Below are 64,251 nucleotides of genomic sequence, written 5' to 3' on the forward strand. Positions count from 1 at the left end.
TACCTGGGTGCCTCAGTCAGTTGAGTGTCTGACTCTTGGTTTCAGCTCAGGTCATGATCTCAGGGTCGTGGATTCCAGCCTACGTTGGGCTCTGCCCTTAGTGTGGGATCCGCTTGAGATCCTCTTCCTTTCCCTCTGCCCCGCCCCACCACTTGCACTCTCTCTCTCAGATAAAAATAAAACTTGCACTCCAAATTAAGTTGTTTCTTAAAATACAGCTTTCTGGGGTCCCTGGGTGGCTCAGTTGGTTTAGTATTTGACTTTGGCTCAGGTCATGGTCCTGGAGTCCCAGGAACAAGCACCAAATCGGACTTCCTGTTCCGTGGGGAGTCTGCTTCCCCCTGTGCCCCTCACCTTGCTCATATTCTCTTGCTCTCAAATAAATAAATAAAACTTTTAAATATATAGTTTTCTGGTCATTTAAGATTATTAGCATTCAGAGTATATGCTTTACATTATTTTCCCTTCCAACTGTGTATTCTTCACAATAAGCAAACAACCCTGAATAGGTTTGTAAGTACTATAGTATAATGGTCTGTTCAAATGAGCTCTTGAAAAGAACCTATGTTTAAAATGTTGGGAATTTTTCCATCCAGCTATTTTACAGGAACTAATATATATAAAGCTATGTCCAGTATTATGCTTACCTGGCTTGTTCTCAGAAACACAGAAATTCAGAACTCCACGAGACCCTAGAGATTACCTAATTGCCCTTCCCTTTCAAAGATGCTGAGGCCCGAACAATGTTCTAAAAAGTAGGACTCTTGTAAGTAAGCCAGAGGAGTAACTACTTGCAATCATTTTACTAACAATTTTTTACATTTAATAATGCACTAAATTCATTTTTTAAAAATTTGGTGTCGAAACCTGGGAGATACTACACTTTAGAACACTATGCTTACACTATCTTTGGAATATTAAATCCAGGAGTCTACCCTAACTTGACTAACCATTAAGCTCTATTACAGAATTATAAGCAAGGATATTTTCATAATGTTAACTGAGGAAGGTGATTTTACTTCCACATATGCCAACTTCCCCTTCTCCTTTCAAGCAATTCATTATAGAAGAGGCAGAATAATCTTTGAAAATAGAAACTGAAATATTAGCTCCCTTTCTCAAAATCATCCCCTCAGGAAAAAAATCCCAATTCTTTTCCATGTCCAACACGACTTTATATCATCTGACTCTACCTCTCCAACCGTACGTATCTTTTGCCATTCTTACGACTTTTCAAGACCTCTAGTCACACTGCCTTCTTTGGAGAGTACCAGGTAAGTGCAAGTCAACACTTCGTCCCGGTTCTTTCTTCTGCTTAGAATGTTCTTATCTGTTTTCCCCTCAGATTGCTCCATTTCATTTATTTTTGATATGAAGTCACCACAAGCATTCCCTATCAGAATCTAATCCTTTACTCTATTTTTCTTTATAGCACCCTATGTGTTACATAGCACATGCATTTGTTTTTACTTATCTTTCTCTTTTTACTTATCTTTCTCTCCTCTCATGGACAGAGAATCTGTCTGTACTATCCGCTGCCATCACCTTAGCCTGGCTCACAGCAGGCACTTATCTGAATACATCAGTAGCTGCTTGGTCTATGTAGACTTGGGTTCGGGTCTTTCTGTCTATGATCTGTCCTCTGTTTCACAATGCTACTCATTTTGTAGTAGAAAGAAAAAGACAAGGTTTGGAGGAAAGGAAAAAATATTGTTTGTACCAAAACAACAACGTTGGTATCTCATAGTTGGAAACTAGTATAAATTGTGTTGGTTGTGTCACAGAAAAGATGAAAGATGTTTTAAACCTGTCCTTTCCATGTTAAAAAATGTGCAAAGACTCCTATGTTTATCAAATTAAATTTTCATTCCTCACTGTGGCATTAGGGCCCACGTTATCTTGCCCAATTTGGCTTTCTAGATTCAGCTTTTAATCAAGTTGACTAGATTTGTTTCTATTCCCTGAAAATGTCCTGGGATTCCTCCCAACAGTGTCCAGTGTAGGAGCTCCACAATCAGGTTGAGTAATTTCATTCTTTGGAACTTCAGGGCCAGTGGGATAGATCATTTGAAGGCTCAAGACATCCTGAGCTACTTCTAAAGGACAGTATTTGCCAGAAAACCTCTGTGAGCACAGATCACTAATTTGGGAACTCCCCTGGATATTTCCTCTGATCCTTCCCAGCTCTAATTCATCTTTGCCCTGGTTTTCTTTGATTCTGACCTCAGTCTAAAAACTTTACCTGTCCTGTGATCCCTGTGTCCAAAAGGCTCAGACCTCTCCTGCTTGCCTGCCTCCTTCCTGCCTCTGGCTTAGTTCTCCCAAACTGCAGGTTCAGTTCTGACAACCACGTACCCTAAGCATTCTCCTTTCCCTTGTCTCGGGGTCTCTCTGACACTACCCTCTCTCTTTCTCCTTTTGTGAGCAATCTGGGAAGACAACAGGAAAATTCTCAAAGAATTCTTAATTTCATCTTACACTTCTGTTCAACAATTAGAACTATGTTCTAGTAGAATGTTAAGGCAGAGGTTGTTTTATTAGACTTCATATCCTAATATCGAGAATACGGAGGGTGATCAATAAATACATGTATTCCCTGATGAATTAGGAACCATTGCCAGCAGACAGCAGTAAAGGTCAGAAATTGGCAACTTTCAGTGATGTCCTATAATCATCTCAATAAGAGGTGACAGTTTTCTCATCATCCAACACATCAATTTTTTTTTTCGATTTTATTTGTCAGAGAGAAAGAGAGAGCACACAAACAGGGGAAGCAGCAGGCAGAGGGAGAAGCAGGTTCCCTACCGAGCAAGGAGCCCAATGTGGGTCTTGATCCCAGGACACTGGGATCATGACCTGAGCTGAAGGCAGACCCTTAACTGACTGAGCCACCAGGCGTCCCCACACCAATTTGTTTTCAAAAAATAGGAGTTAGTTTAACTAAATTAAAATGAGGCGAAGTCCTCATTTTAACCACAAGTCTTTGCTAGGAATTGTGGAGCTATACCAAAGTAACACTCTAATGCTGGTTGGGGGACTCTGTCACACAAGGTTCAGAGAGAGGCTGGCCACTGATTAAGTGGGAGGGCATCCTCCCAGGGCAACAACACAGCAGAGCCGTTAGAAGCAGCCCCCACTGGGATTATTGATTAGGGCTCTACTACCTAGCAGATCATGTAGTTACAAAATAACTAGTTTTTCTTTGGTCACAATGACTGCCAACTTGAAGTCAGGAGGAATTTCTGTAACACAAAGAAGTCAGACAGTCTTAAAGGAGAGAAGTTTCTTGTATGTGAAGGTAGGGGATAAAATGAAGGAGAAAAAAATGTAGTTCACACTTTCCTTGTGAATACTTAGATGTATATGAATGATTCAAAAGTCAGGAGTAATTTTTATTTTTTATTGTGGAAAATTTTGTACATATCCAAGAGTAAACATATTACAGATGTCAATATAAAGTATATAAATGTAAATACATATGACCCCACCTAGCAGATACTACCAGTAATTTTGAAATCTTTTATGTGTTTCTCCCATTCCCTTTCTCTTTTCTCTCCCCCAAGACATAAAGATTACTTACTTACTGATTTTTTAAATTTAATTTTCTTTAGCTACTAAAACCTAAATGGATTATGCTCTGAGAGAGAAATAAACCTTTTTGTTATGCCTCTGAAGTCTGGAATTGTTTCTTATAGTCATAATGCAGAATAACTTGGATTTAGGTGCTGCATTAACAAAATACTAAAATAAAGCAAGTGGGGAGGCATTAACTTAGCAGATCTGTTGTGGGAGATCGGGCAATGTGTAATAGAAGCCTGAACTTCCCTGTTACACAGAGCAGACTGAGTGCTTGCCAAACCTGTAGGTCAAGGAAAAGATGTTCCCGACAACCTACCACTAACGATTTGTGAGGCATGTTACTGACTGCCTTTGACAGGGCAGAAGAGAAGATGAACTTAGGATATGACTAGCTAGTTTGCAAGGAGAAATAAAAAGAAATAGGGTCTGAGGGAGAGTCTAGAAATCTGGGGCATCAAAGGGCATTCAAGGGTTGGAAAGGCCAATGCCTTTAGACCCCAAAAAGCAAGACGTAAGACAGAGAAGGGTTTTGAGCAATGGGAGGCCACTAAAGCAGCCTTGTGGCAAAGATCAGATTATGGGTGTTAAATTTACACCCTGACCTATTAGCTGAAGGTAGCTGCCATTAGGTAGAAAGAGGTATAGGCCAAAGAAACAAATAATTCTTATACATTCAGTTGCTAATATTTTGATGGAATTATATTATTCAAGAAACCATAAACTTTGACTAAAAGCTTTTGACTATTTGAACTGTGAAGCCATGTCAGGATACTTATGTTTGTTCCAACAGAAAATGAACTCTAAAAGCTGTGGATCCCCAAAGGTGGGCTACATGCAATAATTCAGGCCTACTAGTGTCTTCCATCTGTGGTTCTACCATCCCCTGGAGACTTGGCATTTACTTCTCAACCCTAGACGTCCACTCATCAAACAAAATTCTCAAGAAGCACAATGAAGAACGATCACCTGGGAGGTTTTTACGGGCCAGTCACAGAAACGACATGTATCATGTATTGTTTAGATTATACTGGCTTAAAGTCAATCACAAGGCCACACCTAGCTGCACACAAAGCTTCACAGATGTTATTTCTAAACATGGCAGCATATACATTACTCACTACCCTATAGTGTTTTTCACAAATAGATCACTAAAAATAAAGTCATGTATGCACCACGCACTGGTAGACAGTGTGTTTCCCACACGGAAAATGTGGCCTTGTTCTGTCCCACTAGAAAAAAGGTAAGTCTCGTAAGCATATGGCAGTTTTCACCACAGTCTATCAATTTGATCACCAAATATCCTTTTGTTCCTTTCTTCCCAGAATACACTTAGCTCCCCACCAAGAAAGACAAGACAAAGCTCTGTCTAATCATTTTATGCAGTGTAAGATTCAGCGGTTAAGGTGAAAACATTTATTTAGGTGATAACATTAAAAAAAAAAATGTTATAGGGCACCCAGGTGATTCAGTTGAGTGACTGTCTTCGACTCAGGTCATGATCTCAGGATCCTGGAATTGAGTCCCTGCTGCGGGCTCCCTTGCTTCTCCCTCTCCTGCTCCCCCTGCTTGTTCTGTGTCAAATAAATAAATAAAATAAATAAAATCTTTTAAAAAAATTCTTTTAGTGCAATGCCCCCATATTTCCCATTTAACTTTACCTCTCGGCAGGTTATCATTGTAAGTGTTACTCTCAAACTAGGGTTCAACCTCAATCCTTGGGTTGTTAGTTGATATTTTACTGTCATTCTTATATTTCATACACTACAAGTCTTTTTAATTCCTTATGTGGAAGAGTCCTTATAGAACAATTACCTTATTCCAGATCCACCTTTTCATTCCAAATATATACTGAGCATCAAAAATATGCATGCCCCTGGGCTTAGTTCTGATGGAGATACAAAGATGAATAAGACATGGCCCTACCCACATCCTGCCCTTCCCTGACTCAAAACCTGCACTAGAAGCAAACTCTTTTGTAACAGAAAAGACATCCAAAACATACAACAAAATAAACCCATTATTTAGGATAGCAGGTGGTTAGAGCCATAAAAGGGGCATAAGCAAGGAAGTTAAACATAGGAGTTCAGTTATTAAAGAGGTCAACTCTAGTTAGGAAGATCAAAGGATTCTTCATGTCTGTCAGCAGTAAGCATTACTAACTGACTCTCAACATCCTAGTATGAAATTTTTACCACCTTTGTCTAGCTATCTGGCTATAATAAAGGCTTAACTAAGTTGTAGCAATGACAAGGAGAAGGAAAGGATAGAGATAAAATATTCTCCTTGAAAGCTCCTAAATGCTAGAGTGGTTATTTCATTGACCTCTTCCCACTATTTACTTATTCTTTGTCTCAATTCTTTTAACATTACTCTAATGCTGTCAGCCACTTTCAAGACTTTAACTTGCAAGTCAATATACATTTTCTAAATACCTTATGATGTTCTGTAATTTCTATTGCTTGTTTTTATTACATTACCGTATCAGAATTGTTGCAGTAAAAAGGCTTTTACCCGCCCCCCCCCCCGCCCCTGTGCCACACACCCATAAGGGTACATTTGAAATCGATTATTTCTATCTCCATTCAATGAAGTAAAAACCTGATAGCAAGCAAGCTTTTCTACTTCCCCTTCTACTCCACAAGTCTCCATTCCACCTTTACCCCTTTTGCTAGATCACCATTTGGAGCCCAACTCACATTCTTCTGTAGAGTTGTGGACAGTAAATTTGTAGAATAGAAACACATCTTTTGGCATCAGTAGACTAAAGTCCCTTTTCTGTAAGCCTCTCCTACAGATATGTTTAAATAGTTAAAATCAATGATTTTGTATCATTGTGTTAACATTTTAGTATTAAGACATCCCATGATATTATAAACTGTTTTGCAAACATTCATTTAAGTTAAACAGTATATTAAGTACCCATCATATACTAAGTACTAAGCTAACTGGTGACAAATGATGAATAAAATTGTTCATTTAAGTGCTGGAGATAAAGGACACTGAAGTGCTTTAAGTGCAAGAAATATATGAGGTGAAATAATTTCAATATAATATAGAAAGTGCTGATGGCTACATAATAATCAACCATGTGGATGAATCACAAGTGGATGAATCCACTTATGCATATAATTGTATGTTAAGGAAGTCTCCATTTTTTGGTATTTTAAATGCTGATAAAATGATTGTCCTCCTGTTTTCTATATGTATGATTTTTCATTAGAACAGATTATTAGAAATACTATTATTGAGTCAATGTATGAACATTAAGGCTATTTGAGAATATAATCAAATTGTTTTCCAAAAGAATTATTTTAATTTATACCCCCACCAGCAGTATACTAGAATTTTTTAGCTTCAGATGTATTAGCATTGAAAATTATCTTTTTGGAAAACCACTGCTTATTACAGATGAAAAACTGTAACTGCTTTTGGACTACTTTTAACAAATGGCCATTAATAATATTATAGCTGATTTTGTTAGTTGTGGCTACTGGTAAAGCAATGTTTTTGAAAGTCCATATGTACAGCCTATATGACACAATCATATTTTAGGAAGTGATTTTTTTGTCTAGTTTCCTTATCTGATAAGTAAGCAGGGAATCACAGAAGGGATATTTGCAGTCATTGAGTCCAACTTCCACCCACTGCAGGAATTTTTTCTATGATATCCCCGACAAAGGGCCTCCTAGTCTTGAACACTTCCAATAATGATAAACTCACTGTTGGGTGGTTCTTCAGATAATAAGACTTTTTTCCTGTAACAGATAATATCTATGAAAGTCCTTTGATAAAATTAAAAGGATGTTTTGTAAATTCAAAATTTTTCTAATTCATAGATCAAATTATCCTACTTGTTTTTAAAATGGTGCCCAACTATCATGAAATGATCTTCCATTTAAGTAGTATTTTATTATTTTAAAAATACTTTTTCGTACTTCAATTATGTTTAGTGATTTTAACAAGAGTTTTAGTATTCTGGTATACTCCGTGCTTTTGTTATCTATTTATTTAAAAAATACTTTATTCATTTATTTATTTGAGAGAGAACATGGAGGGACAGACGGGGAGGGAGAGACATAAGCAGACTTTGTGCTGGGTGTGGAGCCTGAGATAGGGCCAGATCTCAGGACCCTGAAATCATGACCTGAACTGACATCAAGAGTCTGCTGCTCAACCAAATGAGCCACCCAGGCATCCCACTATGCTTTTTAAATACCAAACCCCTAGCATCATTGTTGTCATAATTCTGTTATTATGGTATTTTAAAAAGATCAAAATTATTTATATAACTACTTAATTTATGAAAAAAAGATACATAATATGTGGACTATTTTAAGTCCAGACATGTCCTTACTTATTGTGGACATAACAGAAAAGAAACCAAAGAGTGTTATTGATAAGATTGTTAAAAGGATAGTTTTTAGTCCAAAATAAAGAATTTCTTGTCCAGTAGAGTACAAATATCATGGTACTAAAATTGAAATAGATAACTCTGCTTTGGAATGTCTAGCTGCACATGATAAAACAAATGAAGATGATGAAACCAGAAATAATTTCTCTGACATAAAACTACATAGCACTTCATAAATTAAAAAAAATCTAATCTGAATAAAAAATCAAAAGGTGTTTTATAAATATCTCCACAAGATTATCAAGCAAGAAATGAAATTATTCAAAAGATATCAAGGAAATATTGGGAAGTAGCCCTTAATCCTCACTATTTTTCTGACTAGTGTAGTATCTGAAAGTTTTTTAGTTGGAAAATCATGCTGAAAATTATGCTCTTCACCCAACAATAGCACCAAATGATGATGCATCTTAATTTTTAAGATCACATCTTCAGAGGAAGATCAAATAACATTTCATTAAAATTTATCTGCTAATTTATTAAAATATTAGCATATTTAGTATTTGTTTTCTTTAATAACAGCTTTATTGAGGTACTAACTCATTTAAAGTGCTCAATGTTTTTTAGTATTCTACAGTTGTGCAACCATCACAATTAATTTTAAAACATTTTCATCACACCCCAAAAAGAAACCTTGTACACATTAACGGTCATTTCCCATCACTCACCCTTCCCCCAGCCTCCCAGCCTTTGGCAAATACTATTAACCTACTTTTGTCTGTATGGATTTGCCTATTCTGCACTTTTCATATGAATGCAATTATACAATATATGATCTCTTGTGACTGGCTTCTTTCATTTAGAATAATATTTTCAAGGTCCATCCAAGTTGTAGCGTATGTCAGTACTTCATTCTTTCTTATTGCTGAGTAATACCCCATTGTTTGGATATACCACATTTTGCTTATCTATTTATCAGTTGATGGGACATTTGGATTGTTTCTACTTTTTAGTTATCATGAATAATGGTGCTATAAACACTTGTAAACACATTTTTACGTAGACTTAAATTTTCATTACGTAGACCTACCTAGTACGTAGACAGACATAGGTTTCATCTAGGGTATATACCTGGGAGTGGAATTGCTGGGCCATATGGTAAATTTGTTTCAAAGTGGCTGTGTCAGTTTATGTTCCCATGAGCAGTATATAAGGGCTCCAATTTCTCCACATCCTTGCTTTTACTCACCATCATCTGCAGTTTTTATAGCAACATTTGTTTTTATAAATGACACTGATATTTTATAATATATTAGACATCAAAATTTTGAATTATATTAAGTGTTTAATGATATTTTGCTTTATGAATTCTAAACTCTTTTAAAAAAACACTGATATTAATACATATTTCAGTCTTAAAGTTAAAATCCCAAGCTATCATTTTTGCACTAGTTATTTCAATAAATAATTGCATTTTCTTATAACACTTCACATGATACATTATCTTTAAACCTCAGAACTAGGCAAAACTTCTCTTGTATTTTCCTTCTACAAAAAAAAAAAAAAAGAGAGAGAGAGAGCTGTATAATTCATTCATTCTTTGTGCTTATTGCTAGAAATCTTAAAAGCTAGAGCTTTTTTTAGTTGGGAATTCTCACAAAACATTAACTGTTATCCGTTATGATCATTTTTTTATGATCATTGTTTTTATACCTCTACATTTAGTAAAAGCTAACATAATCCTTTTTAGAAATAGGGTATAAAAAAGTAAACAAATAAATATGCAGTAAGTATCCTTGATCTCCATAGAAATTTATTCCTAATTCTACAAATGATGAAAGTGAGGCAATGAAAAGTAAAAGTGACTTACTCAATCTCAGAAGCTTAGAGGTGGCAAGCTAATAGACAGTCCCCCTACCAGTTCTTTATGCTACCCCATCCCTCTGTTAAGACAGGCCTTTTCTGCCATTGGAAAGTATCCCAGAGTAGCTCCTGCAGAGCTAATGCTTAAACATGACAGATTCCCCATAAAAAGAACTTCATCTAATATTCTGTCCTAGTGATGGTGATAAATTTAAATATTCCAAATCCAATCCCCACAATGGCTTGCTCTGTATGATAGAAATAAATTTATTTTTTAGTGTTGACTCTGAGATGATAATTATGAAAATTTAAGTCATCAGTTTGCTACTAATGCTAAAAGAGATTGTATAAGATTTAAAAATCTATTATTTGTTTAATAATATGGGTTATAGTATCTGATCTCTGCAGTTAGCTTAAGGACAGGGGAGATGGGGTGCCTGTGTGGCTCAGCTGGTTAAGACTCTACCTTCGGCTCAGGTCATGATCCTGGAGTCCCAGAATCAAGCCCCACATCAGGTTCTCTGCTCAGTTAGGGATCTGCTTCTCTCTCACCCTTCTCTCACTAACTCTCCACCCACCCCCCCAAAAAAGCAGGGGAGATATTTCCAAACAGTTCCTGTTTGGAATAATTTATAGAAAGTTACTTTGTATTTTCTGTATTACTTTATAAAGTCACATAAAGGAATTGTCTACATGAAAATGAAATTTGTGAATGCTTCCTTAAAGAAAGTGAATATGTATAAAAGTTATTATAGAAATGTATTTAGTATTCATTACTGTTGATATTGAATAGAAGTTTTAGTTCCAGATATAAGGTGAGAATACCATTAGTGGGAAACTAAGGTAGCTGTGAGTTATTTCTAGAAATATAAAGTCCCAATAATTTTACTTATTAAGTTGGGCAAATAAATCATAGGTATGTTCCAAACCTAGGTAAAAGTTATAAAACAACCTAAACATATATAGAAAAATACAATAAACTGCATTAATCCCTTAAACAAACCTCTCTCCTCTCCTCAGTCTATCTCCACATTGAGACTTAAGTATTGTGAAGGCTTGCAATGTATGGTCTAAAGAATTATGCCATCACTATGAAGTAAGAAACATCATAAAATGATTTAAATCACTATGTGCTAAGTAATAGGACCTTGTAGTTGAATAAATACTGGTTTTCTAGCAAAATACAGACCTTAGAGGTTGTATCATTTGCCGCCATCATTTTACAGATGTGGGACATAAAGATGAGAAAGTGGAACCTGTCCAAGATCTCCTAAGTTCATGGCAGGTTGGGAATTATAACCAAGCTGATTACTGATTGAAGGCTATTTCCATAACACCATCATAGTTCAAATCAAAGTTTAAACTCCATCTGATCTATAGTTTTGTTTAAACCATAAGTTTAAAAGATCTGAACATGATATGGCCTATAACAGCAAAATGTTTTCATGAATTCACATTATTCACATTTCTAGTCAACTAGAAACCAAATCTAATACAGCAATGTTACTATCAGCACAGATTATGGATATATTATTAAAAGTAAGTATAATAATGCCAACCTTCAGGCTTTCTAGGATATTTTTAAAATCATAAGCAATGCTATTAGATATTTTAAGATCACTTAGAAAATTACTTTCATAAGGCAAAGGAATAAACTTCTGGAAAAGGAGCTAAAAAGAAGTTTGATAGTTCTTTCTTATCTATTTCATTCCCTGAAAAATGAGTTAAACATTCACTTCACAAGTTGAATATTACATATGAAAAGAGGAAAGAAATAGAAATCCGCCCAGTTCTAGAATTACAGATAGAGTTTTGGAAGCTGGTTTGATCTTGTAATCTTTTTTACTGGTCCTCTCTTGGCATTCATTGTCTTTGGTTAACTGGTTTATATCTTCCCCTGAAATAAAAACAAGTGTTAATCATTATTTTAAAGTCATCATTGTGTATCACAAAAACATATGCTTATAGTACCAATGTAAACAGCCATATGTTATACCATAATATCTCATTACAGATAGAGAGAAAACCAACTCAAGGGCAGATAATCCAAAAGCCAGGAAGGAGTCCATGAGGTGTCCTAATGTAGAAAGCTCTGACCAAAGAGGGATAAGAGGGGCCATTCTGATATTGCCTCTGGAAATATGAATTAAAGCTAAGAAAATAGAAGCCATTAAGTAGGGCAGGGAGAATAAAGAAATAAGATTCATGAGTAACCCAAAGGTATGTTACCTAAAATTATAATAAAATTGAAACTAAGACATAGCAAGGTCTGTGATATTAAAAAGATATAGAGAGTGAAGATGGCAGTTGATAATGAGAAGAAAAGTGAAGTAGAAGACTGAACTAGTTGAAATAATAACAGCAACAGTTTTAAAGCACATAAGTTATATCAGGAACTATTCTAAATTCTAATTATTAATTGATTCATATCAACCTCACAAAATCCCTATGATGTATGTTTGATTATTAGCCCTGTTAGATAGGTGAGAAAACAAGGTTATATAGTTTGTAAGCGGATCAAGAATTTGAATCCAGAAAGGCTGAGTTCAATGTCTATACCTTTAACTACTTTTCTGTATGGCAGACAACTAAAGTGAAGAACTATGAAGTTCTGCTCAGACTTTTAAAGATTCCTGTGGGCCCAGTTATATTGGAATTCCTGTTCTTGGATTTCCATGGGGCCATCTTTCCTTTATTGATTTACATGTCTTTATAAAGCCAACTTTCCCACCCTCTTACTTAAGAGTAGAGTCAGCTTCAATTCCCTGCAAGGTGCTTTTCAAAAATGTTTTACTCAGGGGCGCCTGGGTGGCTCAGTGGGTTAAAGCCTCTGCCTTCGGCTCAGGTCATGATCCCAGAGTCCTGGGATCAAGCCCCACATCGGGCTCTCTGCTCAGCAGGGAGCCTGCTTCCTCCTCTCTCTCTGCCTGCTTCTCGCCTGCTTGTGATCTTTCTCTGTCAAATAAATAAATAAAATCTTAAAAAAAAAATGTTTTACTCAGTGAGTGATGTCAGGAAAAATGACAGAATGACTTTAGAAAATTCGTTCCTCTATAAAAGCAATGGGAAAATTGGCAAAAATGGTGAGAAGCAACTTTTTCAGAGCTCTGGAAATTAACCAAGGACTTGAAGCAATTCTAGAGAATTCATTAAACACAGTACGTACCACATACAACACACACACAGAGCTGAAACTCAGCAAAAACATTGAACTTTGTAGCATTTTAACTTGCCCTAGACCCCTTTCCCCAGCTTTGTGGTATTCCTATGAAAAAATTGAAAAACTGACCCAAATATTCATATGGAAATTAAAGGGACTCTGGACAACCAAAACAACTTTTTTTTTTTTTTTTTTAAGATCTTATTTATTTATTTGACACAGAGAGACACAGCGAGAGAGAGAGAACACAGCAGAGAAGTAGGAGAGGGAGAAGCAGGCTTCCCACCAGGCAGGAAGCCCGATGCGGGGCTCAATCCCAGGACCCTGGGATCATGAACTGAGCTGAAGGCAGATGCTCAACGACCAAGCCACCCAGGTGCCCACCAAAACAATCTTGAAAAAGAATTAAATTGGAGGAATTACAATCATTTATCTCAAAACTTACCGAAAACTGAGTCATGAAGACAGCATGTAGGATTTATAGATCAATGGATTAGAACTTAGAGTCTAGAAATGAACTCATATGTCTATGGTTGATTTTTTAAAAGGGTGCATGACAATCAAATAGGGAAGAATAGTCTTTAAAACAGAGGTAGTGAAAAGAAGGGCCCTATGTACCCCAATGCTTATAGCAGCAATGTCCACAATTGCCAAATTGTGGAAAGAGCCAAGATGTCCTTCAATATACAAATGGATAAAGAAGATGTGGTCAGTATGTACAATGGAATATTACTCAGCCACCAGAAATGATGAATACCCAACTTTTGCATCAACATGGACGGGACTGGAGGAGATTATGCGGAGTAAAATAAGTCAAGCAGAGAAAGTCAATTATCATACGGTTTCACTTACTTGTGGAGCATAAGGAGTAACAGGGAGGACATTAGGGGGAGAGGAAAAGTCAGTTGGGGGAAATAGGAGGGAGAGCTGCACCATGAGAGACTGTGGACTCCGAGAAACAAACTGAGGGGAGGGAGGGGAGGGAGTGGGGGGATGAGTGAGCCTGGTGGTGGGTATTAGAAGGACACGTATTGCATGGAGCAATGAATCTTGGAACACTGCATCAAAAACTAATGATGTATTTTATGGTGACAAAAACAACACAATAAAAAGTTTTTTTTCAATAAAAATAAAATAAATGGTGCAGGACCATGGGATAGACATGTGCAAAAGACTGAAACTGGATGCCAGTCTCACACTATATATAAAAATTGACTCAAAAATGAATCAAAAAGAACTTAAACTATAAAACTCTAAGAAGAAAACATATGTATAAATCTTTGTGCTCTTGGATTAGGCAAAAATCTCTTAGATATGATATCTAAAACACAAGTAACCAAGGGAAAAAAAATCCTAGGAAGCCAAGGTCAATTGGCTTCCACCCAAATCAAAACTTTTGTGCTTCAAAGGACATCATCAACAAAGAAAAAATAACAACAAAGAATGTAAGAAAATATTTGCAAAACATGTATCTGATAAGGTCTAGTAACCAGAATATATAAAGTACTTTTATAACACAAGAAGACAACAACCCAATTTAAAAATGAGCAAATGGGGGCAAGTAGATGGCTCAGTAGGCTAAGTGTGTGCCTTTATCTCAGGTCAGGATCAAGCCCTGCGCTGGGTTCCCTGCTTAGCAGGGAGCCTGCTTTTCCCTCTCCCTCTGCCACTCCCCCTGCTTGTACTCTTTCATATGCTCTTTCTCTCAAATAATTAAATAAATAAAATCTTTTAAAAAATGGGCAAAAGACTTAAATACGCATTTCTCCAAAAAAGATATACAATTGGCAAGGAAGGACACAAAAAGATGCTTAACATCATTAGTCTTCGGGGAAATACAAATCAAAACTATAATAAGAGTACAAATCAAAACTACAATTCACAAGTACTGGAATGGCTTAAAAAAAAAAGACAATAAGAAATGTTGATAAATATGTGGAGAAATTGGAACCTTCATACATTGCTAGTGGGAATATAAAATGGTGCAGTTGCTCTGGAAAATAGTTTGGCAGTTCCTTAAAAAGATAAAACAGCTATCAATTGACTCAGCAATTCCATTCTAAGGCATATATCCAACAGAATTCAAAACATATATACACAAAACCTCATGTAAGAATGTTCATAGCAGCATTATTCAGAATAGTCAAAAGGTAGAAACAACCCAAATGTCCATCAACTGATTAATGGACAAACAAAATGTGACAGATCTAAGAACTGAAATATTATTCAGCCACAAAAAGTAATAAAGTACTGATATATGCTCCTACATGAATGAACATTGAAAAATTATGCTAAGTGACAAAGTCATAAGACTTTGAACATAAGAACACATACTGTTTGCTTCCATTTATATGAAATAACAAGAAGAAATAAATCTATAGAGACAGAAAGTAGATTAGTGAGTGCCAGAGGCTGGGGTGAGGGAGGAATGGAGAGTGATGCTAATGGGTAAAAGAGTTTTGGGGGGAGATGAAAATGTCCTTTTAAGCACATAGTGGTAATAGCCGTGCAACATTGTGTATATACCAAAAAGCACGAGTTTCACTTTAAAAGGGTAAATAAGAGCATGTAGAAGAATAAAACTGGACCACTTTATTACACCATAAACAAAAATAAATTAAAAATGGAATGAAAGACCTAAACATGAGACAGGAATCCATCAAAATCCTAGAGGAGAACACAGACAGCAATCTCAGCCATAGTAGCTTCTGCCAGATGTATCTCCACAGACAAGGGAAACAAAAACAAAAATGAATTATTAGGACTTCATCAAGATAAAAAGCTTCTGGGCGCCTGGGTGGTTCAGTGGGTTAAGCCTCTGCCTTTGGCTCAGGTCATGATCCCAGGGTCCTGGGATCGAGCCCTGCATTGGGCTCTCTGCTCAGCAGGGAGCCTGTTCCTCCTTTCTCTCTCTCTGCCTGCCTCTCTGCCTACTTGTGATCTCTCTCTGTTAAATAAATAAGTAAAATCTTAAAAAAAAAGATAAAAATCTTCTGCACAGCAAAGGAAACAATCCACAATACTAAAAGAAGAAGAATGGAAGAAGACACTTAAAAATGACAGATTGGATAAAGAGCTAGTATCCAAAATCTATAAAGAACTTATCAAACTCAACACCTAAAAAACAAATCATACAGTTAAGAAATGGGTGTAAGACAGGAATAGACATTTCTCCAAAGAAGACATACAAATGGCTAACAGACATAAAAAAAAATGCTCAACATCACTGATCATTAGGGAAATACAAACCAAAAACATGAGATACCACCTCACACTAGTCAGAATGGCTAAAATTATCAACTCAGGAAACAACAGACATCAGTGAGAGTACAGCTAAAAGGGAAACCTTTTGGATTGTGGAGGAAATGCAAACAGGTGCAGCCACTCTAGAAAGCCGTATGGAGGTTCCTTAAAAAGTTAAAAATACAACTACCCTTCAACACAGCAATTGTACTATTAGGTATTTATCTAAAGGATACAAAAATAGTGATTCAAAGAACTAAAAGCTCTTCAATATTTATAGCAGCACTAGCCACAATAGCCAAAGCATGGAAAGAGCCCAAATGTTCATCAACTTATCAATGGGTAAAGAAGATGTGGTATATGTATATACACAAGAGAGTATTACTTAGCCATTAAAAAGAATTAAATCTTACCATTTGCAATGACATGGATGGAACTAGAGAATAGTATACTAAGCCAAATAAGTCAGTCTGAGAAAGAAATATACCATATGATTTCACTCATATGGTGAATTTAGGAAATGAAACAGATAAACATAGGGGAAGGGAAGGAAAACTAAAATAAAGACAGACAGGAAGGCAAACCATAAGAGACTCTTAACTGCAGAGAACAAAATGAAGGTTGCTGGAGGGGAGGTGTGTAGGAGGATAGGGTAAATGGGTGATAGGCATTAAGGAGGGCACTTGATATAATGAGCACTGGATATTATACGGAACTGATGAATCACTAAATTCTACCCCTGAAACTAAGAGCACACTATATGTGAACTCATCTGAATTTAAATAAAATCTTGAAAGAAAAAAAGGGTAAATTTTGGGTTATGTCAATTATAATTCAATATAAATATATATATATATATTTTAAAGATTTTATTTATTTATTTGACAGAGAGAGATCACAAGTAGGCAGAGAGGCAGGCAGAGAGAGAGGAGGAAGCAGGCTCCCTGCTGAGCAGAGTGCCTGATGCGGGACTCGATCCCAGCACCCTGAGATCATGACCTGAGCCGAAGGCAGCGGCTTAACCCACTGAGCCACCCAGGCGCCCCTCAATATAAATATTTTTAAATGTATTTTGGGAACAAACCATTTCCTGTGCAAAGAGTTTCCTTAATCAAATAACAATGTTTTAGAATAATTTCATCTTCTGGTGTAATACAGAATTAACCACAAGCATTCAATTATATCATATTCAATTAAAAGCTCATTCTAGATATTTATTGTTTACTATACTAAATGCCTTTATATTATGTTAAGGGTATTTTAAATAGTTTCCTTAATATCAATCAGTTCTATAAGATCTAACTGACATGATTATGCCACTAATCATCAAAGTGAGGTACATAACTCTAAAAATGTTTAATTTCCTAGACCTCTTTTAGAACAGTGTTTTTCGAACTGCAGAATGCAACTCCAATAGTAGATTGATTTAGTGAATTATAACAGCAGTACAAAAAAATAGGACAAAATAGAAAATACCAGCATGCATCACACATAATAAGGCTAAGTACTGTTTCATAATATTTTTCAGTTATATATGAAAATATATATGGGTATCCTGAGTCACAATATGCGATCAGTCACGGTCAACAACATTTGGAAACAATTTTCCATTCCTGGAAATGGAACCATTTCCATTCCGTTCCATTCCATTCCATTCCATTCATGGATATAGTTTTTGCATACATGATAGTAGCTAAGACCCTTGCAAGATTATGCTAGCTTAACAGAGTGTTGTAGCTTTGTCACTTGCAGTTTCAAATTATTGTCATATGTTTTAACTTTTCCCACAAATAAATTCTTTGTTACTTTATTAATTCTTTATACTCAACAAAATATTATACATTATAGAGGAATAATAATAACTGATATTTACTGAACTAGGGATTTTTCAATGATCTCTAATCCTCATATCAACCATTTAAAAAAAATTTTTTTTTATTTATTTGATAGAGAGAGTGAGATCACAAGTAGGCAGAGAGGCAGGCAGAGAGAGAGGTGGGGAAGCAGGCTTCCTGCTGAGCAGAGAGCCCGACGTGGGGCTCAATCCCAGGACCCTGAGATCATGATCTGAGCCGAAGGCAGAGGTTTAATCCACTGCACCACCCAGGCACCCCTCATATTAACCATTTAATTTGGATTTTGTCATCCCCATTTTATAGGTGAGTAAACTAAATTTGGTTACTTACATAAAGCCACATTAAATAAGGCCTGACAGAGGCAATAATTGATTCATCTGTCTGCTCTAAACACAGTGTAAATTTTCATTTACACCTTACTTTTACCACACTCACTATTTTTAAAAATATCAGACTGCATTACCTACACAAATATTTACACTTGTATTTTGACCAGAGGTATTCTATAGTCATTCTAGTAGATGAACTTTTTCTATTTTTCTATTTTATTGAATATTTATGCTTTTTTCTTTTTAAATTATTATTATTTTTTCTTTTTTAAAAAAGTTTTTAAGTAAACTCTACACCCAATGTGGGGTTTGAACTCATAACCCTAAGATCAAGTGTTGCACGCTTCACCAGTGAGCCAGCCAGGCACCTCTTGATTTTTGTCCTTTTTTTTTTTTTTTAATATTTTATTTTTTTATTTGAGAGAGAGAGAGCATGCATGAGTTGGGGGAGGAGAAGAGACAGAGGGAGAAGCAAAATCCATAGTACTCTATGTAATAGATAATATTCAGTATCCCTCTTTGAAAGATTTTTTTAATAGTATATCACAGTCAAATTGGCATTTTCTTTTTTTCTTTCCTTCCTTCCTCCCTTCCTTCCTTCCTTTCTTCCTTCCCACCTTCCATCTTTCTTTCAAGAGAAGGAAAAAGAGAATGAAGAGGGTGTGCATGGGTGGGGTGGGGGTAAGGGCAGAGAGAGGGGGAGAGAGAATTTTAAGCAGGCTCTGTGCCCAGTGCATAGTCCAATGCAAGGCTTGATCTCATGCACCTGAGATCAAGATCTGAGCTAAAATCAAGAGTCGGACACTCAACCAACTGAGCCACCCAGGTACCCTGTTACGGGTATTTTCTAATGCTCTCGTTTATTCTGAGCATTAGGAAAACTCCAAAAGTCAGTATTTAACATTAGCATATGTAGGAATATCAACAAAGGGAAACCTTAAAAGCTACTAAAAATTGATTTCTAAAACACCACTTTAAGTATAACACATAATAGAAGAGTGAACAAAATAGATATGTAAGTGCCATGAATTATAATAATGCAAATACTCATATAACCACCACCGAGGTCAACAGACAGAACATTGCCATCACACTGGAAGACCTTGTGCTCCTCCCAATTATCATTCCCCTTCTCCTTCCCATCGGTAACCACTGTCCTGTCTTCTGACACCACAGTTTAGTTGTGCCTGTCTTTGAACATCATATAAATAGAATCATACTATATGTATTCTTTTATTTCTGGCCTCTCTTTCTCAAAACTGTAATAATTATCCATGACGTTGTGTGAGCTGTGATTTATTTTTATTGTTGTTATTATTCATATATATATAAAATATATTCATGTTACTATTCATAAATATATGAATATTTGTTTTTATATAAGAATAATATATATTATGAATACATATCTCTTAAAATGTGGTTTCTGTGAACAAGTTTTCCTTCTGGAAGTCTGGAATTTGTTATGTGCTAAGTAAGCAGAGGGTACCTACACAACTGGACCCAGGAAAAAATATGGGCACTAAGTATCTAATGAATTTCCTCAGAAGATAAAATTTCATGTGTTGTCACACATGTTCCCTGACCTACGGCTGGAGGAATGAAGTGTGTCCTCTGTGACCACACTACAGGACTTCTAGAAGCTTGTACCTAGTTTCCTCCAAACTTCCCCATATACCTTTATCCTCTGATGAGTTTTCTTTGTATCCTTTGGCTGTAATACATTTTAGCTGTATGCACAAATATATGCTGAGTCTTGTGAGTTGTTCTAGCAAATCACTGAATACGGGACTGGTCTTGAGGCTCCCCAGCACAGAAGTATAATATTTTTCATAGGGAAGTCATTTTCCAGAATTTAATGCTTTAACTACATTATATTTCTATGGCTATAAATGTATAGGATAATAAGTTATAACTTATAATATTTATGACTACTCAAGGAAGAATACACTTTTATCCACCTAGCCACATATTGGACAAAATATTCCTTTCCCACGAATCTCTACCAAAAACACTTGCTATATTGCATATATCTTGAATGCCTGTATTTCAAAAGAATTCTGATTGATTGCTAATTTTTATCCTGGTTTACATTTTTGGTATTGTTAAGTTATATATGAATATATTCCCCTATATAGAAAGGTTATATAAGACAAGAATTGCCTGACAAATTATTCTATACTTAGTACAGAACAGGAAAAATTATGTGTAGACATAACCTCCTAAACTCATAAAACATTCCTCTCTTCTTTATCCTAAATTATTTTTGTTTGCATTGGAAAACACAGTTTAAACTGCACTGTTTTCTTACACTAATTTCATTGTCAGTATTTTTTCAGTAAAGAAGTTAAGGCTGGTAGTTTAATTGTATTTATGTTGTTCCTGGTATAGATTTAGGCTCCTCTTGGGTAGGGTATTGTTTTAGCCTAGAAAATAAGAGCTTATCATGTTGGAAGACAAAACATATTCTTGGGATCTACAAAAATGTATATAAGTAGTGAGTAGGGAGCACAAATTTCTTTAGGTTCTTTTACCATCTGTTTGTTATTTTATATCATTGCTATAAAATCTAGAAGTTCAACTTCTAAAATATAATGGACACCTGTTTTGTCAGTATCATTCACATGCAAATATAATTAATTAGAAAGGAAAGATATAGTTAGACTTACATTTTCACTAGATTCTCTTTCATTCTAGGCAGTTGATCCATCTGTTTCCTTTTAAAAACTTGGTATGAGTCAGAGACCTGAAATACAAACATTTGAGAATTTGTTCTCTTATTTCATGACTGATTTTGGAGATAAGAGGAACAGTCCATTCTCAACTAACTCTTTTATAACCAGGCCCTTAAGTGGTATGTATAAGAGAAGCTAAAGAATAATGGGAAATTCTGGCTTTCTCCAGTATTTTTTTTTAAGATTTTATTTATTTATTTGACAGAGCGAGAGAGAGAGATCACAAGTAGGCAGAGAGGCAGGCAGAGAGAGAGGGGGAAGCAGGCTCCCCGCCAAGCAGAGAGCCTGATGCGGGGCTCAATCCCAGGACCCTGAGATCATGACCTGAGCTGAAAGCCAAGGCTCAACCCACTGAGCCACCCAGGCACCCTTGGCTTTCTCCAGTATTAAAAGGTTTCTAAAGATTATGTAAACTCCTTCATCTCAACCCCACATTCCATGTGATTTTTTAAAAATAAATATAGAGGAAATTTTGACAATCATATCATCTTTGTGGCATAAAGATCATTAAAAGTTTTTGTAATAGATACTGAATATAAATAATACATATGTTCTCTCATTAAGAAAGACATAACAATAGAAGCTGTATGTATATTGAAATGGAGAAACAAGATCATATTTTCATTCTTGTCTGTTTTGAGATACTTCTGTGATACAAAAGTGGAGACTTCCTATAAGTGGTGTAAATAAAATTTCCAGTACAGGAAGAGTTGAGGCTGGTGACCTTAGAGATGGCAATTGAAGACATGAGTAAATGAGATCACTCGGTCAGAACACACAGAGAAGTAAGAGAGTTGAGGACATAAACTTGAGAAAGCAACTTTTAAGGGGCAGGAGAATTACTAAAGGCCATCCTTTAAAGAATAGGAAAACCCAGGAAAAAAATACTTCATGGAAGTCAAGAGGTGGGTGATATTCAAAAAAGTGAACATGGTTAGCAATATGAAATTCCTAAGAGATGTCTACACTGCCAGGAGGCTTGAAAAGGAGTCATTATGTTTGGCTATTAAAAGGTAAACTGTGCCAGAGCCCAGTGCTGTGGGTCAGAAAGTTGAAAGAGGTCAAAGATTAAAAGCAAGGCAGTGAGTATATCCACCCTTGCATGAAATTTGACTGAGAAAAGGAAAGCTGAGGTAGTAGTTTTCTTAAGAGGGGGTAAAATAAAAGTTGGTTTCTGTTTTATTTTGGTGGAAGGGATGAGCGTCTTTGTGAAGACATTAGAGCATCTTTGCTAAGTGGGACAATTTTGGGCACACTGGACCAGAAGATGAAATTCATTCATTTATTCACTCAGCAAACACTAGTGAGCATCCACTAGGTTCCACTTCTAGTTTAGCACCAGGGCACAAAGATAAGTCATAGTTCTTACAATCTATTGGAGCATGATAAATAGATTGTACAATTCACTGCTTTGGCAGAGGTTTGCACATCTTTGTAAGCATAAAGCAGATGCTAGTTCAAGCCATCAGAGGCCTGGAAGAGTAGCCAATTAAGAGCTAAGGAAAGGACATTCGAGGCAGAAAAAGCAGGAAGGGCCTACAAGAATAAGACAGCATGGCATATGCAGGGACCATATATGTCATTGGTCTGGGGGCAGTACAGGGTGTGAGTATGGACACAACTGGAAAGGCAGGCACTGGGTGTTGAAAAGGACCTTGTAGACTAGACTGAACTTTGTTGAAATCCCCTGGACAATGCAAAGTTACTGAAGGCTTTAAATGGGGAACATCACTGAGGTGCTTGGGTTGCTCAGTCAGTTAAGTGTCCAACTCTTGATTTTGGCTCAGGTCATGATCTCAGGGTCCCTGGGATCCAGCCCCAAGTCAGCTCCATGCTCAGTGGGAAGTCTGCTTGGGAATTTTCTCTCTCTCTCTCTACCCCTCTCTCCCTCAAATTAATACATAAACCTTCAAAAAAAAATAGGGAACAACACCATATCTATATTTCAGAATGATTTCTCAGGCAGCAGAGGGGAAAAAAATAAGTATGGTGAGGGCAAGATTTTAATAGCTATGCTGTTGAGATTATATTTAAAGTCTAGATTTAAATCCGGGGAGCTCTAGTGTTCCTGGGTGGCTCAGTCAGTTAAGTGTCTGCCTTCAGCTTGGATCATGTTCCTAGGGTCCCTGGATCGGGCCCCCCATCTGAAGCCCTGGTTGTCAAGAAGTCTGCTTCTCCTTTTGCCCCCCTCTCTCTCTCTCTTTCCCACTCTCTCTCAAATACATAAAATCTTTTAAAAAGAAAATAAAAATAAATCTGGGGAACTCTATTTTCAAACAAACAATAATAAAATAGAGTTGTCCAAAAATACAACAGAAACAGCTGGATAGTCTGGAACCTATGATGTAAGGAATTGCTAGTGTAACTTCTGTGGTAATTTAATATTTTAGTTTAGGGAAAAAAAAACTATGGAAACACTTAAGAGTTGGTTTCACATCTTTGAGAAGCTGTCACATAGGAGATGTATAGAATTGTTCTGTGTTCTTTAGAGGAAGAAACCAAAACAAATGTTTTAAGGAAGGAGAATAAGGAGCATCATATGATGCTTTAACAATTCTAATAATTAGAATTGCCTGACAATGAAACAGAACAGCCTCAGGTTCATTACCTGTAAACCAAAACATTATATTCAACAATATCTCAGATCTACTGACAAAGTTCTATGTAGAACTTAAATTTATTGTGTTACAAGTTCTACGCAGCCTTTCTGCCTGACTTTAATGCAATAAACCTATATATCTTAAAACTCAATGTCTGTACTCTATACATACTGCATAAATTAGAAAAGCACCAAGATATGGAAACACACAATTTCATTCAAAACAGTGAAGACAGCAGAAATATAAACAGCAGTCTCAGCAAATAGCTCTAGTTATCTACCTAAGAATCAATTATTTATGTATTCAGCATGGAAAGAACTGCAGATCGTCTCTTGACCTTTCCGGTCACCCTAATATCTACATGGTCACAACCATCTTTGACTACAAAGATTAACAATTCATTCTAGAGTGAAAATCCTTATTAACATTTATACTGGAAACAGGATTAACATCTTCCTGGGAAGCTGTTAAAATAGGCTTTGATTATATGCTGAGTGAGCCTGTATAATCAGAGTAGAACCTATTCCACCTAAGTGAATTTTTCAGACAAACAAAGGCAAAGGAGGAAGGCTGAGGCAACTAGAAATTCTAATGCCCCTGTCACAGAGAGAGAGGCTAGGGAGATCAGGAAAAAAAACAAAAAACACAGGAAAATAATGTTCACCATTTCCTAGAATTTAGAACATATTTATGGGCTAGGCATTTTACTCAGCACTTTACATACATTATATCTCTAAATGCTCACAAATCCCCTACAAGACAATACTATTATTTCCTATTCTACCAAGAAGAAAAGAAATTAGGCCCCAAAAGGTTGCATTACAATTAAGTACCAGGCTGGGATTTACATCCAAATTTAAATGACTCTAAAATCTGTGGTCTTTCCTCAAATCACGTCTTGTAAAGCAGTTAGCATTTATGCTAGAACCAAAAGGAAGCAGAATTAGCATGTATGAAAAGCAGCAAATTCCAGGCGGAGTAATGGTCTGAGGAAAGGCATGAGGGTGCCTGTGCTGCAGGAGTAAGCAGTGATGCCAACTGAGTATCCAGGAACCATCAAGTGTGAACTGACTGTTTTACAAGTAAGAGACTACAAGGATTGATTCTATTTTGTCTCAATTTTTTTTTAATATTTTATTTTTTATAAACACATATTTTTATCCCCAGGGGTACAGGTCTGTGAATCACCAGGTTTACACACTTCCCAGCACTCACCAAAGCACATACCCTCCCCAATGTCCATAATCCCACCCCCTTCTCCCAAACCCCCTCCCCCCAGCAACCCTCAGTTTGTTTTGTGAGATTAAAAGTCACTTATGGTTTGTCTCCCTCCCAATCCCATCTTGTTTCATTTATTCTTCTCCTACCCACTTAAGCCCCCATGTTGCATCCCCACTTCCTCATATCAGGGAGATCATATGATAGTTGTCTTTCTCTGCTTGACTTATTTTGCTAAGCATGATACGCTCTAGTTCCATCCATGTTGTTGCAAATGGCAAGATTTCATTTCTTTTGATGGCTGCATAGTATTCCATTGTGTATATATACCACATCTTCTTGATCCATTCATCTGTTGATGGACATCTAGGTTCTTTCCATAGTTTGGCTATTGTGGACATTGCTGCTATAAACATTCGGGTGCACGTGCCCCTTTGGATCACTACGTTTGTATCTTTAGGGTAAATACCCAATAGTGCAATTGCTGGGTCATAGGGCAGTTCTATTTTCAACATTTTGAGGAACCTCCATGCTGTTTTCCAGAGTGGCTGCACCAGCTTGCATTCCCACCAACAGTGTAGGAGGGTTCCCCTTTCTCCGCATCCTCGCCAGCATCTGTCATTTCCTGACTTGTTTATTTTAGAACGCGCCCGATCTTGTCTCAATTTTCTAACCTAAACTTAGTCATTACTAGAAGTCCAGGCCTCCCTTTATTCACCACTGCCCTGACTTTCATTCCCAAATTGTTTTATACATCTCCTTATCAGCTCCAACCCCCAATCCTAACTCCCTTCCTCTCAATCTTTTCATGAATCTGCTGGAAATGCCAGAATAGTAATTAGCAGACTTATTTTATGGCAAACCAAGCCCTCAAGGTCTTCCACTTCCTTGCCTCACCTAGTTAATGTCCTGAAGACTTCAACCTTCTTTTTGGGTCTACCTCCCCTGACTATCACTGTTGAAACTTTTCAGAGCTATATTCTAAACTATCTTTTCTTTTCACCTTGTATACTCTCCCTGAAGCATTTCATTCATTCAAATGGCTTCATTTACTATCTCTATGCTAATATGGGAAATATGTCTGTATCTCCCATTTTTTATCTTTTCTACCCTGAGATTCATATATCCAACTGCTCTCTGGACACTTCCATGTAGATAGTGTGCATTGAAAACTAAACTCATATACTTACTTTGAAACATACATCAAAATAAAGTTAACAAGGATTAAATAAATGTAAAATATTTAGCCAAGTACTAAAAAAAGATGTGATGTTATGAAATATTGCAACAAAGACTTTTAAACTATGATATCAGAAGCCATAAATAAAAGATAGCTCTGATAACATCAAAACAAAAACTCAGTAATACTAACATCATCATAAATGAAACTGAAAGGCAAATGGAAAACTATGGAAAATATGTATCATCCATAATTTACTGATCGCTTTCCTGTCCTGTCGTATGTATGTGCACACTTGCCTATCCTGTATCGTAAATACAACCTTTCTAGTAATCCTTTCTAGTAATAGCAGTGCTGTATCTAAGACAGATACATAATTATGTGCATAATTATGACATAAAATACCATGAATTTCATGATAGCAGAGGGATAACTGCTTATTGTTTGAATTCTAGAAATTATAGATCAAACTAAAAGGATAACTAAGGAAGCAAGTATGTAAAATATTCCCTTAATCTGGGCAAATTTTATCTCCTTTTTCTCCTTTTATAAAACCTATAAATTTTCCTTTTACCTTTCATATTTAGAAACTTGGTAGATTTTTTTCCCATAATTCCAATGTGTGTTTGTATACCAAACCGAACCAATCAAAAGTCTAGAAAAGTGAAAAATGTAACTTACAGTAGGAGAAAACTCTTAAAATTTAGAAGTAAGACAAGAAAAGTTACCCAAGACATCTCAGCGAGGTACCTACAGCACTCATCGTTGGTCTTGCGGTAAGCCTACAGGAAAAAAATACAAAAGTAAAGAATCCAACATCAGAGAGGATTTGCAATACTAGCAAGGCTATTAATAAGTAAAGTTTATGTCTCTACACTGTTTTTAAAAATAGTATAGGAAATAGTTTTATAAGTATTTTGTGATAATAATATAGTAGGCTTGTAGATAACATACTAAAAGTAATAGCAGTTACAAAGAAATGTCTAGTGTAGAATAAAAACAAACCCTTGATTCTTGTTCCAGTCTGAGTGCACAGTCTTTCACTTGATTTTCAAGGCTTCTTTTCTCTTTTCCTAGCTGTTTAAGTAATGTATTTAAGTATTCCTGAAAGTATAAATAGTAAATTTTATATGAACTCATATTCTAAATAATAGTAAGAAATTTCTTCACTGGCAAATGCCTTTACCTCATAACATTCTGTGACTTCAAATTCTATAATATGTACTTTTTAAGTAATAACAATAATAATAATTACAATATTTATTTAACCCTAACAATATTCCAAGTCAGTACTTGTGCTAAGTGCTTTCCATAGATGATTTCATTTAATCCTTATAAAAGCCATGAAGATGGCTAATATATTTATTTCCATTTTACTGTTGAGAAAATTGCATCTATTAGATGTTAAGTAACTGGTCCAAAGACACACAGCTAATAAGTGGTAGAACTGGAATTAGAACCCAGGTATTTTAGAGTGCCTGGCTGGCTCAGTCATTGGACCATGAGACTCTGGATCTCAAGCCCCACGTTGGATGTAGAGATTACTCAAAAATGAAATCTTAAAAAAAAAAAAAAAAAAAAAAGGATCCAGGTAATCTGACTCCAAAGGCCATGCTAAACAATATTATTATATATTTTTCACATGACTGGTACCAGTGTAACAACAGTACAATAGAAAAGAACAGACAAATAGTTGATGACCAGGAAAATTGAGAAAATATTGCAGAGTAGGACAGTTCTGGAAACTAAGATCTCAAGCCAAATGTCATTCATCACAAATAGCTGAAGCTGAGTAGAGGTTTAGCCAAATGCCAGAAAAATACTGCATTATATAATTTGGTTTAAAACTTTAATCCCTAAACCAATAACAAATTATTTGCAGTAACTTCAATTTTTTCTCATATTCTTACACATTACCACATTAACATTAAAAAAACCCTCCAGACTGAATTCTACATAACGTTATTGGTCATGATATTTAGGTCACTGAAGTTATTAAAAGAAACATTTAAAGAAAAACAGAAGCATCTGATTTAAATCTCCACAAAGCAAACTTGCAAGATATTTTAGAGCTCATACCCTCCTAAAAAACAGCTAATTCTCTAAAAACGTATTCTCTCCTAGATACTTGTTAATACTTACAGAATATAAAAAACTGTATCAATAGGATAATTAGGTCAGCTGAAACAGGCAAGTTCTTGTCTCTTAAAATAACATCAGTGATAATACAAATCTCTTGGTTGTGACAACTCTCCACTATGCATATTTGATTACCATTAAAACATAACTGGGTGATATTTCACAGGCAGGCCTTATTTGTCTTTGAAAACCATGCACTGGTGTCATAAATAGCTTTCAGTCTCCCTCCCCAAATAAAAACCTGCTCCAGAAGAAAGTCCATGAAAGTCCCACAAATTTAAGAGGTTAAATTGAGTTATCTTATAGAAAATTAAACCCTTATGAAATAAATCACTGCTCAAGTATGAACAGTTTTTGAAGACGTGATCAAGGAGTGATGAAAGTAGTTCAAATTTTTGCTGTATAGACCTTTGCTAGGAGAATTTCTAGCTTAGTCTACCATATATATGGTATATACTATAACCATAGTAATATGGTTTAGTTATATCATTTGTTAAATACACTTTTATAAATGTAAAAGAGAAAGAACCTACTCATTTTAATATTGTTTCAATGGGAAAATGCATTCTAAGTTTTAAAAGAAATTAGCTTATCAACAAACTACTAGAATACAAGTTATTTTTATATTAAAGATCACCTGTGTGAGATATGACCCAAAACTCTAGAAACTCATAGAAGAAATCATACGAAATAGGTAAAATTCAGGCAGGAGGCCTGCTTCTCCCTCTCCCATTCCCCTGCTTGTGTTCCTGCTCTCCCTAACTCTCTGTCAAATAAACAAATAAAATCTTTAGAATCAATCACTCAATCAATCTGCCACCTCCTGAGATCTCCTTCTATATATGTCTTATCCATTCACTTCAATTATTAGCTATCACTTCTCTGATAATAAATATCACATCCAAATCTAAATCTGTGTGCCTATCCTTAACATTTGACACCTCAAGCTCAGTTTTACCAAAACCACTTTCTACAACTTTACACAACTTATATCCCAGTAAACTCAATGCTTTAATGGTACCAAGCATAGATTTCTAATTTTGCAAGGGACATTTGGATTTCATTAAGTGGGAGTATTTTAGGAATTTTGTACATGGGAAGAAGAGTATGGGTTTGTAAGATAGGGTCATGTAAGAGTGAATATGTCAAACAATGAACTGGCTTTTAAAAGTCTTTAAAAACTTTTCACTAACAGAGCTCAGGCCTGAGAGCCTACTACATACACTATCTCCCTTCTTAATTCTATAACCAAAAAAATCTTGGCCAAAATGTGAACCATTATAATTAAGCACATTTTTTACGAGACCAGTGCTCTAACCCCTGAGCTACGGAGCCGAGCACATTTTTTAAAGCACCATTCTACTTCTCTAATAGTTCTTCAATAATTTTGTACTCAAACAGCATGAATTATAAAACAGGCTATATACAAGATGTCAGCTACCTGTCCCGGTACTTTTATTAGGAATCCCTAAATTAAAAAGTGTTAAGTTTAAAATGGCAACATACTAAAGCTGGGAAAATCTGAGTATTAAATTAGATAATAATGCTAAAAATTATATAAAAATATATAACATATGGGTGCCTGGGTGGTTCAGTGGGTTAAAGCCTCTGCTTTCAGCTCAGTTCATGATCCTGGGGTCCTGGGATTGAGCCCCGCATCGGGCTCTCTGCTCAGTGGGGAGCCTGCTTCCTCCTCTCTCTCTCTGCCTGCCTCTCTCCTACTTGTGATCTCTACCTGTCAAATAAATAAATAAAATCTTAAAAAAAAAGGGTTAAAAAAAATAAAAGAATATAACATAAAATTATATTATAAAAATCCATGAGTTAATCCTGATCTAAAGTTTTCAAATAAATAAATAAAGAAAAAAGAAAGATTTTCTCCATAGTAGAATGACTAATAAATAGTGAAGGTCATGGACATGATAGTAATTATCAGCCAAAATATCAAAAGATGCTAAAATAGTGGATGAAAGTCAATATGGAATGGTATATTTACATGCTGTCAAAATACTTCCCCATAAAATGCTTTCTGATTACAAAGGGAAAAAGAATAACTGCAATGGAGATGCCTGACAAACATCTTCTTAATCAAGTGATCAAAGTTAATGATAACAATTATGAACCAAGTTGAAATAACCTCTCAATTGAATGGATGAAATACGAACACTATTTGACTTATGTGGCATTCTTACAAAAAAATGTATAATTAGCATTTAATCATAAGGACTCATTAAACACACATACTAGGATATTCTACAAAATGTTTAGCAAGGAATCTTTGAAAGTGTCAAGGTTGAAAGTCAAAGAAAATCTGAAAAACTACTTTTTCCCCAGCTTTACTGAGGTCTAACAATTAAAATTGTAAGATGTACAATTACAACATAAAAGATATAAATTATAACTTTAAGACGTAAAATATACAATGTAATGATTTGAGATAGAAAGGTAGATAAATAGATAGATAGATAGATAGATAGATATGGTGAAAGTCTATTCCCCATCAATGAAAAATTATTTTGATTTAGGTCACTAAGGCACATGACAACTAAATGCAATATATGATCCTGAACAGGGCCTATTTGTATAAAGAATGTTATTGGGACAACTGATGAAACTGTCTGAGCAGTGAAGAATCTGTGCTAATTTCTTGATTTTGATGGCTACACTATGATTGTGTAGGAGAAAGTCCTTGTGTATTGTAGTCAGAAGTGATAACAACTTACTCTAAAACGGTTCTTGAAAATAGAAGTTTCTTGCACTATTCTTGCATTTTTTCCTGTAAGTTTGAAGTTATTTCTATATAAATAAAATTGGGGGCACCTGGGTGGCTCAGTGACTTAAGCCTCTGCCTTCAGCTCAGGTCATGATCTCAGGGTCCTGGGATAGAGCCCCACATTAGGCTCCCTGCTCAGTGGGGAGTCTGCTTCCCCCCACCGCCCACCTGCCTCTCTGCCTACTTGTGTTCTCTCTCTCTCTCTCTCTGTCAAATAAATAAATATAAGTAAGTAAGTAAGTAAGTAAGTAAATAAATAAATAAATAAATTTGTAAATCCATCCAACAAAAAATGGCAACATACTAATTTCATAAACTTATAGATATATATGGAAAATGTTATTAAGCTGAAACTTCATATCAGATGTGGACCCCTTGCTTGTTCTTCTGACTTTCTTTATAACCACCCTCACCTTTAATATCTTGATTTCTTATCCCTCTGGTCTATAATACACCATCTCTAGCTTTGTGCTTGTTTCCCCTAGACTCAGTATAGAAACACAAAGTATTTTATTTTCTCTGGTTAACCTTTGGACTACTCCCACAAGTAGAATTCCTAGGACCCCTCTCACTTTTCTTCCTTGATCCTGCTTCCTAGTTGAATTTTAGATGCACTATACTTTGGTATTATGCTATAACTCAGGAAAGTAGGGTGGTTCATTGGGGCAACCTCATGGTAATAAGGCAAGCATTAAAAAAAGGGTCTCAATTAATGGCATTCATCATATCAATAGACTAAAAAAATCACATGATCATATCAATAGATGCAGAAAAGGCAATTGACAAAATCCAACACCCAGTTATACCAAAAAGTCGCAGTAAACTAGGAATAGAGAGGAATTTTCTTCACTTGATGAAGAATATCTTAAAGAAGAAGAACAACAACAACTATAATACCACACTTCATGGTTAGAATTGTGAAGCTTTCCCACTGAGATCGGATGGTACAAGGCAAGGATGACCCTTCTCTCCACTTCTTACAACATCACACTGAAAGTCCTTGCTAATATAATAAGTCAAGAAAAGGAAATAAAATGTGTATAGACTGGGAAGGAAGATTAAGAAAAAACTATGTTTGCAGATAACATGATCATCCATGTGGAACACCCAAAATAATCAACAACAAACTGTGGAACTAATAAGTGATTATAACAAGGTTGCCAGAGGCTTAAGTCACATATATTAACAAGGTTAATATATGAAAATCAATTGTTTTCCTATATACTGGCAATGAACTTTGAAATTTTTAAGAATTTTGAAATTAAAAAAAACACAATATCATTTACATTAGCAACCCCAAAAGGAAATACTTAGATATAAATCTAAAAAGATATGGGTAAGATCTGGATAAGGATAACTAAAAAACTATGATAAACAAAATCAAAGAACTAAATAAATGGAAAAGATATTCCATGTTCATGGATAGGAAGACTCAGTATTACTAAGATGTCAGTTCTTCCCAACATAATCATTTTTTTTGAGATTCAATGCAATCTCAATCAATCTCAATAAAAATTCCAACATATTATGGATATTGATGAACTTATTCTAAAGTTTATAGAAGTAAAAAATTCAGAGCCAATATGACATTGAAAAAGAAAAAAATTGGAGGACCGATGTTTACCAACTTCAAGACTTACCAAAAAGCTACAGTAATCAAGATTGGTACTATCAAAAGGATAGATATATACATAGAACAGAAAGCGCAGAAATAGACCACCCAGAACAAATAGATCTTTTTTCAACTTTTTTTTCGTAAAGGAACAAAGGCAATGCCACAGAGCAAAGATAGTTTCTCCAACAAATGGTGCCAGAACAAATGGACATCCACATGCAAACAAACAAATCTAAGCCACGCCCTTCATAAAAATTAATTCAAAGTGGATCACAGACCTAAATGTAAAATGCAAAACTAGGGGCTCATGGCTGGCTCAGTTGGTTAAGAGTCGGACTTCAGCTCAGGTCATGACCCCAGGATCTTAGGATCAAGCCCAGCCATCAGGCTCCCTGCTCAGTGGGGAGCCTACTTCTCCATGCCCCCACTCATGTTCTCTGGCTCTCTCAGATAAATAAATAAATGAAATCTTAAAAAATAATAAAATGAAATGCAAAAATATATAACTCCTGCTATATAACATCATAAGATGACATAAGAGAAAACTTAGATGATCTTTGGTATGGTGATATTTTTTAGATACAACACGAAATACACTATTCATAAAAGAAATAATAAATAAGCTGATCTTCATTAAAATTAAAAACTCCACTCCATGAAAGACAATGCCAAGAGAATTAGAAGATTAGCCACATACTGAAAGAAAATACTTGCAAAACACACATCTGATAATGGACTGTTACCTAAAATACACAAAGAACTCTTAAAACTCAACAACAAACAACCTGATTTAAAAATGGGCCAAAGCTCTTAACAAATACATCAAAGAAGATATACAGATGAAAAATAAGCACATGAGGGGCGCCTGGGTGGCTCAGTGCATTAAAGCCTCTGCCTTCAGCTCAGGTCATGATCCCAGGGTCCTGCACCGGGCTCTCGCTTGGGAGGGAGCCTGCTTCCCCCTCTCTCTCTGCCTGTCTCTTTGCCTACTTGTGATCTCTGTCTGTTAAATAAATAAATAAAATCTAAAAAAAAAAAGAAAAAGAAAAAGAAAAAGAAGCATATGAGAAAATGCTCCATATCATATGTCATCAGGGAAATGCAAATTAAAACAACGAGATACCACTACTCATCTATAAAAATGGTCAAAATCCACAACAGTGAAAGTACCAAATGCCAATGAGAATGTGGAGCAATAGAAACTGTCATATAATGCTGGTGCGAACGCAAAATGGTACAGCTTCTTTCGAAGACAGTCAGGCAGGGGTGCCTGGGTGGCTCAGTCGGTTAAGGGTAGGACTCTTGATTTCTGCTCAGGTCATGATCTCAGGGTTAAGGGATCAAGCTCTGACTCAGGCTCTGCATGGAGTCAGCTTGTCCCTCTCCCTCTGCTCCTCCCCCTGCTTGTTCTCTCTCTCTCAAATAAATAAAATCTTTTAAAAAAGCAGCAGAAGACGAAGATGACGACAGTCTGGCAGTTTCTTACAAAACTAAACATACTCTTACCATATGATCCTGTGATTGCACTCCTTGGTATTTGCTCAAAGGAGTTGAAACTTATGTCCCTACAAAAACCTGCATATGGATGTGTATAGAAGCTTTATTCATAGCTAAAACGTGGAAGTAACCAAGATGCCCTTCAGTAGGTGGATGGATAAATGAACTGTGATACACCCAGACAATGAAATATTATTCAGCACTAAAAACAAATGAACTATAAAGGCATGAAAAAACACGGAGGAGGGGCGCCTGGGAGGCTCAGTGGGTTAAAGCCTCTGCCTTCGGCTCGGGTCGTGATCCCACGGTCCTGGGATCAAGCCCCACATCAGGCTCTCTGCTCCATGGGGAGCCTGCTTCCTCCTCTCTCTCTGCCTGCCTCTCTCCTACTTGTGATCTCTGTCTGTCAAATAAATAAATAAAATAATTTTTTTAAAAAAGGAGGAATCTTAAATGCATATTACTAAATGAAAGAAGCCGATCTGAAAAGGTTATATGTCGTATGACTGCATCTATATGACATTCTGGAAGAGGCAAAACTATGCAGACAATAAAAAGATTAGTGGTTGCCAGAGGTTGGGGGTGGATAGTGGGAAGGAACACGTGGAGCACAGAGGATTTTTAGGGCACTAAAAATACTCCTTATTATATTACAAGAATGGATATATGTTATTATACATTTTCCAAACCCACAGAATGTACAACAAGAGTAAACCCTAAGGTAAACTATGGACTTTGGGTGATTATGATGAGTCAGTGTAGGTTCATTCTAGTAATGGAATGAATAGTGTTGATAATTGGAAGTCTATGCATGTGTAGAGGTAAGGAGTATATGAGAAATCTCTGCACCTTCCTTCCAATTTTGTTAAGAACCTAAAACTGCTCTGAAGAAAAGGTATTAATTAATTAATTAATTTAAAAAATTGTCCTGGAGAGAAAATGAGAATACATTCTGGATTTTGTAAAAACTGTATTAGTCATTAAGTACCATGAATCATTAAAAGCAAGATATTTGTAATTATCCATTTAAAAAATTATTATAAACATCAGAATTCCTCTAAAATTAAAAAATTATACTATAGTAACTTCAACATTCATTCTAGATTTTACTTCTTTATTTTACTGACTCCAAAATGAACTATTCTTTAAAAATGGTTTTATCAAGGGCACATATTCTCTCATCCCATCACTTATAATCCATTAGAAGACCCATAACTTAAGCTCTTTCGAAGGAGCTTGTTTTAGCTAATTATATAATCAATGGCCACATACTAGAAAACTATAGCCTGAAAAGACATACTAAAGCCATAGCTCAGTTGAAGATTCCACTGGAAATTAACCAAAAAGAAATTAGATACATAAAAATTAATTCTTCTCTTATCATACAGGGGTTGCTTTGTTTTGTTTGTGATGTTAATCAGTCCTTAATATTTCACCTACACTCGTGTCTTAATTTGCTTGGAACTTCTCAACAGTACATTGAAACAACAGGGTAAGAATAAGAAATTTCAGGATACTTTTACATACGTGAAATCAAACATTCTTAGTTAAAATTTTTTTAAGTCCTTTTCTTCTATCCTAAGTAAAAACAAAGCTGTTTTAGCCACTTATCTTTTAAGCAATGGTAATTGCTATACTATACTAAAGAACATATAAAAGCCACAAGTAAAAAAATCACTCTACTGAATGCTTACAAAAGAAAAATAAAATACAATTAATCACAGCTCCTAGATAATGCTGTACTTTTTTCAATGAAGACAATTGCAATGAATGAATGCAGCCTTCTGCATGCTTAAATACCAAGTGCCCCCTTGTGGACAACATTGTTATTAGATTCATATATAAAATATGCGTTACTGGTTTTGTGTTCAGAGGCTACACACCTGTGTCCAAACTGACATATGATCTTTGGGGAGAACACAAATCTGGTGATATCTGGGAAAGAATACATCAGGAAGAAGTCTCAGATGGGTTCTACAGATCTACCACTAGCCAGATGGCTAGTGGGAATTCCTCTTCTTGCTTTGTTTCTATCACATTCTTGAGAATCCAAGATCTCTTCAGTAGGCCTTTCACTATGTGGCTGATATATCACTTAAACACAAATGTATTTAGGGGTGTCAATAGTGCTTTAGGCTGACTACTATTAATGCCTGGTTATTAGGTTCTAACTGTATACTTATGAATTTTAAAACAAAATTTCTAAGAATGTTCTTAAGGTAGAAATGACAAGAATGAACCCACTGGAATCATGACCGGATACTGTAGTGAGGTAATAATAGCTCCTTGGGAGGTCCAAACTGGGCTGGATATTTTCAGGCCCCATGAAGCAGCATAACTAAAAGAAGAATCTGACTCACAATAAGGGAATCACATTCAGGAAAATGGTATGGGGCATCAGGATGAATAAAAGAGCAGGGTGAGGGGCCTGGGTGCCTCACCCTGGTGAGGTGAGCCTGGGTGGTTCAGTGGGTTAAAGCCTCTGCCTTCGGCTCAGGTCATGATCCCAGGGTCCTGGGATGGAGCCCCGAGTGGGGCTTCTGCTCAGCAGGGAGCCTGCCTCCTGTCCTCTCTCTCTGCCTGCCTCTCTGCCTATCTGTGGTTTCTGTCTGTCAAATAAATAAATAAAAATCATTAAAAAAAAAAAAAAGAGTAGAGCAATGATTAAGGACATCAGAAATCAGCAGGTAGAACATAAATGGACCAAAATAGAAAACGATATGAGGGGAGAGTCTTGTTTCTTTAAAGGCTCAAAGTGCATGATGAAGAGACTAGTCTGGCTGTTTGAAAGAATTTGTAAGGCTTAAAACCATCTCTTCCTTCATGCTTTTCCTGCTAAGCAGGGCAAGGAGAGAGATTTTATGGTTTGTCCTAAGGAAAGCTGAAACATAGTTCAGAAGGGAAGCTAGGTAAATATCCACAAGTTAATATTTCAAGAAGTCGATTGACCAAAGGATTAACTTACAAAGAGGCCATTCACCTAGGATTCTAAATTTACCAATTTATCCAAATCTTGCTTTTAGGAGAGTCTTCCATGCATGCGAACTTATAACCAAAACATATTCTTTTTCCAAATACATTTTTCCATGATGATAATAAATGCTAAGCCATTTTCATTAAGTTTTAGTTTTTAACAAATCGAACACTCTTTAAAATGCTTAGGTTATAATCATAGGAATGTATTCAAAGATTTAGATTTCAGCAAGTTAATTTCCCATTGAGTTGATTTTCTACAAATTGATCAAGAATCTTTCAGAGAACATTTAATGTCAAACTCAATGTTTTCCTAAATAAAGTTTCTCTGTTTCCATACTTTCTCCGTCATGTCTCCCATCACCAGATAGCCTTGTTGGCTTTGGGAGCAGGATCTTCTGTGCTATCTCTGTCTGACTGACAGAGTGTGTGTTCTGGTGAGAGGTTTCCCTTAAGGGATCAAGGTGTCTGTGTGTAGTGAGAAACAAGGGAATGCACTGATTGGAAAAAGAAGCAGAGAGAAATAGAAGTGCTATGGTCTGAATGTCTGTGTCCTCCCCAAGTTCAAATGTTGATATCCTAATGACTCTTATGATGGTATTAGGAGGTGCGGACTTTGGGAGATGCTCAGGTCACGATGGTAGAGGCCTCATGAATAGTATCAATGCTCTTATATGGGGCACCTGGGTGGCTCAGTGGGTTAAGGCCTCTGCCTTCAGCTCAGGTCATGATCCCAGGGTCCTGGGATGGAGCCCTGCATCAGGCTCTCTTCCTGCCTCTCTGCCTACTTGTGATCTCTGTCAAATAAATAAAATCTTAAAAAAAAAAAAAAAGACCCTTAAGAAGTCCTTAGTCCACTCCCATGATGTGAGGACATAATAAGAAGGAGCCATTTCTGAACCAGAAATCAAGTTGTTACCAAACACCATATCTGCTGGTACCGTGATCCTGGACTTCCAGACTCCAAAACTGTGAGAAATAAATTTCTATCATTTGTAAGACACCCATCTGTGGTTATTTTTTTTTAATTTTATTTTTTTTATAGCAGCCAAAACAGACTTTAAGTAAGGGGTCATCAATTTTCTGACTCCTAATGAATCAAGGAAGAGAGCTTCCACCATGAAATAGAGTTGACCACAGGGATATGGTAGAAGTGTTTGATAAAGACTTTACAGTATCTTTTCACAAGAGAGGCTATCTTTCTCTGAGGGATAGAGATCCCCTAAATCTGTTGTTGTTGTTGTTGTTATTTTATATATAATAGTGTTTTGCAATAAAACCTATTGAAATATATGCTAAAAATACAAATGTCCAAGCCTTATCCCAGACCTACTAAATAAGGGTTTCTGGGCATAAGCCCAAGAATGTGCACTCTTGGTAAGTTATTCACATGATTCTTAGACAGTTTGAAAATTAAAGGACCACAACTCTACATATTGACAAGCAACTCGGGACAAGGCAGTGCTGGACAGTAAAGGAAAGTAGGGAACCAGAAGGGTCAAATACTGTTTTGTTTGCGGCACAGTGTCACAGGTACTAAGCTTGAGTGGGCCTAAATAAACTAATCAAAGAGAGAAGACATCAACTACCAATATGCTAATGGTGAACAGTAAAGCACTGATGATTACTCAAAACGTTGCTGGGGAACCACCTATGGGCCTGTCTACCAGGAGCCTTAAAGGTCTGATAAAGAGTTTAGCTGAATTCTCAGCTTCACATTCTAACTGGAGATAAAAGAAGCCTAGAACGCCATTATCAGAACCTGAAAAATAGCTACTGCTTATCAGAGACAACATGGCCTAATTATCCTTAACTTGCAGTCATCTGGAATGGTTAAAACAGACTCTAGTCTTCCAGTGAATGACTATAGATCTTTGCTCAATATACCAGGAAATTCTAGAAGGTAGGCAGTAGGTTCTTCTGGTGAATGTAAATATGAGGGATTAGAAAATGTCCACCCAGTAACGCCAAGAGAAGTAAAAGTTCAGTGCGTTTTATTATATCCCCGAAGAAGCCCCTGCTTTCTGGGAGGGTACTAAAAAGGCACAGAATTCTTCTACACTTTTAAGAGGTACCAGAAGATTCACTACTTATAGAACAGCACAGCTGAGTAAGTGAAACTATATTGCCCGACTCACACTTGCCCTTATTTCCTTGAAATGGGTTAAGGTTAATTTCACAACAGACTTGTTCTAATGAGACTTGGAGCTCCCTCTAAAGTTCCCATTATTAAGGAAAGGGAGGAAGGAAACTAACACTTGATCAAGAGACATGCTTACTGTGTTAGGCACTATGCTATTTGCTTTATACATTTCTGTAATAACCTTTATGACAATCTTGCAAGAGTGCTTAATTAACTCCATTTTACAGATGAGGAAATTAAGCCTCAGAGAGATGAAATAATTTCCTTAGTACCTCATAGTCTGAATTTGAACCAGGACAGTCTAATTCTAAAAGCCAAGTTTCTGGGTAAAGTGGGTTACACCCACTCCGCTGTCTTGCCCCTTCTTTTTCCACTACACCACCTTTTCTTTCAATAGCCTACCTTCTAACTTGCTTCTAACCCTCTTACTGTCTTTCCCTTTGCATCAGTTATGTGCTGGAACTTCACACCATGTTCTTTATGCTACCCTGCACCTGAAATTACTTGGAGAACATTCTTCTGCTGAGCATTCATTAAACCCTTCTCCTCCCTTGGCTTCTGTGATACCACTCTTTTCCCTGCTCCCTTTCTCAATAATTTTCCTTCTCAGTTACCTTCGCTCAATCACCTCCTCAGCTAACACCTTAAGTGTTCCATCCTTAACCCTTCTTTTCAGACTTCATATTTCTTTCCAAACAATCTCATACTTTCATGACTGCAGGTGACACTGATGACTCCATGATTCTCTATCCAGAGAGACAACTTTACATAGTCTACAACCATGTCCAGGTGCTTGCTGATCACTATCATCTGTGTAATATGCACAAAACTAAAGTCATTTCTTAAACTCCCCCTGCTTCTGATCCTACAGTGCTGTTCACTGTAATTGTTGTTCAAAGGAGAGTCCTTAATCTTTTTCCAGTCTGCTCCCAGTCTCACCCGAGTGTCCATGCACTCACAAAATCTGCATTCCTATAAATATCTCTTCAATCTATCACCTTGCCTACATCATCATATACTACTGCCCAAGCTGAACAACTCACTTTCCCTTACTTGGACTGCTACAGACACGTCCTATCTGGTTTCCCTGCCTCAAATCCCACCCACCCTGGGAAAGCCTTTCTCCATGGGGGCAAAGGCTTTTAAACTGTGTATTAAATACTTCAAAAGCTTCCCACCACATATAGAAAGGTTCACACACGTAGAAAATCCTTTGTTATGGAGGCCCTGCTTGTGTTTCCAGTCTTATCTCTCATCACCTCTTTTATTTATTATAGACCTACTGAATTAACCGCAGACCTGGGGTGTCTTTCAATTGATCCGGAGGGAGTCTATCATTATTTGAAAATGTGCATATCCCATGATCTAAAATCTCACTCCATGTACACTAGAGCAGTGATTCTCAAACTCTGGTGTATATCTGAATTATCTGGAGGGTTAATAAAGAACTCAAAAGTGGCAAGCTGGTTGAAGGATAGGGCTGGCCTTTGTATTTTTATGAAGATCCCTACGTGATTCTGTTACCTACCAAAGTTGGAGGACCACTGCCCTAAAGCAAGGGCCAGCAAGCTATAGCCTGAAGACCAAATCCAGCCTCAGGCTGTTTCTATAAGCCAAGATTTGTTAAAATAAAACCTTACCCATTCATTTAGGTATTATCTATGGCTCCTTTTACACTCTAACAGCAGTATCAAATAGTTGCAGGAGAGATCAAATGGCCTGCAAAGTCAAAAGTATTAAGTATCTAGCCCTCTACAGAAAAATTAGCCAATTCTGGAGGAACACTTCATTATCAGGAGATGTGTATAAGTATGTTCCCTGTGGCAATGTTTGTCACAGTGAGATTTTGAAAAATCCTCAATGTACACAAATAGGGGAATAAATAAATAAAGATATCTCTTTGTGTGTATATATATACATATTCTACTATATACATAGTATATAAATAAAACATAGTAGTAAATAAAATTTATCAGATCTTTATGCCTTAACATGGAGAGGATAAAAAAGGATGATACATACAATATATTTTTACATGCATTTTTAGACACAATATCTGTTAAAAGGAATTTAAAAATAAATTAGAATGGTATATACCAAAGCCATGATCATACTTGCCTATAAAAGGGAAAGAGACAGAAAAGGGAATAAAAGGGTCCTGAACTCTATAGATAGTCCTCAAATCTATAGACTTCATTAAAACATTTGAAATCAAAAAGTGACAAAAATTAAAGATTTGCTAATACTAGAATATATTGTTTGCCATATTATCCTCTGTGGGTTTTATTTTATTCAAAATTAAAACCGCAAATAACCTAAAATATTCAACTATAGGGAAAAGGAATTGAACATTAATAATCCAATGCAATGAAATATAATGTAGCTCTTAAAAATACACATGAAGAAAATATAACATGAGAAATTATTGATTTAATTGTCCTTGAAATAAGGTTAAAATTATATATATATATATATATATATATATATATATATATATATATATATACTTTTTAAAGGGTTATCCTTTAAAAAGGTTGTTCCTTTTTGGGGTTCATTTATTTAATGGGTTGTATTTTTTAATCAATATAACATGCATGCAAAACTTTAAAAAAGAGGTCAACAGCAGATATATTTGACTTAATATTTATCTTTGTCTTTTGTTTTCCAAATAGTATTAAATGAATACATATTATTTTAAAATGAAATGATACTTAGGGCGCGTGGGTGACTCAGTTATCTAAGCGTCTGACTTTGGCTCAGGTCATGATCTCAGGCTCCTGGGATAGAGCCCCCGACAGTCAGGCTACCTGCTCAGTGGGAAGTCTGCTTCTCCCTCTTGCTCTGCCCCTGACCCTCCACCCAACTCAAACCCCCCCACCCCGACTTGTGTGAGCTCTCTCTCAAATAAATAAAATCTTTGAAAAAAAAAAAGAAAGAAATGAAATGGTACTCATTGAAAGTGACCTTGTGTGGCAAATAGAGCTAATTGCATAACAGATACTCATTCCACCCTTCTTCCTGCTACTTTACTCAGTAAAACACTAAATTGCGCAGCCTTTCTTGCAAATACCATATGGTATTTGTCATATGATGCAGTTCTAGCCAATGAGATGTAAGCGGAGACTCTGCGTGCAGCATATTGGGAAATGCTTTGAAACCAAACAAACTTGACTGGCCTTTACTTTGCCCTTTTCCCTTCACCTACTTCTTTCTATTGAAAGAGAAGGTGAAGCAGGTGAGAAAGTGAAGCAGCCACCTTATGAGCAAGGCAAACAAAGGTCATTTATTAAAGAATGAGAGTGGAAAGTCAAGTCAGGAGCCTGGAGGAGCCGCTGTGCCAACCTGAACTGCATCCCTCTAACACTTCCTGTACATGAGAAAACAAAACCGAAGACCTTACTCCCTTTAAGCCTTTCTTTTACATGCAGCCATTTACTGAAACGTCTTGCTAAAATTAAGTATTAATAAATGATACTGTTGAAAGGCACTTTAAAGATTGCCTAACCAATAGTACCTGAAGATCAGAAAAATAATCTTCAAAAAGATTGAAGGCTTGAAACCAGTCTGTATCAGAACAGGGACCAGAAATTCACCCTCACTTAAGTGAATCCTTGTTCTAAAATGTTAAAATCAAGTCCACTTTAATGATCCAGTTTGTAAATTACTTATTTAGTATTTCTTATTTCTTTCTCAAAAGGTAACTTTTTTTTTATTTGAGAGAGAGAAAGAGAGACAGCACGCTTGAGTTTTGGGGGAGGTTCAAAGGGAGAAGCAGACTCCAAGCTGAGCGGGGAGTCTGGTGCAGGACTCATCCTGGAACTCCAGGATCATGACCTGAGCCCAAGGCGGTAGCTTAAGCAACTGAGCCACCCAGGTGCCCCCAAATGGTAACATTTTTAAAAAAATTTCATCTATATTGGTAAAAATTTGTATTCATCCCTGCTTTTGCCCATAAGCAAGCTTGAAATTTGAAATTACTCAAAATTAGTATTCAAACTGACATCAATTTCTTAAGTATGTCTGTATAGGTTACTCTAAAGACCAAACAATTTACAAGGATAAAGAATTAGTAAATTTACAAATAGTGTTTTGATTCATATTCTATCCCCCCCAAACAATTTAAACCCTTTTCTCTAAATATCAACCTAATAGAAACCCCAAAATGTCTGCATTTCATTTAGAGTACATATCTGAATTTCATAAATATTGTTTTTTTTTTAAGATTTTGTTTATTTATTTGACAGACAGATTACATGTAGGCAGAGAGGCAGGCAGAGAGAGAGGAGGAAGCAGGCTCCCTGCTAAGCAGAGAGCCCGATGCGGGGCTCGATCCTAGGACCCTGAGATCATGACCTGAGCCGAAGGCAGAGGCTTAACCCACTGAGCCACCCAGGCGCCCCAATAAATATTGTTTTTATATAAAGAATAAGACTTAGTATACTATCTTTGTCCTTGAATAGAAGATTTCATCATTAGATATAGGATTCTTGGGTCCCAGTGCTTTTTGCTCAATATTTGGCTACTTCTACCACCAGCTCCTTGGTGAGATTCCTAACACCTGCTGTTAACAAACTCTTCCCAGATTCCACTGTGTAAGAAAACCCAAAAATACTCATGCATGCCTCTTCCCACAGAATAGAAAGAACCAGTTCCTTAAGCACCTGAACTTTCATCATGTTCCTTTTCTACAGGTACATGGTCCCACTCTTGGTATTTCTACCATTTTTTAAGTCCTTTAGTGAAGAGAAATATAATTCCCTGCCTCCAGATCTAAACCTCTTAGAGAACCACATTTTTTTCAAGAATATCACAAACTCATCAAAGGAAAAAAATTTTTTTGCCAACATGAGTATGTTACAGAGTCAGAGGTAGCAGTTAGAAAGCCAATCAATTGCTTCCTACATATGCTGTAAATTATCATAGCAGGTCCCACCAGCATTTGCTGCTATTCTGGCAATACCCAATTTCTTGAGCTAGCACTGATGATGAGTTATCAAGAAACTTGGAGTCAGAATATTTTATGTTCTGTAGCTAGTATTATATTTTATATTCTATAGGTAGAATTAAAATTCTATCCATAGTTTAGTAAATACAAGGCTTAAAATGGCCCTTGCAGTAACTTCTAACCACCACAAGATGGAGATATGACTCCATGATTTTTTCCTGACTTTCCAAGACACAGGAAAAAAGGTATTTCTGGGTTGAAAATAACAGAGGTGTACAAATTGGGTTATTTCTCCCCTGATTAATTATTTTTAAAAATATAATATTTTTCTGTATTTTTCACTAAACATCTGCACTTATTCAAAAAGCAATCTCTATAATGCTCAGGTCCTCAGGACCTCTGTGAATATAGCAGTCAGTTAAGTGCTCTACATTAAAGCTATTAAAAAACATGTTATTTCTGATAGGCTGTATAGAATGGCTTCTGTCATCGCACACACTAGTCAAATGGACATAGATATTTTTAAAAAGAGAATCGACCTCCACATTTCCAGACTCTGTGATTCTGAGCAAATCACTTAATTTTTTTAAGTTCAGTGTCACATGCATTAAAGGAAATAATATTAAATTTTATCTCATTGGATTATGTAGTCCTGCCAATTTAGCAGAGTATTGTATTGTATTTTCATTTTCATATAAAGTACCCTTGGTTTTTTTAAAAATAAGATTTCCATGTTTTCCTGAATATTCTTGAAATTAAAATTCAGCAAGAGTTCTAAAGAAAAGCCTACTTCCAAGCATGCTCTAGACCTGGCATAAGCCATGCTTTAGGTCTTCTCTACATTTAAAAAAAATAAGCATTTAAACGAATGAGAAACAAATAAATGTGCTTTGTAAAGTATAAAACATAAATTCAAGGAATTTTTCCAGAGGAAAGGCAGTCACTTGGCCAGCCCAAAGAAAAAGTAGGTTGATCAGTACAATAAGGTTTCTTTCATGTCATAGGGTAATTTTATGGGTTCTCTGTTGGATTTTATACATTGTGTATGTGAATGTGAATATATGTGTGTGTGCATATCTACATGTGTATATGTATATTCCAGAGGAAATGGAATGGATATGTTTTCAGATAGTTATGACACATATTTTTGTATTTAATAGGCTCTTTTAGGTTACAGGAAGTAGACACACTCAGGTTGCACCTGGACTAACTATTGAGATTCTTTTTCTTCCATTTGGTATGTATCTGAAACTCTGCCCAGCTTTATTAAGGTAGAGATTAGGATTCCTTACTTCCTAGAAACAGTTCCACTGAACAAAATATTTTATTTGGAACTTGCCACAGTCTTCAAGCATTTTGTGGAAGCTGCCCCCAAAAAAAAGTACAAATTTTTTACCTTCTATTATTCTTTTTGTTTAACTAGCTTTTACTTACCACTGGCATTTGTTCATAAACACAGCAGACAATCTATCTACAACAAAACAAATATGAAAATATTAACAATATTTTATCACTTTTAATTCAACTTACAAAACATATATATATATATATATATATATATATATATATATATATATATATATATATATATATATATATATCGTTGCTTCTGTACCTGGAGAATTTCCATGGATTTTTTCCATTTTATCTTCCAGAGAAACAATTTGCTTTTCTAATTGATCATTCAGTTCAAGTTGTGTCTCATAACGAACTTTCCATTCACCACCTGATGGGAAAATGGGGTTAAATCAAGATCATCTTGTCACCTCTCATTTATCTACAACATTAATCAGCTCGTTTAAATCTCCTTTAAAACAACATTAATCAGCCCAATCCTACTGTACTTTACTTTGTTAGCAATGTAGATGAACAAGAGTGAACTCATTTTTAAGTTTGCATTTCTCTGTTAGATAGGATCTTTGAGATTGCAGACAGTAAATTCACAGCGGATTACCACACAGTCAGACCTCACTAGGACTATTGTGATTCCTGGTTTTCTCAGGCCCTAGTTCCTTTGTCTGTTAGTTCCTCACATACCCTTATAAGGAATTCCATTAAAGGGACTATCAGGAACGTGTTTCTTTCTTTGGAACTTGAAATATCCATACATAACAGCTTAAATAGTTCTAGCTTCCATCCAAAGTCATGTCCACTTTTTTTTTCCTTTGCAAACAAATTCTTAAGTCCTTTTAACAACTACCACTTACATGTTTGCTATGTAAAAAGTACACAATCACATATATAATCACATATATTAACTAACTAATCCTCATTTGAAAAAACTTTGTTACCTATTCTACAGATGAGGAAACTGATGAAGTTCTAGAACCTAGGTGAGGTTCGGTGGGCTGAGGTCCGGAGCCGATGACCAAGAAAGAATTCTTGAGACATCTTTGGTGCAAAATGGTGGTTTATTAAAGCACGGGGACAGGACCCGTGGGCAGGAAGAGCTGCTGCCCCGGGTTGTGAGGGTAGGCATGTTTTATACCTTGCGGTTGCGGGAGGTGGTGAAGGGATGGGAGGTTTCAACAGAGTTTTCACATGTTAAGGAGGGCCTACAAGGTGCTGGGGGGGAGGCCTTACCCTTATGGCCTGATCAATGTCGTTAGGTCAGGCATTAACATCAAGATAATTGGGAGATTCCTGGTGGGGTGTTATGATCCTGCTGTCATTTACATTCCCTTCTACCTCAGTCTCCTCCAGTTTATGGTGGGAGGGAGACATTAGGGCTTCAGGAACCGAGAGTTATTTGCCTCTGGAAATTAGTGCTATTGCTAAGGTAACCTCCCTGTTTAGGTCTCTAGGACATCTGTAGAGCAAGGGAGATTCCTGTTCTGCAAGATTGCGATCTCTGCAAGTTAACTATTTATTGTTTTATGGCAGTCAGGGGTGCCTGAGGAATGCCACACATATTATGGAGGGGAGCGGGTGAAGAGGAGGTGCAAGGCGCCAGCTTCTGCTCTGTCCTCAGCCAGCTTCCTGCTCCCTCATTACTCTTAATTGCTATGCTAATACATGCAGCTGCCTATTCAGGCATCTTCTCTTATCCTTAAGCAGGTTTCTTTCACAAAGCCGCTTGGATTATTAAGGCCAAAACAGTTTTCTAATTGCTAGAGGAGGGGAGAATGCAGTCTAGAATTAAAACATCTTTGGTCAGCTTCAAGGCGCAAAGCCAATTTTTTTTTTAAATCTTGAAAATCATGGTTTATAGAGAGAAAAAAGGTGGCTTGCTTCTAAACTTTAAATGCTCGGGGCACCTGGATGGCTCAGTGGGTTAAAGCCTCTGCCTTCGGCTCAGGTCATGATCCCAGGGTCCTGGGATCGAGCCCGCAACAGGCTCTCTGCTTTCAGCAGGGAGCCTGCCTCCTCCTCTCTCTCTACCTGCCTCTCTGCCTGCTTTTGATCTCGGTCTGTCAAACTTAAAAAAAAAGAAATGCTCTTTCCTTATATGAGACAATTTCTGCTCCATTATAGTTGACAGAGGAATCTAGGTAAAAAGAGTATTAGCACATACCACTGGCCTCAACCTCCTCAGCCCGGCCACATGTCTCCCTTAAACCCCTCACCTCTAGCAAATATAGTGTTCCAAAAACAGAAGCAGGAACACCCTTCCAAACTGAAGTTGAAAGTCATTAATCCAAACGCTTTAGGAACAAGAAGGAAAGAGAAGCCTGAAAGATAACACTGAGTCCAAACAGATGCAATTATCTATATAACTGGCTAGCGAGTCTCTTTGTAATTGGACCCCTTTTTCCCACCATGGGAATGGGGGCTTCAGAGCAAAATCAGAAGCTACCCAAAAATTTCAGAATGTAATTTATTTTTAGCACACCCGACAATAGTCTAGAAATGTTTGCCTCCACTTTAAAATATTATTGATCTATGGGGCGCCTGGGTGGCTCAGTGGGTTAAGCCTTTGGCGCAGGTCATGATCCCAGGGTTCTGGCTGGGATCGAGCCATACACTGGGCTCTCTGCTCAGCGGAGAGCCTGCTTCCTCCTCTCTCTCTCTCTGCCTGCCTCTCTGCCTACTTGTGATCTCTACTGCCAAATAAATAAATAAAATCTCTAAAATTTAAAAAATAAAATAAAATATTATTGATCTAGAGATCCTCAAATATAAGCCTAGTAGTTAACCATCATGTATTAATATTAATAAGTGCCAGGTCCTGGTGGTAATGATGTCAATATTCACCTTCCCCAATATGATGAACTGACCTCAAATGTACGTACACACTCAAACGTGTAACTCCTTCAGTATATACAGACTGCTCCTGATTATAGGGCATAAGGACAAAGAGAAAGCATATGGACTGCTGAATTACAAGAGAAAAATTTAAAATAGTAGTGCCTATAAAAAGGGAAAAAATAGACTTATGCTGCTGTGGGGTCACAGGGTGACTTTCATTGGCCCTTGTGGTGCTTTCGCCTTTGTGGGCCTCTTCCTCTATAAAAAAAAATATTGAAAATTCTACTTTACTACTATGTTGGTATAAAGACAAATATACTCCAGACTGAATCATATTCATTTTTTCTTCTGATGTGAAAATAAAATATCTCTTTGGCCTCTAAAAGTATCACACAAATCACATCAACTTCCTACTTACCAAGTATTTCCTTTTTCTAAAAAAAAAGACCACACTGATTATTTCTTTCCCTACCACATCTTGTTCTATGATAACCCAAGTACCAAAAATATTAAGATATATCATTTTTGTATAATTCTTTATTGGTCTTTAAAATGCAATAATGTTTAAATTATATTTTTAATATGGAATAAGAGTGGCAGTTAAAAATAGCAAGTTTTTTTTTTTTTTAATACACTTGGTACTAAGGGCACGTAAGAGACATCTGGAACAGCCAAATAAGAGATGTGATGCTACCTTTGAGACAGCCACAATACACTTGATGCCAAAAAAGATGATACCTGACCTTCAGCATAATAGCAGCCAACCTATAAAGGCCAACAATAAACGTAAAAACAAGCCATTATTTAAAATACAGACTATGAGGATAAAAATTTAACAGAAACATTAGTGTCCCTTGGTGGAAAAAATATCCTGAGCAATACTTCCATGAACCATTGCTCCTTCAGTCATTCTAAAAAACAAACAAAAATATAAGCCCCAATTTTTAAAAAAGATTCATTTTGAGAGAGAGAGAGAGAGAGAGAGAGAGAGAGCGCGCGAGCGCGCACATGCCTGGGAGTGGGGTAAGGGGAGGGGCAGAGGGAGAAAATCTCCAGCAGACTCCCGACTGAGCATGGAGCCTCATCCCAGCTGGATCTCTCAACCTTGAGGTAATGACCTGAGCCAAAATCAAGAATATGAAGCTTAACTGACTGAGCCACCCAGGTGCCCAAAACAAGCACCAATTTTTAAAGAAAAATCAAATTGCTTTGCATTATCAAAGAAGGATCTTGGCTAGGATCAGTGCAATGAAAAGCAAAATCAAACCAAAATTTGAAACTATGAGGATAAATTGTAGAAATTTGATTCATGGCCAGTTTTATGAATTGACCTTGGAAGAGGAAGTTCATAAAGTAAGAGAAAATTAAATTATGGGGTGCGTGGGTGGCTCAGTCAGTTAAAGATCTGCTGCCTTCAGTTCAGGTCATGATTCCAGGGTCCTGGGATCAATCCCCTCATTGTTGGGTTCCCTGCTCAACACAGGAGTCTACTTCTCCCTTTCCTCAACCCCTCCCCCTGCTTCTGTGCTTGCTCTCTAATAATTAAATAAAATCTCTTAAAAAATTTTAAACTAAACTAAGTAAATAAATAAATAAACTAAAAAAACCAAAAACATTTAAAAATAAAAAAAATTAAACTAGGTAGAGTTCTACCTTTTAGATACGGATTTTTATTTATTTATTTATTTAGTCTAAGAGAGATAGCAGTGTTAACAAAAACAAAGCCCCACCAAGCAACAATGTCAAATAATACATTTTTAAGTATTAAAAACAACACAGTGGAATTGGTCGAAACTTGACTCTGCATAGACTTTAATAATTCAGTCATGTTTAATTGTGCTGATCGCTGTATTTATAAGGATAACAGTGATGAAGTTATGTTAATTTGCAAAGACTTTGTAAAATAAGAAAATATTAACAAGGAAAGGAAAAGGCCTAATATGTGGCATTGTACTGGGTATTAAGAATACAAAAATAAGACAGACACAGTCCTACAGTCAATCAGCGTAGGACAGATGGTGGTGGGGGAAGACATACGGCCAGAACATTTGAGAAAACTTGGTTAAGTGGATGCTATGGAAAACACAAAAGGACATCCAGTCTGGAAGGTGGCAGAAGACACTGAGAGACAGGGAGGTCAAGATTGAAGAGGCTCAGGAAATGCTCTTGGGAGAAATGACATTTGTTCCAAGCCAGAAGAGGTGAGAAAGGATTTTGAAACAGCAAGAGCAACACGAACAAATGAAAAAAACTCCTGTGGCAAAGGTGTCCCCAACAAAATTTTCAGATTTCATGAGGAAAAATACCCCCAAAGTAGGACTAGTTGAGTCATGTCTCTACCACTTATTAGCTTATTTTGTGATCTTGAGGAAGTTACCTTTTCTGTGCCTCAATATCTCATCTCTAAAATAAGGATAATTGAAGTTCCTATATTATAGGATATTGGGAGCAGTCATTAAAATATGTAAAATACTTAGAATAGAGCAGGGCACACAGCAAATTCTATAAAAGTTAGTTGATATTGTCATTATTTTCAACTTCTCCTTCTTCTTCTTCCTCTTTCTCTTCCCCTTCCTCCTCCTCCTCTTCCTGTTCTTCTTTTTCTTCTCTTCCTCCTCCTTCTCCTCCTCCTTCTTCATCACATCATCGTCATCAACACCAGCAGAAATTTAATGCAAAATTGTTCTCCAAAAGGGTAGCACTATATTGTTAGCAGTAATGTATGAAGTTACAATTTCACTTAAAACAAACAAACAAACAAACAAACTTTACTTCTTCAATAGCAACAAATTGTTTCAAGTTTCTTTGAAGAAGGAACAAACTGGATAACTTCCATATGCATAAACTGTCTCTGTTCTACTCATATTTATCTACTGGGAACTTTGTATTTTCTAATCAAATTGCAGAGGATATAGATGTAGTAAAAATATGGACCTTTTGTCCACCATGTTGACTACTAATATATTTACCATATATATTAGGGAATATATATTCCCTAATATAGGGAATATTCTCACACTTCTCACACCACTTTTTTTTTTTTTAATTTAAGGGAAGGTATTTGTCAAAATGAAACATATTTTCCTCAATGATCTATTGTCTTAAACTAAGAAAGGTCAACTTTAGCCATAAAAGGATAGATACTCATCAATATTTTCTTGTAATTAAAAAAATATTTAATCCTGTAATGCATCTGGAAGGTTTTAGAATTAAGGAAGCAGTGATGATCTAAAGGGATTTTTCTCTAAATGTTATACCAATTTTCCAAACAGAACTTATTGAATAATTCATCCCTTTTCCTTTAGCTCCTTTAAAGGTCTATGTGATGACACAAATTCCAATAAAACATTATTGATAATTGGCTCTTTGGCTCTAATTCTCCGCTCAGAAGCCTCTTCTCAAACTTGGGCAGGCAGGCCAAAGTTCTTATTTCGTGATGGTGGGAGAAAGGACCACATAGCAATTACAAAGTTGTTGTGGACTGAATGTTTGTGTCCCCCTAAAATTCCTGTGTTGAAGACCTAACCCCCATGTGACTTTATTTGGAGATGGAACCTATGAGGAAGTGCTAAATGTTAAATGAGGTCAAAATGGCTGGTACCCTTATAAGAGAAAGAGATACCAGAATCTGCTGTCTCTGCCATGTAAGAAAACAATGAGAAGGTGGCCATCTGCAAGACAGGAACTGGGCCCTCACTGGGATCCAAATTGGCTTGATCTTAGACTTCCTAGCCTCTAGAACTATGAGGAAATAAATTTCTGTTGTTTAAGTCACCCAGTTTATGGTATATTGTTATGGCAACCAGAGCAGACTAAAATAAGGATCATTTGGTACTTTCCTATTTCAATGTATGGTTCAGATTTTGTTTGTGATAATCTATTTCCCACAGGTCTCATAAATGAAAATAGTTTTCTCCTTTTTTTCAGAGGTAATTGGAAGATGATTGAAAAGATGGGAGTTTTTAAAAATTAACAATAGCTTGACCCTGAATTTCACAGCACTACGATATGGTTTTAACAAACCAGAATCTCTTTCTCTTCTATCTGCTACTGGCTGAGTTGTGATCACTTCCCTCCTCCTCCCAAACTCATATGCTAAAGTCCTAACCCCAAAGACTCAGAATGTGATCCTAATTAGGGATAGGGCCTTTAAAAGAGGTAATTAAGGAAAAAAATACTACTAATAAAAAATAAAAGAGGTAATTAAGGTAAAACGAATCATATGGATAGCCATAATCCAGGATAACTGGTTTTAGGAGAAGAGATTAGAACAGACATACAGAAGGAAGACCATGAGAAGACACAGGATGATGGCCATCTACGGACCAAGGAGTAAGGACATAAAAGAAACCAACCTTGCCAACATCTTGATCTTGGACTCAGCAAGGCATGTGCTATGGCTACAAACTTTCCCAATTTCATTTTATTCCTGGGTTTTTTTCTAGTGTAAAATCTCTTATATTAAAAAAAGGTGAGAATTCTGGTTAAACTGTTATTACTGCCTTATAGTAACAGTCTTCTGCTGTCCTTCATATAAGTTCTGAGTAATTTTTTATCAAGGATATTATGAGATATTTTATAGTTTGGGCTGAAATAGGGAGCATAATCATTTAAAAACCCTATTTATGAACTGATTTGTTTTTTTTAAGATTTTATTTATTTATTTGACAGAGAGAAATTACAAGTACACTGAGAGGCAGGCAGAGAGAGAGAGAGAGAAGGAAGCAGGCTCCCTGCTGAGCAGAGAGCCCGATGCGGGACTCGATCCCAGGACCCTGAGATCATGACCTGAGCCGAAGGCAGCAGCTTAACCCACTGAGCCACCCAGGCGCCCTATGAACTGATTTTTGCTGGTGCATTTTTTTTTTCCCCCTTAAATAAGCATTTCTTCCATTACTGCATTCAACCACTTCTTAATTCTTTACTAATACAGTTTTTCAACTGATCTCTGGAAAATTCTGGATATCAAATTATAAAAGCTAAAAATTATAATAATTTTATCTCTTCCTATTTAAAATCTACAACTCTTATGTCTGTTCATATTTTATTGCTTGACCGAAACTTTCAAAAATATTAAATTTTAATGGTGGCAGTTGACATCTCTGTGTTTTTTTTGGGGGGGGGTTGTTTTTTTTTCCCCAGGAATAGGAATGCCTCTAATGCTTCTAATGTTTCATCACCAGTTTAAGATAAATAGCAGTGTTCTTCTGTTAAAAAAAAAAAAAAAAAAAAAAGGAACATAAATTGAATTTTAGCAAAACATTTTTTAGCATTTACTGAGAGGAATTAGAAAACTACTTGATTTGTGAATATATTAGTTAATAGCCAAACTGGCTTGTGGATAGAAACCAGCCTATAAATATTCGAAAGAGATCAAATAACAGGTCTTAGATTTAGATGTAAATTTTTGTGTTGTCAGTATACAGCTGGGATTTAGTAGCATATGATCAGAGGAGATCACCTAAGTAGTGGGTGCATGAGTTCATGAAAGAACAAAACTATCATGCCTGTGCTGAGCAAATCCAGCCCATTTTTAACCCTAGATGAACAAATGTTCCAGAGCCTCCATAAATCAAGTTTCTCTTCTCTAGATGAAAAAATACTGAGAAACAAACAAGCATAAGCGGTGGAACAAGAAGAGGCTAAGAGTGTGGGCTTTCATGCCAGAATGTCTAGATTCAAATGCAGATCACTCACTTCTGTAGCCTTGAGAGAGATACGTTAAGTCTCAGCCTTTTCATCTATAAAATGGGGTAATAATAAGTTTCAATTTTTAAAATACACTTAGAGCTCTACATAAATGCTGATTTTTCTCACTTTTTTGAAAAAACCACCTGAACATCCTTTCTTGTTCTTTGTCTTTTCACTGAGCTTTAAGATGAACTTCAGATTTAATCAAAACATAAACCACTTTTGTGCTCACCTCAGCAGCATATATACTAAAATATAAACCACTTTTTCTGCATATAGTTTCCTATGAACCATAAAGGGCTTTGAGAGGCCACTATAGAAAGGTGAAGCCCTTGAAGTTTATTTACCATTTAGCCTAAAAATTAATAGTTATAAGCCAGATAGACTAAAGAAGTATAAGCAGGTCAGAATGGAAACAGTAACCACTCTTGAAGAGTTCTGCTGCACATAGAGCAGTAAAAGATGACAGTAGAAGAGGAAATGTGGGGCCAAAGAAGCTTTGTCATTTGTTTTTTCAAAATAAATTCAGCCCATCTGTATGCTTTTGGAAAAGATCCAATGGAGCAGGGAAACAGCACAAAGAGAGAGAACAAACACTTGGAGTAATGTGCTTAGTAGGCAGAGTAGTTAGGATCTGTCACACAAGTGGAGGAGTTCTTAGATAAGAACATGCAGAAGAACGGGAGGGAAGGAAGAGGATGTGCAAAGATACAGGCAGGTGGGTAGCTTTCTTGGTAGAAACATGTGGAAATCTTCTGATTGTTTCTCTTTTCTCTTTGAAAGTAAGCTCATTAGCTGATAAGGAGATGGGGAGGGGGTGATGGAGATCTGGAGACAGTGGTAAGTATGAAAGAATCATCTATACAAGTGTACCCAGAGTGGCCCCTTGTGCACTATTTCTTTTATAATATTAAAAGTAATAAATTGGGCACCTGGGTGGCTCAGTTGGTTAAGCGTCTGCCTTCAGCTCAGATCATGATCCCAGGGTCCTGAGATTAAGCCCCACATCCAGCTCCCTGTTCAGCAGGAAGTCTGCTTCTTCCTCTCCCTCTGCTGCTCTCCCTGCTTGTGATCTCTCTCTCAAATCAAGTCTTAAAAAAAGTAAAAATTTTATTTTATTATTATTATTTTTTAAAGATTTTATTTATTTGACAGAGAGACACTGAGAGAGAACATGAGAGGGGGAAGGTCAGAGGGAGAAGCAGACTCCTTGCTGAGCAGGGAGCCTGATGCGGAACTCGATCCCGGAATTCTGGGATCATGACCTGAGCCAAAAGCAGTCCTTAACCAACTGAGCCACCCAGGTGCCCTAAAAAGTTTATTTTAGAACATGTTTAATATAGCCCTATTGGCTTCAGGATCAATACAAACTAATTAGCATCATACCAAAGACTATTCTTCATTTGTCTTCTTCATAAACCTTAATCTCATCTCCTGTCATATTTTCAGGACAGTCTCTATTCCATTTTTATCAATTACATAACAGTTCTCCTCAAATGGCATTATGTTTAATGCCCCTGTGACAGACTGTATTTTCCAAAGACGACTGAAATAATATATCCCATCTCCTATATTCTTCTGTACTGTCAACTTGATAAGTAGAGTTTCCTTCTACAGCCCCTTGAATCTGTGACTGTTTTGACCAATAGAATACAGTGGAATCGATATTGTACTGGTTCTGGGAGTAGCCCTTAACTGGACTGGCAGTTTCTATCACTTGTGCCTTTTGAAATGCTTGCTGTTGGGATACATTTTCTTGGAACCCAGGCACCATTTGTGAGAAGCAAAAGCTACAAGAGCCAGGAGTAGGTATCTCTGATAGGCAGTACCCTGCCAGACTCCCAGCCAACAGCCAGTAACAAATGCTGGCTATGTGAGTAAGTCATTTGGGAATGTTCATCCCAATTCAACCTTCAGATAACTGTGCTCCAGACATCTGACTGTAATCACATGAGACCCCAGTTACTAACTTCTCAGGTGAACCCAGTCAATCCACAAAATTGTGAGATAATTTGCTAAATCAAGCTCCAAAGTTATTAGGTGGTTTGCTCTGCAGCAATAGATAACTAGAACTGGTCAATGCTGATGTGGTAGAGAGCAGTTGTCATAGCAATAGTGGTACTGGTAGATAGCTGATTTAGGAAGAAATGATATGCTATATAATCTTAGCAAGTGACTTAAATTCCTAAAATCCATATTTCTATCAATGGGGATAATAATAACTTCACCTGACATAGTTCCTGGCTTTATTTAAAGAAGGGGTATATATTTCTGGCCACTTCAGCTTAGAGTTTAGCTTTGGCCCATGGAAGAAACAACTTACTTGTCCATCATTTTACCTTTTCTTTTTATACGCACGTAGCAGTTCCTCCCCGTAAGATTTACTGATAATACCATTTGTTGGGCTTACATTTTACTAATGGGCATGGTTATTGAATTGCAAGCGTATCTGTGAGTGTGACCTGCATTGCTGTGCATGTGACCTGTTTTGTCTGTAACTGGATAGATGAGAAAATTCCAGCTAGTCTTGCCAATGCAACTCTTTGGTAAGTGCACTCACAGTCTCCCGGCAAAAGCCAGTTATATATATCCCAGATATACATGTGGAGACATAGGAAGCTACTTCAGCCTTAGGACAAAGTAGTGTTCTCCAATCAAGCTTAAAAGAGCATTGGGTACTTAAGAAAAATAGCATTTTATTTATCATATGATTACTAACTGTGTTTGTTCATGGCTTCCCCAACAGAAAAGTATAAATGGATTTAAGAACCAAAGTCCCAGGGGTACTCCGGTGCCTCAGTTGATTAAGCCTCTGCCTCTATAGCTCAGGTCATGAGGCCAGGGTCCTGGGATCGAGCCCCACATCAGACTTCCTGCTCAGTGGGGAGCCTGCTTCTCCCTCTCCTCCCCACTCATGCTCTCTTTGCTATCTCTGTCTTTCTCTCTCTCTCTCTCTCAAATAAATAAAATCTTAAAATAAAACAAAACTCTACCACCTTAACCTAAAAAACTCCTTTAGCATTCAGTTCAAACCCTGCCTCCTCTGGAAAGGCTGCCTTTTTGTCTTCATCCAAGTTGTGTTAGGTTTCCTTAACTAAGTTTCCATTTCTCCTTACATCTCTTCTAATATTTACATTTTGTTTGATACTTTCTCCCTATAGTCAATGAACCTCTTCAAAATAGGGAAAGGTCTTCCATTCAAAGTGTTGACACATGGCAGGGTCTCGATATTTGTAGAATGAATTAATATCTTACATACATTATAAATTTTAAGTTTATATGGATATGTGGGTATGCGGGTGTGTGTGTGTGTGTGTGCCCAACACTCACCACACACCCTACCCTTATCATTCTTCTAAAGCAAATAGCCAAAACCTAGCTAAAGATTTTCAAGTTATAGCCAAATCCAGAAGTTAAGATACAAGGGATATTACTTGCGTTAAATGGAAAACTTGTGGCATTTTATTATTTACCAAAAACAATAATGTATTGGTGTCATGTAATAAAGGTTTTACTAACTGTTGAATGAACATTTTGAATTTAAGTAGATGAATAATTATGCCTTAACAGGTTTGATACTGAAATATTAGTTTTAAAAGTCTCTATAATAAATTATTATTAATGCTGCCAAAAAGCAGTACTGAAACCTTGGTGCTATTATTTCCTATGTATTTAATGCACTGTAAATATCTTGGCAAAATAAACAATAATTATATAAGAGCCACATATAAAAATATTTACTTATATACCTTCATCATCAGTATGGAGTTTGGCTTCCAGTTCCGCTATCTTGTGTCTTATTTCAAGCATTGATAGTTGCACTATATCCCTATTATTAAAAATATATTATTATGATCTAATTATAATGTATAAATAATAACATATAATAACACACCACTACTTTAGGAACAATTTATTATGAAACATCACTTATTGAAGGCATGGTTGAGGATCCGAAATCAGGCAAATGGAGACTTCTGATTACCAAGGTCCATACAGACCCGAATATGCACTAAAGCTCAGAAGCCCCCTGGTGACCTTTAGAAACCCTTTACTCTTAACTTAAATATGATCCCAAGAAGTTGTTATCTGGTTTCTCAAGGCCTAAAAAATTAACTAGGATAAGAGAATGGAATAGCTAGGGCAACAGGTAACTGAAAACCTGAAACAAATAGTAAAAGAGGAACTAATAAAAAAATAAATAAAATATAAAAAAATATATAAATATAAATAAAAATTTAAAAATTAAAAAAACCCAGTAATTAAAAAAAAAACCCACATACACACAAATAGCATTCCAGAAATTATCTATTTAGGACATCAGTAAAATAGCACATTAATTATCAAAATATGGCAGAATCATTTATGCACTATGTACTTTTGATTGCCTATTATGTCAAGGCATTGTGATAAATGCTGAAAATACTACAGTGAGTACATGAACTGAACAATGACACTAACAGTGGCTAACATCCATCGAGTGCTTATTATAAACTGATGTTAAGTGCTTTACACACTTTTCATTCAATCCTGGCAACAACCACATGGGGCATAATGATTTGCACACCAATCTTAGTTGAGTGAACTGAAGCTTAGTGGTTCATTAACTAGCCCAAGATCATGTAGTTACTCAGTGGTAAGAGCTGCAATTTAAATTTATGCAGGATTCCTCTAAAGTGCTTGCTTTTATACTCTACTGACTCAGGGAACATTCCCAGAATGTAAGCATTCTCAGAATGCTTACCGCTCAATATTAGGCCAAGAAATAACCAAGCAATTAAACAAGTGTTGTTAGAGCTACAACAGAGGAAAGCACAGGAAGCTTTAGGGGCACAGAGGTGACTATAAATCTCATGGGGCCTGCTGGTGAGACTGTGGGTATCAAAAAAAAACCCACTTAAAATGTCTCAAAGATTTAATAAAAACTATGATATGGAGTATTTTTTAAAAGTACACAGGAGGAGCATTATTTTTACAAAATGTCACCGTTTCATAATTTCTCCTCAAGGGATATTAAGACAAGCATAACTAAACAAAACCTTTGTTTTGAAAAAAGCTCAGAAAAGCTGAATTTAGCGGAACATGAAAATCAAAGACATATTTCAGCATTACAGTATATGCACACCATACACTCCATCTGACTTGATGCTAAAGACAGAAGATCCTACCTCAGAATCTGCCTATTTTTATTTTATTTTATTGCCAAGCAGTCAAAGAGGCAAATGAATCTTTCCTACAAAACAGTTTCTACAAGTCGCCGGACTGCCGGGGTATTAATCACATTGCTGGCGTCCCATCGACCTCAGTGGCTCCAGCTTTCAACAGCAGGGCACACACAGGGGCATCTCCTCAGGAGGCCCTCCAACTCACTTCAAATGGATTTCTTCCAGTAACTCCATTATAAGGCGGTAGGTGCTCACACCGTCGAAGTTATCGCCTCTCCCTTCCTCCATACTGTGGGATCAGAAACGCCCCTATGCCCTTCGCCTTTTACAGCTAAGACCACAAGACCTGAAGGGACATCCAGAAGCTGGGAGGGCGGGTATTGTCAGGAGCTGCGGTCGCGGTGTACTCACAGTCGCCGGCTCCCCGGCGCCTCGCAGTGACGTCACAGGGCATCGCCCCGGGGGCGGAGGATGGCTTACAGACCTAGTGCGGGAATGGGACAGTTTCCGCCGCCACCGAGTGTAGCTAAAACGGAAAAAGGTCTCATTGTCCTGGAAAGACGGTGTCAGAAAAGCGCCTCTCAAGGCCCAAAAGCTGGGGCCCCATTCCTTTTTCCAGGTGGAAGGAGGATGTTTACCAGCTGCATGGCTGACTGTAAGGGAGTAGGGACTGTTGGCCTTGGTGCTTTTTTTTTTTTTTTTTTTAAAAACACTGACCCAGGCCTGATGTTTACTCATATCCCTTGTTAGGGAAATGCGGAATCCAAGAATGACAGTGCCTTTCTTCAAGTTTACTGCATACTACAGGCTCTGGTTCGGAGTGCCTGAGGAGCAGACTTTGAGAAGGCAGGGCCTGAACTCTGAGTTGCCAGTACAGATTATTCTTTGTTTTGCCAAATCTGCGGACTGTCCGTGTACAACTGCTTGAAGTTTCATGCTTATATTTGTAATCACAAATTTTGCATTCTGCTCCTGACATGTCTGTGCTTTAGTATTATCCCTGGCTCCCATCCATCTTTGAGTAGAAAGATGGGCTGCCTTTACCTCTGACTTCTCTGTTACATTTTCCATATCCTGAATCAATTTAAGAAGTGTGAGCATGGGACATTTTCTGACACAAATCAGCACAAGTACTCTGGTAAAGAATTTCTTTATTCTGTTTATTGCTTTGTCTTTAGTGTTGAGAAGAGTGACCCATGGTAGTGGTCAGTATATACATATCGGTTATATCCGTAGGATACTCTTTCAAAGATTTTTTTTTTTAAGCATAAAAAGCATATTTGGTAAATGCTTCATTGGGTTGCTGCTTACCAGCATACTTATGGAAACTTGATCATTTGTGGGAAAAATAGAAAAAACCTTTGAACCCATGGTTGCTATACTTAAAGTTTGTATAAAATAGTAGAATGGTTCATTAGATAACATGCTGGAAATAAGGCAAGTCTTCAATTAAAAAATGGGTTTTAAAAGAGCGAGGGGAGATTCTGGAAATTTGCAAAGACTGTAGTGGGGGATATTTTAAGCATGGGGACAATTCAGAATTTAATTGTTTGAATTGAACATCAAGTGTAGTAAGTAGCACATTTGGTACCTGTTTAGTGTCAGGAACCCCCCAGATTAGTAGGTGAAAAGAGAATTTGAAGCATTTTGAGAAATTAATTCAATTAATAACAATTGAGGGTTTATTACGTACAAAGTGATTTGTAAGAAATGCTAAATAGGTTCATCGCTTTCAAAAAATCCTATAGTTAATTTAAAAAGTTTAATATGGAAGAATTCCGTCAATTAAGTCATGGAGTATGGCAATTTTTTACTCCCACTTTTGTGCTCAGCCTAAGACAGGTTGTGGGGAGCAGGTTGCAGGGCTCAGACACTCACCAGTGTCTATTCCCAGCCTTGGTGGCTTTCTTTGTTCTTTCCCAGCCAGAATTCTTAGTTTCTGTCTCTCACAGACTGAAGGGGTGGGGATGGAAGTGAGCTGGGGATGGTTTTTTGTTCTCTGGTTTCTTTACAGAACCCTCTGCCTCTTTGGGTCAGAAGGGTCAAGAATTCTCTTCACCTCTAATGTCACTTCTAGATCACTACTCTTCCATCCTCATGTAAAAACCCACTCCCTTTTTAATTAAAAGAAAAATAATTCCAGAAGTTAACATAGTGTTATATTAGTTTCAGGGATGTAGTGATTCAACAATTCTATACATTACTCAGTGCTCATCATAAGTGTACTCTTAATCCCTTTCATCTATTTCGCCCATCCGCCCACCTACCTTTCCTCTGGCAACTATCAGTTTGTTTATACTTAAGAATCTGGTGGGTTTCTTTTGTTTTGGTCTTTTTTGTTCATTTGTTTTGTTTCTTACATTCCATATATAAGTGAAATCATATGGTATTTATTCTTTCTCTGACTTCCTTCACTTAGCATTGTATTCTTTACAACCATCCATCCAGTTGAAAATGGTAAAGTTTCATTCTTTTTTCTGAGTAACTTTCCATTACATGTATTATATAATGTCTTCTTTATCCACTCATCTATAGAAGGAATTGTGGGCTGCTTCCATAATTTGGCTATTGTCAATAATGCTGCAGTAAACAAACGTAAATCTTTTTAATTAGTGTTGTTGTATTCTTTGGGTAAATACCCAGTAGTAGAATTACTCAATCATATGGTAGTATTTTTTTCTTTGTTTTTTGTTTTTTTTTAAGGAACCTCCATGCTGGCTGTACCAGTTTGCATTCCCACCAACAGTGCACAAGTGTTCTCTTTTCTCCACACCCTTGCCAACACTTGTGTTTTTGAGTTTAGCCATTCTGACAGGTGTGAGGTGGTATCTTATCTTGGCCATCGGTGTGTCTTCTTTGAAGAAATGTCTGTTCATGTCCTCTGCCCATTTTTAAAAAAAAATATTTTATTTATTTATTTGACAGACAGAGATCACAAGTAGGCAGAGAGGCAGGCAGAGAGAGAGAGGAGGAGGAAGGCTCCCCGCTGAGCAGAGAGCCCGACACGGGGCTCGATCCCAGGACCCTGAGACCATGACCTGAGCTGAAGGCAGAGGCTTTAACCCACTGAGCCATCCAGGCACCCCATCTTCTGCCCATTTTTAATTGGATCACTTGGCTTTCTGGTGTTGTTATAGAAGTTCTTTATATATTTTGGATACTAATCCTTTATTGGATATCATTTACAAATATATTTTCCTATTCAGTAAGTTGTCTTTTAGTTTTGTTTCCTTTGCAGTGCAGAAGCTTTTTATTTTGGTATCCTCTTAATAATGGAGTTTTTATGGTTTCAGTTCTCACATTTAGGTTAGAACCATTTTAGGTTGATCAATTTTGAGTTTATTTTTGTGTACAAGTGATCCAGTTCCATTCTTTTGCATTATGGCTGTCCAATTTTCCCAGCACCATTTGTTGAAGAGACTATTCTTTTCCCCATTGCATATTCTTGCTTTTGTTGTCAAATATTAATTGACAATGTAATCATGAGTTTATTTCTGGGCTCTCTATCCCATTATGTGTTGATCTTTGTATCAGTACCCCACTATTTTGATTACTATAGCTTTGTAGTATATCTTGAAATCTGAGATTGTGATACCAGTTTTGTTCTTCTTTTTCAAGATTGTCTGGCTATTTAGGGTCTTTTGTGGTTCCATACAAACTTTAGGATTATTTGATCTAGTTCTGTGAAAAATGCTGTGAAAAAATCCCTATTTTGATAGGGATTGCATCAAATCTGTATATTTCTTTGGGTAGTATGGACATTTTAACAGTATTTGTTCTTCCAATCCATGGGCATGCAGTATCTTTCCATTTGTTTGTGTATTCAATTTCTTTCAATATTACAGTTTTCAGAGTAAAGACCTTTCACCTCTTTGGTTAAGTGTATTCCTAGGTATTATATTTTTGGTGCAACTATAAATGGCATGCATTCCTGATGTAACAACCTTCTACTCCTTCTCCTTGTTTCTACCCAGAGACTTCACAGTCATTCCTTATCTACTGACTTTGACATTAAAAATGTCTTTCCATGGAAAGTTTTCCCATAACCTTGCCCTTTAACTTGCAACTCTCATCGCTTTAATCTCCCCTCCACTTTCATAGCTATAAATACTCTGAATCCTGTCACCAGAGTGGCTTTACCTGAGAAAACTTAAGTTCAAAAACTGCTATCAACCAAAACCTCATTCTTTCAGCTCCCAATTCAGTTACTCCCTAAAGAGCAATGTTTTATTAACTAATTGTCTGTGGAGCTTCTTAAATCTGTAAACGCCGGGGCCCTATCTCTTTTCACAGCGATCTTGCTTCCTTAACAGCACACTCTAGCAATTTGCTCCTCAGCTGGCTTCCAAAATGGATTGGGGTGTGTGTGTATGTGCCTATGTAGAGGACACTTGCCATTAGTCACTGTTTCCTCTTAATGAACAGCTTTCAGGGTGATCAAATTATTTCTTCATATGTGACAATTTTTTGCATAGAATACATCTGAAGATATTATTTGGGGGGGGGGGCGCCTGGGTGGCTCAGTGGGTTAAAGCCTCTGCCTTCAGCTCAGGTCATGATCCCAGGGTCCTGGGATCGAGCCCCGCATCGGGCTCTCTGCTCAGCGGGGAGCCTGCTTCCTCCTCTCTCTCTGTCTGCCTCTCTGCCTATTTGTGATCTCTGTCTGTCAAACAAATAAATAAAATCTTTAAAAAAAAAGATATTATTTGGGGCCTTCCCCCCAACCTAATCTATGTTCTTAAAGATACTCAGCTTTCTATATCTTTAAATATGAATAGAAAAAAATTTTGATGAAAACAAGCTATTCAGAAATAACACTGAGCCAATTCCTCGTAATCTCTTTATACACACACAGGCATGCACATGTTTATTTCTCTCTCCTAATGGTTCTGTTTCTCTGGAACACTCTAATATAGAAGCTATACTTATAAAGATTATGTCTATTAATCTAAAATAGCAACCCACAACCAAATGAGCAGAGCAGAATGAAGTAAAATGGACAACTAAATAC

The 64,251-nt window shown here is 36.6% G+C and overlaps 1 protein-coding gene across 7 annotated transcripts; it reads right to left on the reverse strand.

The window, feature by feature from the left end:
* Window positions 1–3,386: 3,386 nt before the first annotated feature.
* Window positions 3,387–59,886, reverse strand: CCDC169 (coiled-coil domain containing 169). Of its 7 annotated transcripts, XR_014303144.1 has the most exons (9): window positions 59,446–59,885; window positions 57,825–57,904; window positions 45,812–45,922; window positions 45,631–45,667; window positions 26,866–26,893; window positions 21,048–21,124; window positions 11,593–11,687; window positions 6,276–6,367; window positions 3,387–5,150 (listed from the first exon to the last, which is right to left on the reverse strand). XR_014303144.1 is itself a non-coding variant. In XM_082700471.1 (7 exons), exons 1-7 carry the CDS (start codon window positions 59,526–59,528, stop codon window positions 11,654–11,656), a joined length of 450 nt encoding a protein of 149 aa, XP_082556597.1. In that variant the 5' UTR covers window positions 59,529–59,885; the 3' UTR covers window positions 8,490–11,653. The 7 variants fall into 7 exon arrangements, 4 of the variants coding, with proteins under 4 accessions (XP_082556597.1, XP_082556598.1, XP_082556599.1 ...); XR_014303143.1 differs by lacking the exon at window positions 6,276–6,367; XR_014303145.1 differs by having other exon boundaries at window positions 3,387–6,367.
* Between the last annotated feature and the right edge of the window lie 4,365 nt (window positions 59,887–64,251).

This window comes from Mustela nivalis (assembly GCF_964662115.1).
Source record: "Mustela nivalis genome assembly, chromosome: 15".
NCBI classification, from domain to species: domain Eukaryota; kingdom Metazoa; phylum Chordata; class Mammalia; order Carnivora; family Mustelidae; genus Mustela; species Mustela nivalis.

Coding starts and splice junctions, on each gene's coding strand:
- CCDC169 (XM_082700471.1), bottom strand. CDS start 59,528: ATGGAGGAAGGGAGAGGCGATAACTTCGACGGTGTGAGCACCTACCGC. Junction 45,668..45,811: donor AATCCATGGAAATTCTCCAG/GTACAGAAGCAA, acceptor GTTTTGTTGTAG/ATAGATTGTCTGCTGTGTTT. Junction 26,894..45,630: donor TTTATGAACAAATGCCAGTG/GTAAGTAAAAGC, acceptor TTTTTCCTGTAG/GCTTACCGCAAGACCAACGA.